This window comes from Anas acuta, chromosome 4 (assembly GCF_963932015.1).
Source record: "Anas acuta chromosome 4, bAnaAcu1.1, whole genome shotgun sequence".
NCBI lineage: Eukaryota > Metazoa > Chordata > Aves > Anseriformes > Anatidae > Anas > Anas acuta.
Window position 1 is genome coordinate 7,977,029 of NC_088982.1, and position 72,089 is coordinate 8,049,117.

General features: G+C 42.5%; 2 long non-coding RNA genes across 2 annotated transcripts in view; one reads left to right on the forward strand and one right to left on the reverse strand.

Moving 5' to 3' along the window:
* Positions 1-8,372: 8,372 nt before the first annotated feature.
* On the forward strand, positions 8,373-19,492 carry LOC137855507 (uncharacterized). The gene is made up of 3 exons (XR_011095772.1): positions 8,373-8,643; positions 14,977-16,339; positions 17,653-19,492. It is a non-coding gene; the product is annotated as an uncharacterized lncRNA (long non-coding RNA).
* Positions 19,493-68,764: 49,272 nt separating this feature from the next.
* Positions 68,765-72,089, reverse strand: part of LOC137855508 (uncharacterized) — an 8,672-nt gene continuing 5,347 nt past the window's right edge. The window contains exon 2 of the long non-coding RNA XR_011095774.1: positions 68,765-72,089. This exon is cut by the window's right edge and continues 891 nt beyond it. This is a non-coding gene — a long non-coding RNA (uncharacterized lncRNA).

The following is a 72,089-nucleotide window of genomic DNA, read 5'->3' on the forward strand; positions in this document are numbered from 1 at the left end:
AGTGTGAACAGTCCCTTGATGAGGCAATCTGGATTGTGTGCAGTGTCAGAAGGCAGTTCATTGCTGGGCCCTATGGCATCATTGATCCTCTTTCACAATGTGCATATGTTACAGACAGCAGACCATGCAAAGTCCTTATGGGGCAAAGGGACTCTTAGCAGGTAGAAACCGGAGAGATGAATAGCAGTCCCCTCCTTCAGTGGAGTTTAAATACATGTAGGTGTAGAAACAAGGTTTAAAAAAGAGTTGGAAGGTATTAGTAAATTCATGTGATGTAGCATAACTCTTTCCCAGAACACTGGAGCTTACTAAACCAGCAGAAAATGAGTAATTCCATGTCATTCAGCACAAACATGAAGCAAAAGTTAAGATTCAGGGCTGAAACCAAACTGCTACAATTATCTAAGGCTCTGGCAAGAAGGCACCTGCTTTGAAATTTAAGACAAAAGATAAAATTCTCAAGTTTGTGAGTTTCATGTCTAATGATTAATATTTACACAAAAGAGGGTGCCTGCTTTGCTTTGTATTGTTTTTATGTTAAATCACAGTGATATTACCAAAGTCTTGATTTGTCTTTTCAACTTTGGTGAATCCCAGAGATCCTGTCTGATTTGGAGGTCTTAGCACCTAACACACCAGCATGTAAATAATGACCCAGTCCTGAAACTTTAGAAAAACGGTACTGCTCAAAGCCTGGGAGTTGGGATAGGAAATGTACTACATTCCACATCCATGCACTCTTTGAGATCCACAAATCTGAGCAGCTTTGCAGGTCTTTCCCAGTCTCAACCTACCTGGAACTTTTTCAGAATAACGACTAAGGACAAAAAACAGATTCTAGCTAATGCAGATGCTACTATAAACATACAAACAGAAAGCAGGGCAAAAGACAAACTGAAGGTGAGGTCCAAACATGATGGACCATCACCAGCAGGAACAAGTCCATTTATAGTGTGAAATGGCTCTTTGTGTTGGGTTCTCCATTGTTCCAGTTGCCTAGATATTTTTATCAGGTGGCTTCACACAGTACCTATTTGGTGGAAACATAAGAAAGCTGGAAAATATGTCATGTGATGAGATGGCAACAAATTCTCTATGCAGTCACTTCATAATCATCAAGATGTCAGGAAATCGTGACCTCATGGCAAACTTTGTCAAGAATGCAGTCATCCAGGAGCCAGTAATAGTAGTGGTATCTAAACCACCAAAAAAGAACAATTCAAGACAGAGAGAACTTATATTGCTTGAGAAGAAGTCAAATTAAGCCAATTCATAAACCTAGACATTCTTATTGAACTGCCTAAACTAACACATCTTGCTATTTCTAGCGTTCCAGTACAGTATATATATCCTAAACCACAAGGCATAAAGGATGGGGTTTCTAACCTCATTGGCAGCATGTTTTTTATAACACCATGCAGTTCGTAAAAAGCTTGGCATGCATTGCTGAATTCATTTATATCCATTAGAGAAGACCAGATGAGCTTGACAGTTTTATTTTCACTTGAAGATCTTGGTACTGCAGGCTGTCCTGATGGCATCAGGCCCCCAGTGACAACTGAAATATTGCTCACAAAGAGGAATCAGAAAGACCATTGACCATACTGGCTGGAAACAATGGTGTAAAATTGCACGGAATTTGCATGGAAAGAATGTGCTAACTAAAGCTACAACTTCTCTGTCCTTGGACACAAGCCACAGTCCCAGGGAAAAAAAGGAAGATGTTCCCACCCAATTTCAACAACTTTACTTTGAAAATAAGTGTCCAGCTTGTCCTCCCAGAATCTCAACTTCTTCAAACCCCAGTGGTAGTCCTGGTTCACACCCACGAAGCTGAGCAGCAAATACTCTTTCCCTCTGTCTGCAGCCTCCCTCTGATATAGCTCTGAATCGTAACTGTGTTAAGCACTTATCTCTAATTTAATTCTGAGGACTAAGTGCCTCCTAATACACTAGAATAGAGGGAAGAACGTAAAATCAATTTTGTTATTTACTGTAGTTTTCATGGGAGGGGTGTACTCTGTTTCTGTGAGGAATGTAGCCAGTTTCTAAAGGGTTGCATTAGAAAAGTGACTTTAAAGACATTTTTAAAGATACAAGCTCTCGATGCTATAATTCCACTGTGTCATGCCTTGCAGTTCCTCTACTGATTCCAGTGGGAGTCTATAGGTCTATTAAGTGGAAATATCAGAAGCTGATAATTTAAGCTTAGTCGTTAGGTTTATTATTAAAATTAAGACAACTCTTTGCTGGGCTTGAACCTTTATTGGACATGGAGTTAAGCTTTGTTCTGTAAATGTAGGATCTTCTCTTCTCCTTTCTCATTCCAAGAGAGAAACATTAAATGAATAGATTTTGCGTGATAGAGCTGTTGAAGGACAGGTTTTACTAGTCAGGTTAGAAACAGAAGATAAACCAGATTCTGAACTGATGTAAGTGAACTTCATCGAGACAGACTTGATGGAGATAGATGTACTGAAGACCCACTACGGATCTGGACAAATGATTGTCAGTTCCTTAGGACAAGTGACTTCCAATGATAAAATGAGCTGTTTGCCTATTTACTGCAGCGACTTCTGGATTTTGTCTTCTTTATTTAAAAAAATAATACACATTTCAGGTAGACTTTAATAGTTTGGAAAAATAGGACTGCCATGATTATGTTTGGAAGGGAATTCAAAAACTTACATAGGTCGTTCCCAAGAGAGGATCAGTCCTACATAATATCAGCCTAATATTTGTTTATCCAAGCTGTTTTTAAAGACTTCCATTACTGCAGATTCCATGTTAAGGCCAGAGGTAATAAATCAAGCTACCTTGTAGAAGTGGAGTGAGGGGATTATGTCTTAAAAAAATCATGAATCTTCCTGAATTTTTGGCCACTCTAAAGTTCTCTTTGATTTGTGGGTTTCAATCTGGCTCTCCTGAAAACATCATGCATCCTCAACCCATACTCATTATCGTGATAATTTTGCTATTGCTCTCCTAGAGGTTTTCCCCAATAGCTCTCCCACAAACCACAGACAGATTCAAAGCCCTCTTATGCCTTTGATCATGGCATGTTGTTCAGCAGGCAGTTCAGGGCCAAGACCTTTTGTAGCAATGATTTAAAAAAAAATAAGAAAAAAAGTAGGCCAGATTCTTATTCTAGGATGATTGCACATGCTACATTGAATATCATAATGTGTATGAAATTCACGACAATGGGACTTGCAGGTCTCAGAGCCCTAGAGAGCACAAAAAGCAAACAGGCACACAGCCTACCTGAATGCTCTTATAAATCCTATCCACAGCCAGGTACACCTGGATACTTTAAAGGAACTGTCTATCAGTATGGTATATTTGACTCCAGTGGGCAGTGAATTGTGAGAAAGTTGTAAAAATTTTCCACTCCTGCTCTGTCTTTCTATTCTTTTCAAAAGTTTTTGCACCTGAAAATGCTCAGTTACCATAGGGGACTGCTGAGTTAAAGTGGTTGAAAATTTCAGGTATTCTAAAAAAAAAAATCTTCAGGCATTCACAGACAAAACTAAACTAGGAATTAAAGGACTGATACTATACCAGCAAAAACAAGGTTGAGCCAGACTCTGCTGGTGCAAATTTTGGGCAGCCCCACTAACCATCAGTTTGCTCCATGAATGTCAACAGCTAAGGTTTAGCCAGGGCATACTGAAATGCTGGCAGGGAAGATGCAGTCTGCATCTCCCTGGCAGTGTCAGGCACTTCAGAAGATTAGCATCAAAGGCACATCTTCCCATGGTTTTCCTTTGAATTAAGAACTGTGATTGTTCTCTTTGTAATCTCTGTTTTCACAAAGCTGCCTCTCCCCAAAGAGCTCTAAAATATTTTGCAAGCCAAAGGCCTCATTCAGATCTCTCTTATATTGATATAAACGAAAATTAGCCTGATGGTAGATCAGAATCAAGCCCTTTGTGTAAACAGCATTCTTGAAACTCAGCCTTCTCTTGGGCAGAAATCAATCAGCGTGCTTGTTTGGCTTTAACCTTGCTGTCATAAGCAATAAACTTCTTGCACTGGGAATTGAGAGTGTGCATCCAGTAACGACTCTACACATTTAATGCTCCAGGGTTGACTGGGCGGGTGGGTAAAATTCCTCAGGACAGGAACGGCCTCTTGCAGGAGGTCAGAGATGGCAAACATCACAAATGCAATCTAGTAGGGGGCTGTCAGTCCTAGGGTCTCTCCCCAGTTTCAGTGCAGATGACCTTGCAGAGTTGCACCTTGCTATAGTAAATGCTTGGTAACCAAGCATTTTGATTTCCAGATCCCTGTGCTTTTGCTCAGGGAGGTGCAGACCCTGAGAGAAACATGCCTCTTGACTTTCATTCTCACAAGTCCTTAATGAGCAACTCACAAGTCCAGAGGGTTGTATTGACTTGTAGGTTGAAAACCATGGCTTAAACCACCAGTCAATAGATGAGTCTTCAAAGTACTGCTGTGACGAATTAAAAATAAATAACTTGCATGGGGAAAGGCGATGAACCACTGCTAACCAAGTGATGTTACTATTGAGCTTTCAGGCATTGGCTTTCTCCAGTGCATGCATTCTTCTCTGTGGTTTCAGTTTCAGAAGCCATTTGGGGACAAGGGCAGTCTTTCACTGAGTTTTGTCTTTAGATAACTGCAAATGTAAAAAAAAAGAAAAAGAAAAAAAAAGAAAAAAAAAAAAAAGAGAGGGGGAGTAAAACAAAAACCAGGTATCCTCCCCACTTTTCTCACTTCACTTAAGCCTTAAATTGCTCATCACAAAACACTTCCCATTGGATATCCCAGGGTATCAAAAGGTCTTTTTTTAATTCACTGGCATGTCTCAGCTAAGGTAGGGAAAAAAAAAAAAGCAAGGGAGCATGTGCATGTGTAGGGGGATTTGTAAACAAAATAAGTAACCTGAGGAAACTCTGGAGAACAAAATAAACAAACATATAAATAGATAGCAAACCAGTTTTGCTTTCAAGGTGGGAGAACTGCCAAGCAGAGAGTTTGCTCACAGTTCCCTGTGGGGTCTTCCTAGATATTGCTCTACACAGCACATGGAATATATCGACGGAAGCAGGCTCCCACCCTGGGTTCACATTCTTCTTCCCCTGTAAACCCTTAAATTAAAATGCCCCTACCTTGGAAGCACAGGGCTCATTCTGAAGTCCTCAATGGAGAGCTCAGATCTCTTTTTTGCTTTCTCCCTAAAAAGGGTTTCTTTAAATAAATAATGATGTGCTGTAAATAAATCCAGGACTGTTTTCCCTGGAAAGATTTCTGAGGAGCATGGGCAGGAGCAGAATGAATGTGGAGGAGTGTTTCAAACCAGAACGAAGATATGCAGAGCTTTAGCTAGCTTGCACCACTAAATCAAAAGGGTTAACCAAAAGGTCCTTTTCGATCTGCAGCAGTGCACACAACAGCAGAAACTCTCCTTGTAGGTGCTGCTCCCACCATTTGCTCCATTCTAGCTTCCTCTCTCAATGCCTGAGTATGCCCAATGATATGAGAATACACCCGGAGCTGTCAGGGCTTACGTTTACTTAATAGCATCGATCGTTTTTAATTATCTGGCTGCAGTTAGGCTGCTCTGCCTTAGTGTCAGACAGTCCCCGGAGAGGCAGCGCTGACGCCTCGCAGCCCAGTCAGCCGAAGCCGCATTCCCCAGTGCTGGTGGCAATGACACAGCTACCAGAGGAACTCAGACCCGGCAGCATCTGAAAGCAATAAAGCAAATGAAAACTGCGGGGAAGCGTAAGCGGCAGGCATCTGGGTGGGAGCAGCCAACGCGTTTGGTTGTATGGAGAGAAGTCATTAGCAGCCATTTTTGTTCCAAAAGACATCCTGGTCTTGGAGATAAGATTCCTGTTGAGATATTTCCTTGTCATTCCCAGCTTTTGATCTCTAATTTTAATCTTTGTTTCAATTTGATTGAGCTCAGATGCCAGACTCTTCTCTTCCTCCTCTCACCAAATGACTTTGCAGTAGCAAGCCTGGAGACCCAGACTTTCTACCACTACACTGAACATTCACAGGCACTCCGAATGTCTCTATTCCTGCAGCAAAAGGACATATATTTTCCTCCTGCCAATGCAAAAGCTTCCCCAGCACAAGCTAGTGGGAAAGAGACTCATAGCACATCCTGGAAAACACCACCCTATGAGGGCAGCAGGACTAATACCCATTCCCATAACAAAACTACCTGAAAAACAGACCCTGGCAATGTGTGTAAGCTTTGTTTGCATGAACTTAACTCAGAAAAGTCTCAGTGGTTCATTTTAGCTACAGACATGTCGTGCTTTTGATTTCATTGACAGAGCACACCACAAGCTTTCTTTTGATTCAGATTCACAGGATAATTGCAACCTGCCAATGTTTAGCACAAGCAAACACACAGGCTTCCAAAATGCACTGGTATCACAGCCTGCAGCCCATTATTTCCACAAAGACCATTAAATAATAGCAGGCAGATGGAGCAACAGCAACAAAAAATCTGGAGCATCCTTGAAAATTCACATCTTGAGAGTGCAAACAAAGTTGCAGCAAGCTATTGTTTGGATTTAGACTCACATTAACTTCGCATACTTTTGTATCTCAAGTAAAGAGAGTGAATACAACTTGTCTTACTCATCTGAACATAAGTCCTTCAGGCGGTTTGTCCAATTTAAAGGTCAGGGAGGCATATATGATGCTGTGCAGAATGTATATACGTTCCCTTTTAGCCTTTTGCAAGTTCTCCACACCATCATGAACCAGAGGAACATTTAATTTCTGTTGCTGTGGAAAAGGACTGCTGTCTGATTTCAGAAAAGTAGCTTCTCCAACTCACTTACCTCAAGCACACCCCTTGGAAGAGGAGCATTCAGATGTCCTATTGCTTCTTTCCAATTGCTGCTGGGGTAGCCAGCTGTCCTGAGCACATTGGTCTCTCTAATGTTTGGCCAAGCGTGTTAGAGTAGGTGTCTCTGAAGCAATGCCACTTTTGAGCATAAGATGGGCCAGGAATGGACTGGATGTGCTTGACCCAGGAGATGCTCAAAGGGAATTCATATAGGAGGGAGTCTGAAGCCTTGGGAAGGATATCAAACCCCTCTCTTCAGAGCAGAATTTAACACAGATTGAAAATCCTTTGTATACTTCAAGGCTTTTTACTTCATTTCCAGGGATGCTCTACATGCACGTCCACCCTAATTAAATCATTCCCAATAATTACATTGTTTTTGAAGACTATTTGTCAAACATATACATATATATATAATTTGTAACGTACATGATCATAGTAATACATCAAGTTCCTGAGAGTCATTGAGCCCTGCATCAATTGCCTTCAGTCTAAATTGTTTTATGTTATTCAATTGGGTTATAAAACCTTGGCCACCTAGTGAATCTGGTCGCGGCTATAAATCTCTGCAGCTGGGAAACTGGAAGGCAGCCCTGCCTACCTTACAATGAGGAGAAACCCTGCTTCCCATTCCAATTCAGCAGTTCCTGCAGAGTATAAAGACCTTTCTGAGAAAAATCCTTCAAAAATAGTAATAAAGAGCTGAGGGGAGCCCAGGAAAGAACACAGAATTATAGATGGTATTAGGAGGGCTCTGGTGTATTTTGAAGGACATTTTGAAAGCCATGGCAGTGATAGGATGAGATTTTGCTCTGCAAAAGTGTGCAGGCGTCCTGCTGCAAGGCGTATTGACAGCACACATGCAGCACCGCCATACCACTGCCCAGCGATATCGATTTGTTGTGCCCACTGCTTGTAAGGCCCTTAGAAACCAAGCAAGCTACAGTGAATGTTGCTGAACATCCATTTCCCAAGGCTATTGAAATGGGATTTTTTTTTTTTTTTTGGTGACTGGCCAATGAATAGAACAATCCTGACGGAAGAAAACCAGCCAATTCCTGGCTTCTGTGTCAGGGCTGAATAAAGAGGATCAGCTCACACAGTAGGCAAAAAGGATACAACATACTTGTGATAAAATGGTTGCCTTTTATTCCTTTTTCTATTAACTTCCATGTTTTCAGTTTTTCTTCCTTCAAAAAATTATTTTAAAGCCTTGTATAACATTGAGGTCAAACTAATGGCTCTGTAGTTGCCCAGAACATCTTGTTCTCTCCCTGCTTTTCTTACTTAACTGTGGAGACCAAATCCTATTTTCCAGTTACATGAACTACCCATGACTGAATGAATGCATCATTGCTGCTGGACTAGCCAATTCACATGCTTCTTCTTCCAGATTTTGGGGACAGAGACTATCTGTCCCCAAGCCTCCCTTCCTCCTCCTATGTGGTCGTTCCCTTTTCTATAGCTTCATCCTCATTTGCTTTCACTTGCAAATTCACCCATGCCCTTAATCAAAATAAGGGTGGTGCTTTCATGAGCAGCTGAGCCACTCCACCACCACACAAGCTGCAAGGGGAAGATCCTGCCTCTCTCCTCTCTTGCATGTTCCCACTCATCCCTTGCACCAACTTGGGTACTTGCAGAGCAGTTTCCTGAGCTGAATCAATGTGCTAAAATGGCAGCCCCATGGTTTGCTGGGGTGGTTTGCTGGTGAGTGAAGGAGCTGGCACAAGACTTGGCACAAGATTAATTGACTAACGTGGGGTGATGTGAAAGCATGGCAGGGCCTCTGCTTGCTGGCAGAGGTAAGTTATCTCTTAAGCCATCTTGCCCCATATCACAGAACCATACCCTGAGGCAAAGCATTTGTTCAGTTTTGGTGCCGCATTTTCAATCTCTTTACTTTCACTGAGTTGTTCTCCCTTATTCCTATAGCTCAAAAACCTTCTGCTTTTGATTTTAATTTCCTTAACAAGGTTTAACTCAGCTTGACGGTTGGTGGTTCTCATAAGCCCTCTGCGCTTTCTGACCTCTAAGACATGATTTCTTTTGCTGGTGAGGTCTGTTTTCACTTTCCATAACCCTTCCTTCTGCTTACTCCAAGTATCCTGATTGAAGTGAGACTTACTCTTGGTTCAGTCCAGAGCTTTCTCCACGATACTGGTCCCTATTCTGAGCAGGGCACAAGAGCAGAGGTGCTGTTCCATTCTAGCCTGAAAGGTATTCTGTACATCTTACACACAGCAAACCTAGAGCTCTTCAAACTCATTAATTTTATAGCTAATTCCTCCAATTTCTTTAAATATGACCCTTTGAACCTGAATTGCAGATTCCTTCTATAATACTTTCATTTAAATTGATTCAACTCATGATCACACATATAATCTCTTCTCAAAATCTTGCAGTCTACAAAAACAAAAATCTCATAATCTCATATTTGTTCTGTAACTAATCAGTAGATGTGTCAGCTCATACCCATGACTGCCTGGGCTTGACCTTTCTTGGTAGTATTTGTTTTCCAGTACGATGTCCAACATTTAAGTTTCTCATGACACAGTTCTCACTTGTATATATTGCTCTCTATATAAGAAATCATTAGCTACCTACAGTCCAGCCTGGGAACCTATAGGGGATTCTTTGTATAACTTAGCTTGAATGTCTTTAGCCAGCTTACCCTATGTCAGTTTAACCCAAATGTGTTTTGCTCTTCCCACAGAAATCAAAATCAGCTTATATTTGTTCTAAGCCTCTTCCAATGTAACTGTAGAGCACACATCTCCCACCAGTCTTTGTTTCTGTCTCTTTTGAACATCTATCCCTCATTTCCCATGTTCCAGATACAATGGCTATTCTACCATATTTCTGTTATCCTTATAATATCCTGTCCTACATCCTGCCTTGGTAGCTCAAGTTCTTCTATTACATTGCTAATGCCTCTTTAATTAGCAGAAAAATGTTTCAATGTTTTTTATTGGCCAATGTTGGCTTTCTATCTGCATTAGGCAATGTCTATTTATTATCAAATTACCTATTTGATTATTGTTTGCAGCAATAAATTTCCTTTCCACAGAAACTGTTCTACCATCTCACATCCCAGTATGCACCACTTTTTCCCTAATGCACTGAATCTCTTCTTCCTCTGTGCTCATTCCAGGTATGAAGTTTACACAGATGTCTCCCAAACTTCCTTCCTCATTTCTCATTTTGAATTTCTCATGAGAGCTTCATACATTCTGGATTTAATCCTACAATATCATTCTCTTTACTGGGGTGAAATCAGTCCACTGAGTTTCTATTTCATTAGTAATTCCCCATAACCAAATGTCTCATAACCTAATGAGTTGAGGCACTTGTTGACCTCCATGTAATGACTTCACTTACATTTTTTAAGTGCTGAAAGAATCATCCAAGAATCATTTCTTTAAATGTCTCTTCTAAATGGGCATAAGTATCCTTGATTCCTCCTCATGTCCTTTAGGAATTCACTTTAGCTTCCCCATCCTCATTATATTCCCTACTCTCTCTGGTCCCTTTCTAATGACAAGTCAGTAAAACCTTCTTGGGACTTTCCCATCTCCTGCATTTCTGGGACTGGTATGAGTCAGTGTTGCTATTTCTCCTGCCTGCAGACAACCAGATGAATGAATAATCATCTGCTCTTTCTCCACTGCTTTTTATCTTCTTCCATCTTTGCAGCTTCTTGGGTAGCCTCCAGGGTAGCTCCTGGATAGCTCCATTTCTTTTTTTGTTTGTTTGTTTTTTTTTTTTCATGTTCTTCTTTTTCCTGTTGGTTTCTTCTCCCCTTCCTGCAATGCAATGGACCCCTTCCCCAGTCCTGTTGCTCCTCTGCTAGCCTCTGGACCCACTCTGTCTGTGGGGGCTCCATGCATCTCCAGCAAGCTTTTAGCTCCCCTCCAGAACATCAATGTTCTTTCTCTTTATTGATACCCTAGATTTTATATGTCCCCCTTTTTGAGGAAGACAAATAGCATGCACAAAAGCCCCACTATTTCTGAACTAAGATACATCCAGCATCTTCTGTGTTCAGTATATCACCACTTCTTTGGGTCACTTCTATTTCTGCTTCAGTGGTCCTCATCATTCCTGTTATTAATTAAAAATAGGTATCCATGCTCAGCCGTCTGTTAAAAACTCCCTTGATTATGGTTTCTACTATGACAAAATTTCTGCAGGGCAAGTTAACCTCACCAAGCATTTTGTGTTTATCATGGTGTCACTCCTCCTCGGCTGATGCAATTGTTGTGAAATATCCTTATTCTAGATCCAGCAAAAATATACTTCAGGACCTACTAGAAGTTGGCCTTCAGTGCCTGTATGAATAAGCAACCTTGCCCCCTGTTACATACATGGAGAATAAGTGTGGAGAGCTTTGCTTTTCCCTGTAATGTGTCTGCCATATGGGGATAACTGGCCAAGCTCACTTCCTCCTTCTGGTAATTGAGGGAACCAGGGATTGCATTGTAGCTTTTGGAATTAAAAGCTGGTTTCATCCACATAGCTTGAGCAGCAAAGTAGCATGCTACTCATACCTAAGGGTTTGGGTTGGAGCCACAGGTATAGTGTTATGAGAAATGTTCCTTGAACAGCAGATATCTGGTCTCTAGGTAACTTAATTCTGGGTTTTGTGTTTGGTATTTGCAGGATGCGTTACAGTGCAGAGTTTCCAGTGTTTATAAGGGCTCTGCTCACAGTGCATCTTTCTTGTCATTGCTATCTCCTCTACTCAACAGTTTTCAAACAACTTGGAGGGGTTTCATATCCTGAGATTCTCAAAAAAAGAAAAAAATAAATAAAAAGGGTAAAAAAAAAGTTAGAACTGACTATGTGGCTGAGTAGTTATTTAGGAAAAATAGCAAACACACACATGCATACACACCCACAGAGGCACATGGAAATCCCAAACACATTAGAAAACCAGGCAAGAAAAAAGTATTAATATTTATTCATCTTTAGCTAAGCACTGACAGCAGGGTAATGTATTATCTTTGCCAATCTTCTTTTCACTTGAATGGTTTTCCTTTTATACCCTGTGGTGTTTAAGGTCTTCCAAAAGAAATACAAATGATCATTGGAAATGAATAGCTGGTTGTGCATGGGTGTTGGGAGAGTGCTGAAAATGGGCTTTCACTCTGCATTCAGTGAGAAAGTGAATCACTCTCACACAAAGCTCGAGCCTCGAATGCAAGGGGAGAGAATGAAAGCAGGATGTGATTCGGAGGTGACATTTGGTGCTGTTTATCTAGTGGAACAGTGCATAGATGTGGTGTAGAGGAAACACAGCATCTCACTGCTGGGGAGCAATTGCATTCATTTTGAAGTGATCTATTAGCTCTCAGGTCCTTTAAGAAAACCATGAATAACATGAGGAGATGCGGAAAAGAGGGGAGGGGGGAAGTAGAAGGACCGATAGAACCAGTCTGAAGGCCTTGGGAGTCTGTGGAGGGTCAGAAATCAAGTTTTAATAGCTAGTGTCTGCCTCAGCTATGCCTGTGCAGACAGTTTATTCCATTCTTGAACTTGACATAGAAATCTCAACCTTACATAAAAGTAGAGTCCCAGAACAGGAGATAAGGGATACAGGAGCTAGCCAGAGGCTTTGAGGCCATATGGGGTTAAAACCGACCTCATAATTCCACTTAAAGCAAGGATGGGCTTAAAACACAGTCAGCTGTGTGGGGTGTGTGTGTATAAATTTGGCATGCTTGAAAACTGAAAGTGAGTTCAAGTGCTGCTCAGCAGATGTGCTGGATGGGATCGCTTCCTCTCCTCTTGTCTGTCCTCTGCTTGGCTTCTCCATCTCGTGCCGATGCCCACCCCCAGACATTGCTGGTGCCTCCAACATCCACCAGCTGGCCAAAAAGGCCTTGTGCCTCTGCTCATCACCAGTTTGGAGGCTAATACTTTGAGTATGTAATGTCTGGCTGCTCGTCGGTTCAAACCCCAGCTGATGTAGATCAATTCATTGATTTCAGGGCCACCAGCTCAGCGAAGCCAGTCCCAAGGGACATGAGCACCATTAGCCTCATTTAGCTCACCAATTTCACCACTGTCCGTATACAGTTTCACCTGTATGTTCCTGCATTGGGTGAGTAATGAAAAAAAAATGAAAAAAATGAAAAAATGAAAAAAAACAATGAATCAAAACCCTGAGAAATGTGTCTTTGAGGCAAGATATTCTAGCAGCCACAAAGAGGAGCAGATTCTCAGTTTGTAAGAGCAGAGACAGCTAGATCAGGAGTCACATCTACCCACATTGTACCCATTACGGACCTTTAGCAGGGTGTGATAGTCACTGACATCTCCTTCCAGGCAGTGTGGCCCTGACCAGAAATGAGTGCCTCTAACTGGCAATACCTTTTCTCTGGGGTAGTGGTGAGCCCTTGTAGAACGAGTTCCTGTATTTTTTGTAGGTGTGGACACTTTGGTGAAAGGATGCTGATGAATTTCATAGAGTAGGAGAAGGCACTGCCCCAAAGCTTGCCATCTGCCTGCTTAGGTGGGGAAGACCAGAGGGAGATGTGCAGCCTGTGGCTTTCCCACTGCCAGCTGCAGGTGGGTCCTTGTCCCCACCACACCGAGTGGGCAGGGGGTCCAACACAGCCCTGTGGGTGATGGAGAATGCTGTGCCCCTGCCACAACATCACAGGGCTTGGAGAAGGTGCTGAGTTACAGACCCCTGCTCACACCACACCCTCATGGCAGCATGAGCTGTGCCCAGCAGGTGCCTGCCTGGGAAATGCGTGCTGTAAAGCTGGTCTTTATGGCCAACCTCCTCTAGCTGCGGCAGAAAAAGTCAAGCTTTATAGGAAACATTATCTGCAGAGAGTGGGGAAATGTTTTTTTGGGGGGAAAGGAAACTTGAAAATCTGATTTTCTGATTTCAGTGCTATGGCATATCTGAGTTTAAACGTCTGGCTCCAAACCTGCAGATGGGAGGGCTGTATCCTGGCAGGGTATCCCCAGGGCTGTTCCCCCTCACCAGGTCTGAGCACATGCCAGCACACCCTCTCTGGCTCTGAATTTACTCGAGCTGTCCATGCTGACTGCACCATCGCAAAAACCAAGCCCATCCTCACAGAGAGCAGCATACCACTGAGTTTCTGGCTCCAGCACTCCAGCAAGCACTATTTGAATTAAGCACTTATTTTAATTTGTAGGATATTCACAGACTTTAATCAGCACTGGTGTTTCATAGAACACAATTACTATTTTCTCAGTCTCCTTTTCACTGGTACAATGAATAGTTATCGGTAGTTTGTCAAAGTTACGTGCAGCATCTGTCCTGCACTGTCCAGTGAAATAAAAATCCAGCTGCCTGTTTTGTAAAGCAGCAATTTAAAATGACTGGCAAAGGTGCTTTTGCCAGGTCAGGGTGGGAATGAGCACAAAGAAGTCTCACTTTTCCTTTTTTTTTTTTTTTTGGTGGCAGTGTCTGGGTGGTGGCTCATTATCAATTGTAAATTAGAGGGGGCGGAGAAAGGGACATGAATGACAAAGTTCAGAAACAGCATCTGCTGAAGAAAAACAAATGAGGTGGGGGGCAAAGCAGGAAAAAACAGATGAAACACTGTAATTGCTTGGCAACAAGTTGCTATTGTAATTTAGAAAATTGGAAGCATCCGTTCTCAAACAGTTCAAGCTTTATTTTGTTTCTTCTTTATTTTTGACTGCAGCCCTTGTTTTGCGATCAGCTGTGTCCTCCTATAGGATTACTGGCTCCCCCTCACACGGAGTAGTAATGGACCCCTCGTGTTTGGTTATGGGCCATCGAAGAAAGCATTTTGCAATTGTTTCGCAGTGCAGTCATTTAACAAGATTAGAGATAATTTGCCCCTTGGAATGCAAAACTGTTTCTACAGGTGCTTAAGCTTCCTGGCTTTTGGATTAGAGGCCTCATTTTGTTTTGTGCCATTGCATTCAGTGAGGTCTCCGAGGACTGTAAATAAATGAACAGCTACCCGCTGCAGCTGTGAAACTAATTTTCTAGACTGAGCTACAAGAGTTGCAGCTTACAAAGCTCAGTGGATGTAGATAAATATGTGCATGCTAATGTATTAAACGTGCTGATTAACTAATACTGACTGCACCTGAATGCAAGCCATTTATTTGCCAAACAGGAGACTGGAGAAGCAAGCCTGACCAAGGAGAGAGCAGGCTGCTGGAGCCGAGCAGGAGGTGCAGAGTCATTGTAGCTCTTCAGGGTGGTAAAAGGGGTGAAGACCATGCACTCTCATCCAGGCAGACCTCCTTCACACTTTCCCACCTCCCTCAGACCTCCTTCACATTTCCCCACCTCCTTCTCCCACGGAGAAGAGAGCGAGCCCCAAGCTTTGGCTGCATCCAGGAGAATGGGAAGTCTGGTAGACATCCACTAAGATGGGAGACCTCAAGGACGTAGGGATGCCATGGACTCCTTCCAAAGGAAAGGAAAGCCAATGCATGTTCCCCCAGGGAATCTCGTGCTTTGCATCCAGATGTGGTCTCTGGAGCAGTTCTCCAAGAAGTATCATGGATGCTTGGAGGGAACTGGGTCATAGGTTTCTTACTGAGGATTGAAGGAAGCCTCATTCATTGGTTTTCTCCTTTTTTTTTCTTTTGTCCATTGCTTTTCTTTTAATGTTCATCTTCCTTCTTTGGGTATAATTTGTTCATTTCAGCAATACAGAAATTGGACTCATGATTTCAAAAAACATTTTAATTTTTTTTTCCAAAAGTTGCTTTTAGTTCAGAGGTAGAATGAAAATTAAACCTTCTGAAACTCCCCACAAGAAAAGATTATTTTCCTCTGCTCAGTCCTGTGACAATTCTTGGTTTGGGAACAGTTTGAGGGAAGACTTGATAGGATCCAAAACCCTTTCTGCTTCAGACACATGCAGTGGCTCCTGAAGGCTGACCTGGCTCTGACTCCATGTGAAATTCAGGAACACCATGCTTCTGTAATTTCTGGCCCTGGGAGGCCCAGAACCCTGCCAAGCTAACAGATGAGGACACTGGGCAAGAGCTGAACCCTGCATGGCAAGTGCAGCTCCATCAGGAGCATGGCCTGATGCTGGTGAAGTCCTCCTGAAACTCAGCTGCCTCCATGGAACACTTTTATATAGGTGACTCAGCAACGTCAGGGGCAATAGATGTTTTGTCATGATCAGATATTAAATAATTTCTCATTTGCACAAGACTGGAGGCAGTTAAAACCCTGCACACAGTAAAGGACTTGCTTTCTGTACTACTTGGTAGCAATTCTATGCACTGAGCATAGATCCCCAGGCTCTAGGAGGGTGGCAGGTCCCCAGGGGGATTACTGCAGGTGGGTTATGTAAAAAAGGCCTCATGCATTATTTCAGACCATGGTTGTCCTCAGAGAGTTGATGACAAGGAAGTAAGATCTGTTGCCGTTGTAGTTTGAAGCCAGTATTTACTCAAACCTGATGCAAAGCCTGTTAGTTACGCTGAGGATGTATGACCTCGGTGGCTTTCACTCAGGTGTCGCGTTAAAGGGGTGTAGCTGATTAACCGTCACGGGCCCGTTTGGATTCAGAGTACTGAACCAGTCGGACATTCACCAAAACTGGGGGTCCGTTCGGACATTCACCAAAAACGTAATAACCGCCTGGGGGTCCACTCAGACATTCACCAAAAACGTATTAACCACCTGGGGGTCCGTTCAGACATTCACCAACAATGCATTAACCGTCTGGGGGTCTGGTTAGATTCAGAACACTGAACTATCACGGATAATCACCCTCACCCAAGTCGCATTAATGAAAGCTATCACAATGCAATCAAGTATGGTTTATTACAGCAACAGATAATCAGGTTCTTTTGGATTGCCGGCGATAGTGACTGTCTGCAAAAGCAAGTTAGTATGTATGAAATACACAGGCGTTATAGGTGTTATAGATGTGACAGGTGTTATAGGTGTTACAGATGTTACAGATGTTACAGGTGTTACAGGTGTTACAGATGTTATAGATGTTACAGGTGTTACAGGTGTTATAGGTGTTATAGGTGTTATGGGTGCACAGCCTAGAAATAAACGCGTTGAAAGGATCAAAGACTCTATATAGAGATTTATAAGCAAATATTCAGATCTCACCCAAAGGCGTCCCAATGGGGGGGGAAGAGAGGCTCAGCCCGTCGACTGATCCCAGGAGTCAGGAGGTCCTAAGGATGCTGTATGTCCTCGGGATGGTATCTCCCCTGACGATGGTATCTTCCCTAACATCCCCTCTCTCTTGGGCCAATTTATATTATTTTCTATCTTTTAGGTGGAGCTTGAGTGGCTCTAGTCAAGCATATCTTAGTTATGATTGGTGTAAAGTTTTCCCGTCTCCGTTTAAAGTAATAGGCTCCGAGAAATTCAGAGCGCATGCTCAGTGAGGGGTGGTCGCACCTTGGAGGCGGGTAGCTTTTGGGATGGAGGTGTGTTTTGGTATTATAATGATATTATAATGAGCAAAAAGAACACTAGGGTACAGCATTTGTCAAAACGTGACAGGTCTTTGGCTTAGGGTGGCAAAAAGTGCTGCTTTGTGCACAAGAACAATCGAGGTCCCACCTGATCACAGAGCCTAGCCGTGGTGTCTCCACTCCACTCCACGCTCCGTGGTGTTCCTTAGAGCTAGCACACCAAGTTTCCCCAGCGCGATAGCATCTAAGGTTGGGAGCCTAGGGAACGCTCAGATAATGCAGTTATGCCCTACCCTAAAAGCCTCTTCAAAGCTGTACCTTTTCCTTAAAAACGTGAATGTTAGTTTTATTTTCCTAGTTACTTCAGGCATTTACACCACACTCAGGTAAAGGTTTTCTTTTGCTTAGGTAATTCCTGTATCTCTTTTAAAAGATCATTGACAGAAATGAATACCCACCTGTTAAAAGAAACATAATGTTTAACCAGCAGAAAAATAAAGGTGGAACCCTCCATTCCTTTTTGTAAAGCATCTCTGAAAAAAAAAAAAAAAAAAAAAAAGATTAGGAAGTGGGTGGAATGCATGCAGATGTAGTGGAGATGTAGTGAGTGTATGTTCATTCCTGTGTTCTTGCACTATTTGTTTTTTTTTTTAGATCTTCTAAGCTTATGGATGGTGAGAGTTTGGAAGGGAAGAAGTATGGCCAGTGACCTGGGGACTAATCCAAAATTTAGAAGATCATTGCTTAAGATCTTGCACTTGCTGTGCCAAAGGTCTTCTGGCTACTTTAAAAAAAAACTCTGAAACTTACTTAGGTGCCTAAGGGACAGAGGACTTGGACTGCCTGAGTCTAGATAACAAAGGATTTCAGAAGTGATTTAGGAGAGATTTTTAATAAAGATTTTAACTATCTTCAGGAAGGCATATATGAAAAAGAAATATTTCATTAGAGCAACCGAAGATATGTTTAACTGTAAGATGCCACTGGAAGGTTTGGTTCTATTGCAGCCTAACCCTTGCTGCTTCTTTCCACCTTCACCAAACTGTGCAGCAGTGGTGAAGCTTTGGTAGAGTTAGCATTTGGGAACTTACAGAGAGGTCAAATGAGCACCAACACCAGACAGAAGAAGCAACAAGACTTAGCAGCCATAGGTGAACATGACCATCCTTTACAGCACCAGGTAGTGCTGTGGCTCAGCTGGATGGTGAAAAAACTCCTAAAAGTTCTGTTTGGCTGTGTATTTTTGGTTTCTGATTTATTTTTTTATTATTTTTTTCTCTTTTTAGAAATAAGGTTAGCTAACTTTTTCAAAATCTTGAAAAACTTTTTCACCCTCTAACCCAATGGATTCAAGAGAACAGACAGCTTCAGTTGATCAGAAATGTATTTTTGGCAAACAAAGTATCTGCACAGAAAAATTTGCCCAGCTGTATTCAGAAGAGTTATTGAAAGCTTTTCTCACAGTTCTTCATCTAGTAAAGTAGCAAAATAGGATGTCCTTAATTGACACAGAGATTGCAAGAATAAATGCGTTAAGAAATGTGATTCTCACACTGCAAGAGCCAAAAAGACAGATGCCATAAATGGTGTCCCTGAAGAAATAATAACAATAAACAGTTTCAGAGCCTGACATGGCATCACATGAAAATAGCAAATTCCACTTAGCTCATAGCTTCAGACAGCTGAAGCCCTGGACTTGCTGATGCACAGTTTGGTACCTGTCTTTAGTGATGCTCCCAGCTCACAACTGTGAAAGCAGATTTTGCAGAGGAGGCATTTCTGCAAGAGGAATGACATTGAAATTTCCTACAAATCTCCTACAAGCCACCAGGCAGTCACTTGACAAGCAGCAAAGTTCATACAGTAGCAAGTAAAGAAGGGAGAGCAAAAAGCAAAGGTAGTACTAAGAAATCTGTCCAGAAACCACAACTCAAATAACCAGCCCCACTAACTAGACAGCCACATGGAGAGCACGTACACCTTCAGAGCAAGGTGATGCCAGCAGGGAATGTTCAGGAATAAAGTTTCCAGATGGCTGCATATATTGCTCAAACTTCATGCAAATACCGCTTGTGTGATTTTAACTGCTTGTGTACAGAAATCTCAACCATCGTCCTTACGAATGCTTATGCAAAACAAAAGGAACAATATGATTGGCAGCATACCAGTAAATATGCAGGTTTTTTGTGACCCAGTGCTTGTGGATATCTGATAGCAGGCATCAGCAATCTCTAGTAGGAGCAGGGCAGAGAGGACTGCCGGATGATCTGTACTGTCAGGCCACTCAATCTTTCAGGACCCAGTTCAGCCCAGTCCAATGATTATAGGTGAGAATGTGCCTAGGTAGCATCCTGAATTAGGGTTTAGCTCCAGAACTGTATTCCAGTTTAATCTGTAGTCTAACCCATTAGACTTAATCTTAATGCAGCTTTAACCACCACATATAACCCTGAGCATCTATAAAATAATCCTATTAAACACAGGATGTTATCATGATGCTAGGTGGGTGTAAAAACGCTTAAAAAGCAGCATCTGAATGTTATGCATTGATTTGGCCCGCACCAACTCATCTCCTCAGAGGAAATTTGTCCTGACATTCTGTCCCATGTGTCACCAATTGTATCCAAACCCTGATATTTCAGTCCATCCTGGGACTTCAGGACTAACTCTGGTCTTCCCCAGGAATTATCTTATTGTGTACCCTTGTGACTGGACATCCCCCAGCACCATGAGGCATCTCCATCCATTCTAGTTCCTGGGCACCCAGAGTACATCAGCAGTGCCCAGTCACTTTTTATATTGCAATAACACTTTAATATCCCAATCAAAGTTTATTTTTATTTGGTTACACAGACTGCCACCTATCCCCATAGTTCCTTAAAACCGGAGTACAGGCAGATGAAAGCTAAGAGAAGGGAGAAACAAGGACATGGGAAATCAGGGAGATTTGCTCCCTGTATAAATTGCTGTCTGCTGTTGGGAGAAGTTTGTGAGTGCTATGACAGAGGGAAAAGGCAAAAAGCGTGGATCCTAAAGGCTGCTCTCTTGGGAAGGAAGTGTCATAGAATCATAGAATCACACAGGTTGGAAAAGTCATCTAGTCATCTAAGATCATCTAGTCCAACCTTTGACCTATTACTAATGTCCCCCACTAAACCATGCTACTAAGTTCTAAGTCTACACATTCCTTGAAGACCTCCAGGGATGATGACTCAACCATCCCAATAGACTTCCCTGAGCAGCTTATTCCAATGCTGCACAACTCTTTCAGTAAAGAATTTTCTTCTAATACCCAACCTAAACCATCCTGGCACAACTTGAGGCCATTTCCCCTCGTCTTATCACTAGGTGCCTGGGAGAAGAGACCAATCCCCACCTCGTTGTAGCCTCCTTTAAGGCAACTGTAGAGCACACTAAGATCTCTCCTGAGCCTCCTTTTCTCTAGGCTAAACAGCCCCAGTCCCCTCAGCTGCTCCTCATAAAACTTATTTTCTAGGCCCTTCACAAGCTTCGTTGCCCTCCTTTGGACACATATATAAGATGGCTCATCTCTCCAGCAGGAATTCCACCTTTAATACACAGGTGCATCTGACAGTGTTAGGAAAGCCTAAAAGCAAACCTGTGATGTAGCACTGTATTTGCTCTTCACTGTCTTTATTAGAGAGCCAGGGGTTGCCTGTGGCACGTGAGCAAGAACTGTCCCCAGCAGAGACACTGAGGGGCTCTTCTCATTCAGCTTCTCCAAGGGGAGAGGCTGCAGGTGGAGGCAGCTTGGCCAAGCCTGGCTTCCCCACACCTAACTTCAGGCAAACACCAAGGTGTCTGTGATAGGATCCTCTTGTGGCATCTCTTTATCACCTCTGGAAAGGGAACACGTCCCCTCCAGAGGCCTTTCTGTACTGATTATATAGGGGCAAGACGTTTCAGGCCTACTGGTGGGGTAGCAGACTCGGCTGGGCAGCACTCACTGCCTGCCCCAGAGCAAGAGTCTTGCTTCCTCCCAACACCATAACCAAGTATTTTAGGGCAGGTTATTTTTTCCTGGGAGTTGTGTGCAGCCCCCAATTGCCCAGAAGGTCTGAAGAGCATAAGTGAGCATTGTTTCCCCCGCATTGTTTCCCAGCTCTCCACTTTTCCCAACTCCTTCTTACCTCATCCTCCCCTTGCTGGCTAGAGAGCTGTAAGCCGCTGATTAGCACTTCATTTGACAAACAGGAAGTCGGGAAGAAAAGCATCATTTTCAGAATTAGAGCCTCGGAATGAATTGAAGAAAGAAAGGGGGAAGAAGGAAAAAAAAGAAAGCGAGCCCTGCACACTTTCCTAATTGCTCGTTAGAACCAATGGCCTTTGTGGTTCCTTCCCCCTGTGTCTTCTTTATAAAAGCGTTTGCACAAGACATTGCTATTGTCTGCCAGACAGCCTCAGGGTAGGACAAAATGAACTAATTGATTTGCAGTTATGTCGCGGTGAATGGTGCTAAACATCCATCTGCGGATTCCTTGTGAGGAGTGATTAATAATTTGCACTCCTGGGCCTAGAAGCCTGAATACCCCTTTTTCATGTAAAACTGAAGCGTTTCATTCTCTCAGCATCACAGATATCTCGTCTACATTGTGGGTTACAAGGACGAGGTCAGGAATGGCTCGCTAGCAGAGCCGCATAGGCGGTTGTCTTCGGAGGGGTGAAACCCAGCACGGTGATGGGATTAATGGGAATTTGTAAAGCTGACACGCGGTACTGTACAGCAAGCCCGCTACAGCCATTCCTGCGCAGATGTTCCCAGTCCCCTGTCATTGTTCCAGGGATGGAGGATTTCATATGTGTTTTCAAAGGGAGCACTGGGAGAGTTAAAATTTCACAGAATCCAAATCTAGATAGAGACAGTTTGAGGAATTAGGACTTGGATTCAGATTTCTTTCTTTTTTTTTTTTTTTTTTGGTGAACACCATTTCTTTAACCACAGGAGGGAAAATCCCAGTGCCAAACGTGTAATCACAGAGATATTTAAAAGGTCAGTATAAAATACTTCACTCAAATACCACCTACATGTTGAGAGTTACATACAAAATACCTCAACCTGGCTGGTAACAGGGAAGTCTGCATCCATAACAGTTTCTGCTCATGGGCCTGTTTTGTTTTTTTTCTGAGACATTGCTTTCACACTCCAAACTTGCATCCCTGTCAGTACTGCACATTTAAATGGTTTAAATGGTGGGACTGAGGCTGTAGGTACACTGCTCTTATCTGAGTTCTGTTGGCTGTGACCGCCTGTGGTCCCAACTACCAGCCACGTCTCATGGTCTTTGCGGTTGTGTCCCCAGCTCCACCACTCATTCTTGGTCCTTTCTGCCTCTACCTGGAATGAAAAGCTTGTAGCTGCTCTCTGAGCCATTTCCTGCTTCCTAATGAAATCTATTGGCCTCCTGGGGGAAAAAAAAACATCGAGTCAGCCAACTCTTAATGAAGTCATCTGTTTTCATGGTGTTACTGGTGCCGTCTACTTTCCCAGCTCATTAAAAAAAATTAACAACCTTTGGATGTACCCAAAGATTCAGAGATGAGATCTACCTGGTCAGAGTAAATTACATGCAGTGAACAAGCATTTTTCTTTCCTTTGTGACCCATTTTTATGTATTCTTATATTACCTACATCTTATCCCACACCTCAAGCATTTTGTCTGGGTACACCTACATTGAAACCTTGACTCGTTGTTAACTCATCCCCTGGCTGGTTTGGAGTACTCCAACCAGCTCCCTCCAATATCATACCAAAGTGTAGTACTGGGAATGACACTCCAGGAACTGATCCAGTGTCTCAGATTTGGCAACCTTTATTTATTTATTTATTTATTTATTTATTTATTTATTTATTTATTTATTTTCCCCAAAGTCCTACACACCTATCTCAGCAGGTTTTGCACCTTTAAAGGCTCCCTGCTACTCCACTATGTATTAACCACTGGATCCCATGCCACAAAATACACCCAGTGGGCTGTCCATGTCACTTAGATTCAGGGCCAAGGACTGACAGATGTCCTTTGTGAAAAGTGTGAACACAACGTATATGTCTGAGGCAGGTAGGCATGAAGTGCAAGACACACGTCAGGTTGTGCCACATCTGAGATTGATTTCCTTCTTAGAAGGCTTGGATGAAATCTTTGCAAGCACTTCTCCCCCTGCAATAACCAGAAGGGCATACGCAGACAAAGGTTCTTAAAAGAGCACACCCATCCAAAACACTCTGATGCTGAACAAGCAAGGAACATTTATTCAATTTTATCAGACTCCAATAGTCAGCATGGTGACGCCTGGTTGTTTTCTTCTGCTGATAGGTAAGAGCTGCTGGAGAAATTAGCTCTTCTGAGTGCTACACTGTAGTGTATTAGGTAAAAGTAATTACTGTAAGTGCTTTGTGAGAATATCTTTAGGTAATGTATTTGATATAGCTCTGGAAATTATTTTGTGAGGAAATAATGAGCTAAGAGAATAGGAAGAGACTATTTTAGAGAACTTTCTTTATAACCTTCTGGGGGTCACAGGCTGTGGCCACTCATTAAATATAGTGGGAAAGCTTTATAAATGTATGGTGCTGTAAGTGGAGTGAGATTAGATTGAATGAGGGTTTAAATGAAAAAAGTATCCATTTAGGAGAGTGTTACAGATTCAAGATTGATGGTCCCAGGGATTTCTGCAGACCAAGGGAAAGAGCAAAGCTATGAGTATGCTGCCATATTTTGCCTTTTCTTTCTCATTCTGGAGGGCTGGGTCTAATTTAGCACACAGCAATACAACCACCTGAGCATAAACAGATGGAGTAGACAGGCCTGGATGCTTCCTGGCAATATAATTCTTATAAGCCCATGGCCTCAAACAACAGTATTAAATCTTCTTAATCCATCTCTGAGTTTCTGAGTCTAATAGATGATCAGCATGTCCATGCTGCTGAGTTGACTGATAAAACTCATTGCTATAGTAGATTACTGAGACCAGAAGTATAGTCCTGTAAATAAAATCAGTAGCAACAAAACAGAAAATGTTGTGACATTCATTTGTAGAAATCCATACAGTGCCCATGTCTTGAATACTGTAAGCACTTTGGCTCTGTCCTCTTCAGAGAGAATACAGTAGAAGTAGAGATTGTATGCACAATAGAGACAAATATGTTCAAAGGTAGAGAACGGCTTTTGTACAAGGGTTAAAGGCACAAAAATTCTCTCAGGTTTGCTCAGATCAAAGTAAGCTAAAGGAGACAGCTCTTCACCTTATGTGTGGTTCACGTCTGGAACCCCCTATTGCAGGAGCACTGGGCATACAAAACAAGTTTAAAAAACATTTACATAGAAGAAAAAAATCATTGACAACTATTCAAGTATATAGCGCCATTAAATAAGAAGATCTCAAAGTCTCAACTATCAGATTGATAGAGGGTGACAGGATGTTGTGGGTTAGCATCACTGCATATTACCCCATGCTTGTGCTCTTCCCTATGCACCCTCTCCAGCTACAAAGAAGAATCAAAATCCACATCTTTAGTCCTTCCCCAGTGACTGGGAAGCAGACAAAACTGAGCTGAATGGAATTTACTCTTAAGTCTAGTTGGGACGTAAAGTCTGGGCATTGTTTAGTACAATAAGACACCAAAAATATATATTTTTCTACATTATTACAACCTGATAAGCAGTTAAAATAAGAAAGCTAAAGCAAGAAGGGCAGTATGTTGTCAAAGCAGAATGATTGTCTGGGAAATCTGACTGCCTTTCACCATCAGGGGATCCCAAAGTGGATGGAGAGTGGCCAGGCATCCCTCTGTGCAGGAGGAGGGGAAGGGCTGGGGGACCCGACCTGGTTAACCCACTGGCATGCGTGGGTCCCGCACCAAAACAGCTGTAGATGGCCATAGGACAGCACTGGAAGCCCACCAGCAGCAATCAGCTGGAAAACCCTCCTGTTTCTCTCAGCTTTCCTGTGCACCATGCAAGGCTCAATGACACTGGGGAGGGAGGAGGAAGGTGGCCCTCTCTCCCCAAAAGCCCTGGCGTCTCCGGCCACTTCAGACAGAGCCACTGAGCTGTGCATTGTGCCCCTTTCCAGAGGGCTGCCTCCTCTCCGTTTGTTTACCACACATCCTGTCTTCCTTTCTGTTTGCTTCACACATCATCGCCTTCATTAATCGTCCTCCCCGCTCCCCATTTGGGCCTTTGGATTTTTGGCTCGCCATGGGTAATTCTAATTACCTCAGGCATAAAAAAAATAAAATAAAATAGGAGCTTAAGTAGGTGCACTTCATTCTTCAACTGCCTTTTACAAGCAGTTCAGTGCTGGCTACTGAGGGAATCTGATTAAACTAATTACCCTGATTGGCTTGTTTAATCAACTGCTTGGTTTAATTGGGCCTCGCTAATGCGGAGTGGTGGAGTCCGTGGTGCGTAATGTGAGAACCAGGAGACCCGTAGCACCGGTGGTGACACCACTACAGAAACCAGCCTGCATTCCCAGCCTAACGGGTGGATTTTAATAAATGCAGACCTCAGCTGAGAGCCTAACTGTATTCTCAGGAGCCTGAATGGGCTGGAGGTTTTAGTGATAATTAAAATTGTTAGAAAAAAAAAAAAAAGAAGAAGAAGAAGAAGAAAAAAAAACTTTTCTCATTAAAGGACTTGTCCTTTCCCCCTCCCCCTGCTGGCTCTGCCCTCCAAACTTGAAGCAATATCGGGAATCCTGTCTGCCTCTTTCAAACAACACTTCAATTCATCAGGGCAAAGAATCCCTCCTCCTTCATCTCCCCCTACCCTTGAGGTTTTTCAGCCCCATTTAGAGCATGTACGGCCCAAAGCAAATACACAGACAAGGGGGTTACAAATTACCTTGCACTAGGTAAATCCGTTCTGAGTAGCTGGGGAGGTTTGTGGAATACAAACAGCTTCTGTGTAAGCATCCTGGGAATAATGGGAATTACTATAGCTCTAATTACTGGAACAATAATAACCTGGAGAGCTTCGCCTTGCCTCGTCCTGTCTCAGCTCTGACCCCCCTCTCCCTTCCCTGCCCTCCACTTGCTCTCGCAGCGTGTGGGATGGGGACGAAGAGCTGAACACACGCCTTGTTTTGTAAAGTTCCACTCATCTACGGGCAATGTATTTTACGGTGACACACAGACTGAATTTGTTACTCCCTGAGGATTTTCTTAGAGACAACAACAGACTGGCAGTCCAATAGATGTGGCCACGAGTGTTGAACCCCTGAATTCAACATTTTGTTCTGGCACAGGGTTTCCCCAAGCCATAGTGCAGGACACTTGGGCATGAACAAATTCATACACCACTGTCATAACTCTCTTTTTTCTATCTGTAAAATGGAGACAATTAACACTATTGTACTTGTGTGGATGAAAAAGTGTGGGACCCCTGCAAAGATCCAGTAGACACAGGTGCAACCACTCACAGCCATGTTAGCAATCCTTGAGATCTCCTAGAATGATTTATGGAGGTGATATTACCAGCTTAAAATCTGAGGGTCAAATGAGCTGGCAACATTCAAACCCCCAGCATTTTTTTTTGAATTGTCCACGAAGCAGCGTCTCTCCTTCACTGCAAGAATAGACACCACGCTAAGGCAAAACAGATTTTCCAGGGAAACCTATTCTCACAGAACCACCCCAAAGTCAGACCGCGTGTCTGAGAGTGTTGTCCATATGCTTCTTGAACTCTGGCGGGCTCGGTGCCATGACCACTGCCCTGTGGAGCCTGTCCCAGTGCCTGACCACCTCTGGGTGCAGAACCTTTCCCTAACCCCCAGCCTGACCCTCCCCTGTCCCAGCTCCATGCCGTCCCCTCGGGTCCTGTCGCTGTCCCCAGAGAGCAGAGCTCAGTGCCCGCCCCTCCACTCCCTGTGAGGGAGCTGCAGGCTGCCATGAGGGCTACCCTCAGTTAACTGAATGAGTTTGACTGTAGTTGAGGGATGTATACAGCTGCTTTGTTGAGGTGGGAATTCATTGGATCAATGGGCATCTAGGAGAAGAAGAAAATAAACTCTTAAAGCAGGCCTTATGCAAAATATCTATTTAAATTTCAGCTGCCTCAGTCCTTCATCAGACTGAGCCACTAGAGAAGGATTTGTCACAGCTAACTGTAGCCACAGAAAATATAAGTTTATATACTTGAAGTAACAGCTCTAGTCTGCCTTTGTACTTGGTGCAAAGAAATGTGCCTTTCTGCCCGTTTCAGGTGTCCAGTTTGCCCCACACGTACCATTTTTTTCTGCTTTGGCTATAGAGGGAGTTGCAGGCAAGTTTGGAGCTACAGCACGGACAAATGACCCCCACCTTGGCTGCTGCATGGGGCACCCTAGGGAAGATACCAGAGCTCTCCACAGAGCCCAACATATGCTCATGAGTGCATTGGAGACCTGAGGTCTCACCAGGCTGGCTTTCACCCCTTACAGGCAAGCAGAACCTCTCCTGCCTGCCACTATGCCCACTGCTGTCTTTGTGAGCTCCATGCACGTGTTGGCCCAGCCTCCCTGGCATTGGGCAAGGGATTATCTGTACGCACAGAAGGGTTAGGTATTATATAAAATGGCAAATCCTGAGGAGAAAAACAAAGACAGTTCCTCCAGAACAAGTTGAGTGAATTCCTTATTTAGGCAGCATACCTTCTGCTTACTGTCACTCTGCATCTTGGTACCACACACAGTGGGTTGCTTTACCCCCACACCTCCCATTGTCAGGTTTTCATTCTGATCAAAACTGTAACGATGCTCAGATTAGTGAAAGATGTGTCTGAATTCTGTAAAAATTCAAATGCTTGGTTGGTTTTGGATCATACATTTTGGAAGTTTCCTTTGCATTGTCTCACCCATAATCCACAGCACATGAACCCTGTGGTTCATAAACCCAACTCTAATTGCTTTGGAGAAGTCTCTCCTTTTAATTTTGTGGCTTGCTCTGGGCTGAAAAATGTCCATATAAGTGAGTAGGTGAAAGCGTTTTAAAACCACAGGGAGCCCCAGTGTTGAGCTGGAAAGGAAATCAAAACTTTTCTTCATGGACAGGGTATGTTTTATATTCCAGCTGGCCATTCTGGAAAGGTCATGAGGCACTACCCAGCTGGGGTTATCGCAGCAACTGTCCCAAAAGCACCAGCTGCTAGATGCCTAAATTACAGTGACAGCAAAAATCATTACAGTTTTTACAAGAATGAGCATGGCATTTTACACCAGAGTATAGCTGGCCAGACATGAAACAAAGGAATAAACAGCAATAACCACTTGCTAATATTTCTCTCGTTTAGGGTCAGTTAGGATAGTGGTGGGGTAATCTCCCTCCCCATCCTTCTGCCTGGCGGCATCTGTCTGGGACACCTAATGAATGATTGGTAAACATAACTTTTCCCAGCAAGACAAAATCTGTTTCTAACTCATGACCTACTGACACTCGTTCATTATGTAGCCTTCTTCTGAGAGACAGGCTGTTTAGGAAAACCATTGACTGGCTACATGCTCCATACAGCCATCCCCTAATTACCAGATAGTCTGTGCTAGTAACTGTGTGATGCTAAAGGGCTGCTGAGCAGATGTTATGTATAGGGTATCACGGACACTTAGGGCACAGCTCAGGAAAATGATTCTCTAAGGTGATGCAGCGCCGTGGGACCTGTTGCAGAAGCCATGGAGCTGGGGGAGACATCCGTGCTGGCTCTCATCACAGCTGAAATGGGGCCATATTTCACCAACAGCACTGCCTCCTGCAGCTGTCCCTCCTCTTGTGTAAGGATTTCATCTAATGCCTATGAAGACCAATGGAAATTTTTTGTTGATTTTGGGTTAGGCATTATTTGAAAGTATCTTGAGATATATCCCAGTTCTTGTTAAATCCTCCATATTCACAGCACCTGACATTGTCCTTCATGAAGGTGCACTGGGAAGTTGGGAACAGAGTTCATCAGAGATATTCATTCCTCGTAGGTGATACCATGGGCTCAGTTAAACACACCAGCATGTGCAGCACCATGTGGTTTTGTTTGCCTGTTGTTCAAGGATGAGGCCATAAAGGCTAAACAAAAAGATTCATCTAAAGCTGATCATTTCAGCTAGATATTCATTCCTGATGGAATGAGTGGCATTGCAGAGAGAAGAGCTGCTTAACAAACACTCTCATTTCCCGCTTTTCCCACTGAGCTCTTGGGAATTGATGCACACTAGAGATAATGTTTGTTTTTCTCTCCTCAGAGAACTGTGGTTCACCTGATGAGGTAAATCACCTCATCATTCTTACCAGCTTTAGCTAAAGACCCTAGTAATTTGGAGATGTTGCAAACTTTAGTTTTCTTTCCAAAAGCTATTTATATACCTGTTTTTTATCTTTTGTATCTTTTTTTTTTTTTTTTTTCCCAGTTCCAAGAGGTAGCATTATAATACCTTATTATCGATAAGCAGCTAGCAGTGGAATGTCTTCATCCGATTGGAATGATTCCAAGCTATCATTACATTTTTATTGCATTTTAATAACCTTCATGCTTTCTGGGCTTTTCACCTTGGCATTAGTAAACACTGAAAATCCTAGAACTGTTGAACATCATACCATTCCCAGTGACCTCTGTGTCTCAATGCAGATTTCCTAGCAGCTTGAAAGCAAAGGGGATTTGACCAAGGTTGAATGGAATCAAAACAATGGAAACACAGACAGTTGGCTCTAGAGCCTTGGCAGTGCCATGAGTAAATAAAACCACTCTGTGTTTATCACTTCATTCAGTCCAGATGGGTTGTTTTCCTCATGCTGCAGTTGTCATCCTGTACCAACACAAAGCCCCGAATGATATTTCTGTAGCATGTTGCTTCAATGAAGCTGTCCTAGAGTGGCTGTACTAGTGGTTTTGAAGTTGCCTCTGGGTGTCTCATGTGGTTAGGCTTACAGATGTCTTCTGTGGTCTCTCTTTCTCTATCAGTCATCATTTCATTCTCATGTCTTCCAGATTTCCAGATACCTCCTGCCTGTGTCTGCCTAAATGAAGGCTCCCTGTAAAGCCCTCCCATGTACTACAGAAAGATCTGCTTCTGGTTTGGCTTCACATAGTGCAATGTATGTTTTGTGAAAACCTAGGAACTGACAATCAGATTATTGATCACAGCAAACAATTCTGGCTCCACTGTGTCTAATTCTACACCCCCCCGGAAAGCAGTTTTAGATTTGTTGAATGAATCCGCGGCTGATTAAAGGCTAAGGTTGGACGTGTAGGCCTGAACCAGCATACAGGGAGGAGCTTCTCATTTTGTTTGCCCATCTAATTAGACTCAGCCACAGCCTGTATCCTTTCTGCAGCTGAAGCCCCCAGTTTTTCTGCAGAGAAGCTTATATCCTCTCCATGTTCTGCACATGGGAAGTTCAGGGCTCTGAGCACATCACTGCACCTGCCTGCTGGAAGTGAGGTTCATCAGACCAATTGCTGACAGTCGTGTTGGCTCCCTTTGAAAACAAACACCTACTCCATGAACAGATCAAGAGGGAACGATTCATGCCAGGAACTGGGGTTTGAAAGCCTCAAAGTTCAAGCTCCTGCCTCAAGCATAGCTCTCATGTGCAATTTGGGACAAAATGTTTATGGCGCAGATTAGAAAAAAAATCTGTGTATATCTTGGAACAACAAGAGGTCCAGGAGGACCGAAACTGCATATATGTGGGGAGATTTCAAGCTCACCTGGCTCTGCTCCCAGGTAATGTTCCTCTGCATTAGCAATAAGCATGTTAACAAATGGCTTTGCTATTATTGACATAGAAAAAACAGTCTCCCTGTGTGTCTAGACATTAACTGAAACCAAGTGAGGGCTTGTGTCTCTGTATTCTTCTCCTGAGCAGACCTGATTATCTGGACATACTAAAAAGCTAGCAGGAAACAAAACTGATGGATAAAAACATTAAAAAAAAAATCACTCTCACACACAAAAAATAAAATAAAACAACAACAAAGAAAACACCACAATTTGTAACCCAGTAGCATCTTCCTCCTGGAGTCTCTGATCCCACAAGGGAGCCTGCCCCACAAGCTGGTTTCAAGGTGTTTCCTCTCTAAAACCCTTTTTAAAGAGCTGAGTAACCTCATGGGCTTTGCGCTGGGCTCTGCACTGGTGTGAGCAGGGCTGCCGGGGGATAATTTGGTACAAAATATGACCCTGGCTTAGTGCACTCTGGCTCTGGCAAGGCTGTACACAAAGCCACAGAGCCTGTGTGAGAATGCCCTCAGTCAGCCTCATAAAATGTTGTAGTTTGCAGCTGAGAAGGGATAAATTAAACTAACAAGCATGACAGCTATTTAAAAATAAGAAATCATGTTTCATAGAGTAAAACAACATCTGAGGCCCCAGAGAGTCTGTACTTTGTATTTTTAATAGTCCTTTCACTGCAACAACACTCTCCCCTCCACTTAGCTGGGCTGAAGACCCCGAGTTCAAACATTTCCCCACTGCTCTCTCCACAGTTTCCTGAAGCTCTCATCTTTACTATCAGTCTGGATAACTTTTTTTTTTGAGGACAAGGGCTCATTAGCTAGGAATTGATAAACAAAGAGGCGGGTGGAAGCAGAGGTCCGGGGCTCCCTCGGGGCAGTGGTGGTGGCTGTCCTGCGGTGGAGCCTCCCACCCAGGACGTCTCGGCGCGGCCCCCAGCTGCAGCTTGTCTGCAAACGTGTTGGAGGACAGGCTGTCAGGGCTGAGCCGCCACGCGTCGGCCCTTCGGGGAAATCGTGTGCCGAGGGTATGAAAAACCTCTGTTTCAACAGACTCGCAGAGGGTGAGGGCAGCTGGTCTTGCTTTGCCAGCGTCTGGTGGGTTTTGGCACCCAAGCTGCTGGGTTCGGTGTAGCACGGTGGTACCTTTGGGTATAAGTGGTGGTAAAGGCTCAAATTCTTAATGAGAATGAACCCCAGTGCTGAGGACTTGGGGAGTTGTCTTCCACAGAAACCTGTCTCTGTGAAAAGACCATGGCACCCATATCCATCCGTGCTGCCTGGGTGCTTTTAGCACTCTGATGCTTAAAGGAGGGCTAAAAGTAACCAAGTGAGAATGCAAATGCAGCTAAAAGTAGCTTTGAAGCAATTTGGCAATGATCATTAATGACTAGCTTCTTCAAAAAGGGATAAATTCAGGATAAATTCCCTGTGCAAACATAATCTGTGGCAGGATTACATCAAGGAAATAGAAACCATCATGCAACCAAACAACTCATTATACACATTCATTTAGTTGCCATTTCTCCAGAAGACCAAATATTGCTATTCCCTGTGGTCCTTAAAACCAATAAAGACAAAAGACAGGGTGTTAATATTATTTAAGGCAAAGCAGAGACTTTCAGCCTGATTTCTCACACAGTGACAGCTATGGAAATAGGGAAGCTGAGGCAGAGAATTGCAAGGAGAAATTAAGGGGTTAGTTACAAGGGAGGTCATGGTTTATTTGTATGCCTAAAAAATCTCATTTAGGTTTATGATTTGAAGCTATGCAGATCAAAAGCTGATTATCTTTTTCTGAAGCTCTAGTGGAAGAACTCAGAGCAGAGTATTTCTATGTGTCATATCCTCTGCCAACTCACAGAGTCCCAAAGATGTGATTAAAATCAAAGTTTGGAGGAGCACGCTGCTTTCATCTTGCCTTCTTTCCTGAAAAATAGAAAGAGTTTGGGGCTGTTGATCTAAAGAGGGCTTGAAGACAAGCAGCTCATTAGCCTGTTTGGTATTGCAATCTTGTCTTCCCAAAGGTCGACAGGAACAGCAGGTCCTGAGTGTCCAGAACCAGCAGACACGGCCTCAAAGCAGGGCAGGTGAGTTTCCAGAAGCAATTGCTTGGTGAAGCTGAGCAGAAACAGAACCATCTCCAGCCATCTGCTTTCTGCAAACACCCTCACTCTGCCCATGGATTAGGAAGTAATTTTTCAGGGGCAAAAACTGATTTTTGGTCTGATGACAATCTGCATGTGGTCTGAAATGGAGCTAAGCTGTGTGCTGCGAGTGCAAGCCAACTACAGCAAGCTTTCTGTGGAGTGCTGGAACATTTTTCATGAATGTTGTCTGCTTTTCATGAAAAATAGCTTCATAATTGTGGTAGAATTTTTCATGGGAAATTTATTTATTTATTTTCTATTTCTCAGATTAAAAAAATGAAAATTAAATGAAAGCAAAGGCTCTCTAATGTTCTGAAATTAAAATGTTGACTTACTTTTTCCTTTCTTTAATTTTTCTCCCTTTTCTTCTGTTACTATAAGGAAAAACACATTTCCCTTATTTTTTCTTTCATTTCTCCTCCTCTTAGCTGAAAAAGGAAAATCAGGTTAGACAGAGAGAAAATTATTTTTCTAAAAAAACTAATCAAGCTAAATGGTCTATTCTATTTTCAAAGAACGCCCTCCTCCCTCCCTTCCCATTTTCCCATTTTATTAGAAAGCTTAAAAGTTTAATTTCCTCATGAATTTTGAAGCCATTTGCTCTCTCTCTCTTTTTTTTTTTTTTTTTTTTTTTTTTCTCTTTAGGACAGCTTTGACTCCTAACCCATACATTTTTCTTCACTGCTCTCAGTGCACTTGGAGGAACATTTTCTATAGCTACCAGGGGACTTATCAGAGTAAATCTTATTTCATAAAATAACACAGGCATTGGGGAGCTCAGATTCAGCTGTTCTCTGTCTCTTGTGCTGACTTGCAAAGGTTGAGCAACCCACTGCCATACCACTGGGCATTTCCACTGGCATTAACCTAATGCACTGAGTTAACAGCAGCACTAAGGAGCAAGAAACCAGGGATGAGTGGTTGCAGCCTGCCCTATGCATGGTGCTGCATCCCCTGGGTGTTCCAGCTCAGGCTCAACATCCCTACCACAACCCCTCTTTTCCAGGCACAGTGCAGGCAGTCAGAGGATGGTTTTGTCCCTGTCAGGCAGCACCTGGAGCAGCACAAATGATAAAGGCTCTACTAGTCTAGGATTTTGACCCATGGGATCAAAAATGGTCTTTGTTGAAAGCAGAGAATTCCATGAAAAGATGTCAAGAGAAATAATTAGATCTAATGGGAAATGAATTCACCAGCATGAGCTTTATGTTGCCTGTATACAACTTAAGGAACATGCAGCTAGCAAAGTACCCCTTGAAACAGCTTTAACCTTGAAGCAACTGGCAATAGCTGGACGCCCATCTAGGCACCTCAATTTTCAGAAACATCTGACATCTGGCAGCTCTCTCAGTGAGCGTGAACCTGAGCGTTTGTATCCTGGTTGATCCACAGACTGCTCAATGGCCTCGTGATTTGACGAGAGGCAAATGGACCTGAGCTGTGCAGACCCTCTTGCATGAGGTTAAACCACATTTGCTTTCCACCTGCAAGCATGCTGCAGAGCAGGGATGTCTGACAGGAGTCTGGCTGTGTAGGTCTGGCTTATACTTGTCCCCCTTTCATTACTGAGCCTCCAAGTCAGGACTTTCAGGGTGTGTTGAAGATTAAGCACATGCATGCCCTAAGATGCAAACTATTTCTGTATGGGCAATGGACAAATCCCAAAGAATAAGAGTATCTTTATTTTTTCACTTCATCCTTGTAGACAGAGTTTACAAAACTTCTCTCCTTGTAAATTTTGAGCTATTTTTATGTCATGGCAGGGAGGGATGATGTTCTCCTTGCTAAATATTAGATTTTCTTTTGAATTCATAATAGAAAGACTCTTCCAAAACTAAGCAAGTTGTTAAAGATGTCATACACACTCACATTCACATGTGCTGCGTTTTATCACTGGAACATATTTTTTTTCTGCTCTTTTTTGTTTCTGCCCTATTTTTCACCCTGTTTGTATTTTTTTCTTTTCTCCTCATTTTCAATCCCTTCACAGTAAAATGCTCCCTGGCATTTTATTTTGTTTCTTTCAGGTGGATTTGAAATTAATCAAATAAACTCATCTATCCTAGCTATAGAGAAAATGTTCAAGTGGTATTTACCCATGTCACTAAAATCCTAGAATAGATCAGCACTCTCCTCCAGCAAAAGAAGATGTTTCTTTGGTAAAAAGAGTAGCAGATCATAAGGGTTTGCACTAAACAGCATGCAAGGCTGTCAGCCAAAAAGCAGTAAACACCCAAATGATGCAGCACGTTAGAAACGCTTCAAAACTGTTTCATAAAACATCATCAGGTAGTCGGTCGATAGCAATATGCATTGCTTCCCCTTAGCTAACTTAACACCACTTGGTGAACTTATGAATTTCTCACAGTTTCAGTTAGCAATAAATTAATAAGAATGGTAGAGGAAAACAGGATTTAGGGTGTTTATAACTAAAACTAAAACTCCTGTTTCTGTTTTAATATGTAACTGTACCTCCCCTTCTCAGAAGTATGTCGGTAACCCCCAGAGTTAAAGTGCATTGTTTATCTGAATTGTGCAGACAACTCCAAAAGCTGTTAAAAAGCAGCAGTCAGGAATATGATCCCTCAGGGCTTTCTCAATGGGAATTGCTATTCTGTTTGTGAGATAGAGGCTGTGGGAATTCCCCTTATCAAACTCAGCTAACAAGCTTTCATTGAAAGCTGGCCAGACTGAATGATAAAAAGGTTGGAAAAAATGACTGCAATCCCTCCATCATTAAGCATTAAAATACTGAATTCTAAAGCAAAGGAAAACCTGATACTCACGTAGGTGAGAGCAACCACTTATTATCACAGTTTCTCAGTTGCCCTGAATTTCCCATAGAATCCACGCTGTGCTGGAGACATCTCAATGCTCAGGAGCCATATATCAGTATGTAGTGGTCTTTGTGTCTTTTCCCTTGCTGCGGGGCAAGGCCAGGTGGTCCCTCTGTCTTAGAAACATCTCCTGCTTGATAACTTTCTGCATTTTGGTCACATTAGAGCAGTTCTTGGGTTACTCCATTCCATACCTGCAGCTAAACCATTACGGTCAAGAGATCAAGACTGACAAAAGCATGAAATTAGCTTTCAGCCACTGAACTAAATGATGAATAACACTCTAGGTGTGGCCCTGAATCTTCAAGCTGCTCATTATTTAGGCCTTCATTTGCCCCTCCATTGCTGGAACTAGATGTGTCGGAAATGTTGTAGATCAGCTTTTGATTTCTAGGAGTTCTCAGTGTTGTTTTAGGTTGCACAGACATCTCACCATGCAGTACATATTCAACTCCCCCCACCCCAGCTCAAATCTTTGTAGATTCACCGTCACTTGTGCCGTAGAGATTTCAAGCACCATAACTCAGCTAAAAGTGATTTTAAGCCCAGTGTTCCTATGGGTAATGCAACTCCAGCCAAGGGAACTGCGAATGCTGCTGAGTGATGCTGAGATCCAGTTGACCAAGAGCCAGTGCTGATGTGGCCCCGCCAGTGCAGCCCATCAGGGATCAGCCTCTCCTTGATGTGATTGTGGAGGCACACAGTGAGGCACGTTTCCCACGGATTATGGCCAAGCCTCCTCCCCTAAGCATCCCCCAAACAGCCTGATGGAGCAAGGTGCACATGGAGAACAGCGGCACATGCACACCCTGTGAGTTATGAGGCGTTAAACCCCTCACAGAACTCTGGTGACTTCAGAAACCACAAAATTGATTAAATTATTTCCACATAATGAGAAATGTCTCCATCTTATAATTGAATACCTTATAAGGACCAGAACCCCTGATTTTTTTCTCATTTCCTCTTTGTAGGCTCCCAGAAATTTCTCTCCTCTGCTCCCTGATGTGCAGATTGTTTCACGTGGTTTCAGCTTCTCCTGGTGCTTTCACCTGCAACAAGATTCTTCTGTCTTATCATTGATACCTCAGATATGCCCTCAACTGTTCCTGAACAAGTCTCTCCAGGAGAAAGGTTGCAGCAAATAAAGAATTTGGTTCCTTGATATTGTCAGTGGTAGTTCCTCATCATCTGGTAATTCTCATGCAGAGGAATTGCACATGAAATGAAATTCAGAGGAAAAGCAGCATTTACCATTCAGAAATTTGTCTTCATGTGGTTCCTCACTTAGAGCCAACAGCTGAAAGCTGAGTCACAGTGTTTCTTTCAGAAAGAGATCCATTCCTGAGAACACAGAATTTACCACAATCTGCAAGAAACTATCCCAATATCTAATTATGCTCAGTGTAAAAAATTTACATTTTATTTCCTATTCAACTTTTTTTTTCCTGACTTCAGCTTGCAACCACTGGACCCTGTCGTGCTTATATTTGTGTAATTAAAGAAGACTGAACCTTTGCATATCCATTGCTCTTGCACACAGCTGTGGTTCATGACCAAGACACCACTTAATCAACAGGCTAGAATAATTTACAATATCCTAAATATGCATACATTAAATACCAAAATCAAAACACTGGGAATTTGGAACTATATTGCTGAGATAGCTTAATACTGGATCTCAAATATGCAATGTATACATAAATATGTATATTTTAAAGTTTAAGCAATTAAAATACCATGCAGACAGACTGCAAATTAAATTTAACAACACAGACTTTTGTTTAGCTATGCTATGATTCAATTTATCATGAATTTTTGGTGCTGTCATTTTGTTTTATTTGGACATTTCCTTAAGCCTTAAAAAATTAATTTCCATCTGTGTTGTCAAATGAACCACAGCCACATGGAGGCTGGATTCTTCATCAATACTATGTGCCCACATGGCCCAGGACAGGAAAAAAAATGTAGAAAAAGCACAATTTTACATTTCAACTGATCACTTCTTCAGGGCATTGGTCAGTAGCTTAAGCACAGTCACATGAATACTCTTGGTCTGCTGCTTGATCCTTGCTGCAGATCCTTCAGGACCCATGACACCTTCATAGAAAGTAGAAAGAGCTGTCCATTATAAGTAATTCACCTTTCATGCAAATTACTCAAAGACTGGATTTCGCTGCCAAGATCAACAAACTGCAACAAAATGGAGTTTGCAGAACATATTGTTTCAAAGGGATAAAGAGCAAGAAGTAACACAGTGTTTCAGAACTGAAGTCCACTTAGATTTCAGACTTACCTACTAACCTTCTCTCCCCTCTCCTCTAGTCTCACTAACATCCCTCCATGCTTTTGGTGGTTTACTGACAACTTTTCTTTTATTCTCGTTCCACCTATAACTTCCCATTTCAAGTGTCCAAATTGAGTTGTACAAAGCCAGGAGTGGGTGTGAAACTGGGTTTGAAAGTGCAAGTATGTCATTCACTGGGCACAAAAGTGACTAGGATGAATGTTGGCATAAAGTGATACCCATCCATTAGCTTTTACAGCAGTTCAAAAACACAAGTTTACAACCAAAAAGAAAAAGAAGAAGAAAAAAAACACAAAAAACTAAGACTAGATGTGCAAGTGTAATGGACCAGTTCTAGATCTACTACTTTTAGAACTAAAGATTCCCAGAAGTGAACAGATTGCTCATACATTACTCCTTAGTATTATCTGGGGGCTTGAGGTTTCTTACATGATTTGCCATGTGTTCAACACTGTAATTGGTTAATTGCATTTCTTTATTGGTTATTCCACAAACCACATTTAAAAGTCCTAATGCCAGAAGTGGTAAGGTCATTTCTAAGTAAATTCTGGGAAGCAAAAGCCAAAAATTGGAACAAACTGATAAAAAAACACACCAGGCTAGTACAGTATATTTTCAAGTACTACAACTACTCCCCTAGAGTTATTGCTGTGTTCTGAAAATATTGTTAGGACATTGTAGCACTTCTCTACGTGGCATAATTCCTGTTTGCAATAACACAGTAATGTATATTAAAATCAATGAAAGACCTTCATATCCAAGTCATGCAATTGTCAACGTGTCCATATTTTAGTCACAATCCCTTGAGTGACAGGAATGTGATACCCCTTTTGAACTCATTTCCAGTTCTTTTTGTTTGTAAATAGTCTGAGGTCATTAATCAACACAGCTTCCTCGAACCATTAACAGAACCACTGCTCTGCTTGGCAGTTTCTCTTTGAAGAGGATTACAAAACCATTTGCTCTAGTTTCAATTCCACATGGGTTCCCCCTCTGAATTGCACGCTAAGTTTTGGGACCGAGCAAATTCTTCATCTGGTTTCATGTCAAAACCATCTGAAGTCACAGAGTTCTGCACAGAACTGATGTAGAACCATAAACTGTCCAACTTCACTAGAGATTGGTCCAACCATATTTGCTAGAGAAGGCTGGGAGCTGAAGCAAAACCTTGAGGGAAAATGAATTACATTTCAAACAAAGCTAAAAAAACAGGCAGATCTTACACCATTTAAGGTTTCGCAGCCAGCATAGTTAGAACACTTTTCCCTATCTTTTCATCCAGAAAATGGGACCTGGTCCATAGAGTTCTTCAGAAAGGCTAGCAGATCAGCTGAGATAGGGAAATGTGCCAAGTTTCTCTTGTAACTGGACAAAGTCCTACATTTTGTTAATCCAGAGTAGTCACGCTTCTTTTGTGTTTGCTTTCCTAAACAGCCACGCATACAGATTGGTGGACCTGACGTGCCCTTTCCCATATTCAGATATTCAGGCTGGTTATAATTGCAAGTAGAAGCAGAAAACAAAGGAAGATGCCATCTTTTTTTCGGCAAATTCACAAAGCTAGTCAATGTGCACTGGGTGTTAAGGATCAAAGACTGAGAGAAACAACTGCTAATTTATCAAAAAATAACTTTGAAAAAAGAATTCTGGGAAAAAAAAAAATCACCCGATATTTGACAAGTGGGACAAAGGCACCAGGTTACATGTTGTAACATGGATCTCACCCATGTATTGCATGCATCCAGGCCATTGAATCTGGGCCAAGAGTTTATAAAAGACAAGGCATATCAAGATATGTTATACATATATAAACATATATTTATCCAGATTAGTTTCATCTGGAAATAAACTTTCAAATGTCACCAGAAAGTGATATAAAACAAATAACTCTCCCTTCCTCCCAAACCTTTAATAAAAGAATATGTTATTGAGGTGTTGGAAATAGGATATTAAAGGTTGAGCTTCCTAGGCAGAGATATGTGCAGGGCAGCATATAACCCCAGTTATTGCTGTGCCAAACCAATCGGAACTTAACTTGAAAGAAAGCAGATCTCTTGTAAGTGCTGAGATCCAAACCCAATAGAGTTCTTGGGCTCCTGATGCTTATTTGGGCACCTAACTTCATACTGAGACAAACAGGAATGAACTGCTGGTTCCGTGCCCATATGATCTCTGCCACCACAAGTATGTCTGGATGTCTTCACTCAGAAGGGATAGCCACCCAAAAAGTGACACTTCCAAATTTTTTCAAAGCCTCATCTAAGCCATGAAACTTCCAGGAATAGGAAATGCAATCAGCATATTCTCCTACAGTTTGTAACTGTCTGTGTTGGATGGTCATAACATTGGTACCAATCTTCCTAATGCTTCTCCGGGGCTAATCCTTGGCTCTGGGGGACCCCTCCATGCCATGAAATCTCGTGAGTTTTTGTGGATTTTCAGTTCTTGAGTTTGGGCTGGAGAGTATGATCTAAAGCAAGCTTCTGCCCAGCTACAGCTGCTGCTGGTGTCAACTTTGTGCAAACCCCACAAGTTTTTGTATGATATTCACAGAAATCAATAAGGTACCTGCTGTCTGCTTGAATCCTAAAAAGTCTGGGGGAAGTTTTGGACTTAGGACGAAATCTTTTCTGCTGGGTCTGATTTTTTTAAAGTTCTTCTACAACTAAATCAAAGTTCCACTATCCATGCACACCTGCGTGTCTCCTGAACAACTGTCAGTATTAAGCAGCATTAAATTAGTCTTGGCATTTCAAAGTTCATTAATTATAATCACATCTGTTGAAGAGCTGTTACAGTCATTTTGTAGAGGGATGAATATCCAAACGTCAATGTGTTTGATGCATGTGTTTGTTTCCCCTTAGAGTGACGGTGGGATAAACACTGCTTTAAAAATCTGTAATCTTCATTTCTCTTCCAAACAAAGGCAAATTCTCCCTCAGCTCCCCTGGAGAATATAGCTGGGATATAGAAGACTCTCAGGGAAGAACAGAAAGCCTGAAGGCAAGCCTTTTTTGTGAATCTCTATGTGCTTGTTAAAACTGATTTAAAATGAAAATGAAATTCAGAGAACGCAAGAAAACCAAGGTCCATGCAGAGGTCTTGTGCCTGGGATCAATGGGAAATAGCAGTCACTGCAGCATCAGCAGTGTGGATATGTGCATCCCTTCACACTTTGCATGGTCAAGGGCCATGTGCAGCTGTAGTGTTGTCTTATTTTACCTCTTGAACTCCGACTCAAGCCCAGCCTCATGTTTCTGGCATTGTGAGAGAACTGCCTTGCTCAGAAACAAGTTCATAAGAAAGATTTTGTTGTTTATCTATTTTAGCAAAAAAAAAAAAAAAAGCACCGAGAGTAGAAAGGTTTCAATTTCACTTACACAGGTTTATTCTTTCACAGTAGACAATCTTAGCAATAAGACCTTCTATTCACAGAAGAGTTTTAATATTCAAACAAATATCACTTTACCACACACAATGAGATATAACTACTTGGTGGTCTGAAATCTTGTGAATCCTGTGAACCTTTGTATTAATGTGGATAAGAACTGATGATCCTGGAGGCAGTCAGGCTGTGCTGGTTTCACAGCAAGCTGATATGGGGGTCTCTCTGTGTGTTTAAACTTCAGAATGACACAGAACCTTTGCTGTGCTTCACATGAGTCCCTCCTTGACCGAAATACTTTGTCTCCCTTAAAAATAAGGTCCTCATAGTTAGTTAAAAGCTATTGGCAAAAGAGCTGGTTCTCCAGAGATATGCCATCTGTTAGCTTTTGGTCCTGTGAGCAGCCCCAGCCTAAATTTCATTCCACAGATCCATCATTTATATCTTGCATTTAAATGTGTTTAGCCATTGACAGAAACTGCTTCAGCCTCTGGTGTCCAGCAGCCATATTTTGGGACAGGGAACAGCTGGTGCAGAGCACGCAGCAATTTTTCACCAGGGACGAGTGAGCTGCAAAGGGATGGCAGGTCATGCAGAGCAGGCATCAGCCTGCTGGTGGTTTTGGAGTGATATTCACCATTAAATCAGATGTACCAGAATCCTCCTGTCTGCCTTGCAGTGGTGAGAGCCCCAGCAAGTCAGCAGAGGGACAAACTTGGTATATTAATGACTGAGGTAATGACTAGGTACGCTCTTCTTCAGACCCTGAAGTTGTGAGCAAAATGGCTGTCTGATTAAAAAAGGACGGACTAGAGGAGGAAGAAGTATTCATTCCTGCTATTGTCTAGACCTCCAGATCATATCCTTAGAGGCCATGATGCAGCTTATTCAGAGAAGGAAATAAAAACTGCCTGGATAAAAGCTTCTTACATGTTCCCATGCTCCACTCCCTTGTGAAAGTGATTTAAGCATAGGACTGCACCACTGTAATAATATGCACTTCTTCAATAAAAAGCATGAGTCATGCCTCTGCACAGGAGATTAAAGATGTGTGGAAACCATAAAAACACTAATCCAGCATGCAAAGCCAGATTGCTTATCTTTGTGGAATATTTTAATGTCTGCCTTGTTCTTCCAGGAAAGCTGTGGGACCATTTACACCTTTAAAGAGCCTCAGCCTGTAAATAGGTATCTAAAATATCTTTCCTAAAGCTGGTTCTGTAAAACAGCTTTAAAAGAAGACCTGACACAGGATTTAATAGAGCATTCTTGGCTTTAGCACCCTTGGTGTAATATTAGCCATACATTTCTCATCCATAAATATAATGGTAAGGAGACAGAAGTGGATTAAAAAAAAAAAAAAAAAAGCTGGGAGAGCCATTGGAGTCTTGGGGATCCATCAGGCTGACTACATTACAGGTGGGAACATTTTGGGCTCTGACCGTCCATGAGATTGAGCCTTCTGAGTCTGCAGGCACCCAGCTTATCACACATATATGCTTACACACACACACATCCTTACTCACACACTGGCACAGCAGTTGCTGCCTCTTCATTGTGTTGAGGGTGACCTCAATTAAAATGTGTCCTTGCAATGTGCAGGTATCTAGAGAGTGCCAAGTGTCCTTGGACTTTAATGACGTTCATTACAGGCATCTGTGCAGCTGATGCAGAGTTTTTATTAATCTTAAACTTGTCAAAGGTCAACACAGTTCTATTTTCTTCCTGCCCATAAGCATGGCTTCACTCAGCTCCCAACCACCTACGCTTTTATGGTGTATGGAAAAGAGAATGCAGTGAGGTTATTAAATCATTTTTTCTGCTTGTAAGTTGTTTCCACCATTTACTGCACTTTTATGTGTCTATTTGCTAGGCGTTTGACCACTGCTTTACATAGCCCAAAGGATTAAAACGTGTTTCTAACTCCTTTTAAGTGAGGAGCAAGTAGTGAACAACAGTAAAGATTCACTTCACCAGATGTTTTCCCATTCTTCAAGGTTTGGACTTAACATTCATTGGTCCCATAGAAACAGTTCACACAGTTGTAGAGAGGGGCTCATGTTAGCCTTCAAAACAGGGCTGTCCTGTGGTCCTACAGAGGTCTCTTGGAAAACTGAAATAGCAGCCCTTATTTAAAGCCAAGTAGATGCAGATGGGTGAAGGAGGCACAGTCACCTAATGGTCTTTGGGGTGGTTTCCTCCCATATCCTATTACAATGTTCTTTCTTTTTAAGGGAAAGACATACAATAATTCTAGTACCCTTTAGAACATGACCCAGTGCTTGCCAATGGAAAGAGAGGCCCAGGTGCGGACCTCTACTGCATATGTGGAGCTGGTGTCAATACAAGTGTGAGACTGAGAAAAGAGATTTTGGGTGCTGTATCTGAAATAAAACATCTTTGGCTGATACCACCACCAGAAACAGCATCTTCCAGCTCTAGATCATGCCACGTACCTTGTTGAATGCGTTCGTGTACATCTAATGGTACATGGAGTATAGCCTGGGAATCGTCTATGGAAGATTTATAAAAGCAACACAGAGTGGATTACTATGTGGTTAATGTTATTCATTGCACTGTAATTTATTGATGCTGAATAACAATTTCATCAATCATTTCTGTCATGCAATACATATAAAATCTGCAGCTTTACATAGAGAGGGAAAGCAGAGATAGCTCTATGGGCCATAATGTTTAGCAAGGGTAAAACTATATAAAATCATATGGGAGTCCTTGTATGCATGAAAGCACTAGCGTGATTAAAGCCATCTCTGCATAGTATGATGCTTCAACATATTAAGACACTTAAGCACATGTTTGTGATGAGTTAGATACTGTCCTGAATTGCATGGTAGATGAAACATGGGGAAAGTCAGGCCCTGCAGGGAGGGAAAATTTTTGAAGTCTGTTTCCTAGTTCTTGGCTTTCCAGCAGAAAATCTGCTGTGAAAGCCTACTCACAAGAAGAATATTCATGGCTCTTCTGTTGGGACAATTCTTTAAATTGTGTATTTATTCCCCCACCTCCAATAACCTTATAGGCATAAGAAACCCCACCATCTTTTCAAAGGCCTTTTGAACTGCTGGAGCTGCAGACATTACAGAAGAGTGGAGGGTTGGTACCCCTCCCTCAGAGGCTGCTGTGTGCTAGGATATTTTACACTGGATGCCATAACTCTGAAGAAACTCCATTTAATGCATTCTGGAAATGAGAGTAATCACTGTCAGGCAATGACACACACATGCACATTGAGTTATTCTCCTGCAAATGGTGTTGTTGTGCTCAGCACGTGGAATCAGGAGGAGGAGGTGAGACCCACAAATATTGGCCTTTATTCTGGCCCTGGGGGACAGTCTGGCACCTCCCAGAGTCTGGCAAGACTTCTGATGCCTTGGCAGCATTTTCCCCTGTAACGGATAGATTTCCACCCATCCATCTCTCTCTGTCTTTCCTTTCTCTTTCTGTCTTCCCTTCTTTCTTTCCTTCTTTGCTTTTCCTGCCTTGGTGCCTTGCCTTGCCTAGCCACCTTCCTAATTCAAAGACACTCAAGTTCCAAAGTTTATATCTGTGAACAACATCTTCACATGCACAAAGAAAACCAGTTCCAAGCTTTGGTGCTCGCAGGAGTTGAGCCTGAAGTGTTAAAGTACAAACACTTTCTGATCAGCCATTCCCTTGATAACAGATGGCCCAATCTATGCTCCAAGATTGTCTTTAACTCTGTCTGACCCAACATAAAACCAAATGTTCATAAACTGCAGTTCCCCATATCCCAAGATGTCCATTTTTGGCTGTAAATCTGGAGCACATGCTGTTATCTGAGATTTCTAACAGTCACGTGCGATGCAGGGAGGCACGTTAGCTAACTTGAGGGGAATCTAATCAGCACAGGCAAGTCAGTGCTCCCTCCAGCAACTTCAGCTTCTTCCCAGAAACTTTCTCTGTCAATATTTTCAATGTGATATAGTTATTTTTGTTCTATTTTCCTAATAATACCTCATCTTATACCTGGAGTAAATGTACCAAGGCAAGTGTCCTGGTTTCAGATGGAATAGAGTTCATTTTCTTCTGAGCAGCTGCTATGGTGCTGTGTTTTGGACTTAAGATGAGAATAATACTGATAGCAGGGTGAAGGTTCAGTCACTGCAGAGCTCACCCAGAGCCAAGGACTTCCCTACCCCTGGAGAACAGGCTGGGGGTGCAGCAGGGGCTGGGGGGAACACAGCCAGGGCAGATGGCCCAGGCTCTCCCAAGGGGTGTCCCACACCACAGGACACCCTACTCAGCAATAAAATCAGGGGACTTGCTGCTTGGAAAATGCTGTTGTGGTTTAACCCTGCAGGCAGCTAAGCACCAGATAGTCTTTTGCTTATTCCCCACACTACACACAGTGGGATGGGGGAGAGAATCAGAAAAAAAAAAAAAAAAAAAAAAAAGGAAAAACAGAAAAAACAAATGGATTGAGATAAAGATAGTTTAATAGGACAGAAAAGGAAGGGAAAATGATAATAATATTAATTATGATAAAGGAGTGTACAAAGCAGGTGATGCACAATGCAACTGCTCACTACTCATCAACTGGTGCTGCCAGACCCCTAGCAGCACCCCCCTCTTGACCATAGGAATTAAATACATTAAAGACCACAGGAGTCGCACTGCACTTGGATGGAAAGGCACAGCATGTATCACACCAGAATTTGGGGACAAGATCTGCAGGGATGAATGCTGCCTCTTTCCATCAGCATTAGTGTCTCATCGAGGACAGGTGAGCACAGAAAAAAATGCCAGATCCAGAGACCAGAGAGGCTGCTGAAATAACACCTTGGTGTTAATGAATAACGAGGAATCAAGCCATAGCTCAGATGTCTGTGGCTGAAACCACAGTTCCTCAGCACTCATTGAAGGTACTCCTAATGGGCTGTGATTTTACACTGATGCTGCCAAAGGAATAGTGAGATAGCTCTGACTGGGTACTTGGCACCTGCTCATTTCAGGAGGAAAAGGGCTGGATTTCCTAGTTTTTTCCTAATGTCACAAATTTTGTTAATCGAGAGAAGAACTTACTCTTCCTATACCCTGTGAAGAAATTTCTGCTGCTTCGAAATAGGAGATAATTTGTTTTTTAAAGAGTCCATAAAATAGACAAGTGCTCAGGTTTCACTGATGTGAAAAAGGGCCTTTTCACAGGCATTACTTTTTGCAGGGCAGGGTGAAGGGGAGCTTCTAATCTGTTTACACTAGGATTAATATTAGAAGTGAGTTAGTTTTTCCAAGGTGCAGTAGAGCATGAGGGGGAAAACAAAACAAAACTTATTTTCAGGAATGTTTACCAATGGGTTCTGGTCATGACTTGTGTTTTGAAACTTGGGAGGCCAGTTTTTGAGCCTCACCGTTAGTGTTTAACTTTGGGATTAGGAATTATTGAGTTAGGTTCATTAAAATAGCCGGGTTTTGTCCTTCGAAAATTTAAGAAAACATGGTGTAAGCCGTGGAAGCAAGGTCCCTCTCTGAGTAACAACAGAGTCATTCAGCTCCAAGCATATGGCAGTCTTTGTTTTAGAAACCTGTGTGAAAATGAGGGTAGCGCTCCCCATTCCTGCAGAATCATCAGCTCTATTCTCAGGGATTTATATCGCTCTCAATAACTCTGGTTTAAAGCCTTGAGAAATCAGCCGAAGCCCCAGCATATTAAAAGTACTGTTAGGGTCATGGGAGTCAGTTCTTCCCAAAATTTCATGCTCAGCTCCCAGTTGGAAGGAGGAAAAAAAAGAACAAGCTGACATTATGGACAGAATAAGGCTGGCTCTGAGCTGTGTGATGGATAAGGACATTGAAAAGTCTGGAAAAAAGAAAGAAAAAGCCTTGAAGAGAGACTGCTCCCAGATGTCAGCATGAGGACGTCCTCTGGGATCTCACGAAGAGGCCAAACTGGGTTGTCCTGCTGCGATGGGTTGTGCTGCAAAGGGCAGATTGCAATCCTCTGCCCGGGCACAGGCTGAGGACAAAGGCCCCTCGCAGGCAGACCTTTAGCTGCGTGGCCGACTTGCAGCAGTCCCAGTGGCCATGTGCCCACTGCATGGTAGGATCTTTGCGTTTCCCTCCTCTGCCTTCAGCCACTTTAATGTAACCGAATTCAAAGCAGCTGCCCCGTTACAGCGCAGACTGGGGCTAGCCCCAGCCTGTCAATGTGTGGTTGTGCTCACAAATGTCCCATTAATTGAGAACAGTCCCCAGTGGGTTTTCATTTCAAGAAGAGTTTTAGAAGTTTGGGTCACTGCAAACAAAATCGTGCTTTCCTCTGTTTTGGGTGTTTTACAGCAACTCAACTCTTGTTTTAATCTGCAGCCCAACCAGCTGACTGGAGCTGGCAGGAAGACAATGAATCCATTTTACGACAACTTTCAAGGTTTCAAAATGTGTTTTGGATCTGCCTTGGAGTAAAAGCAAAACCTTCTGAACTTTTTCATGCAGTGAAGTCATGTCAAGACCATTTTTGCTGGGGAAGGTTCTGAGATTGTCTCCACAGTGTGTAGACTGTGAAGACAGCCCTGTTATTGTCACTGGGTGTCAGGTGGCTGCTTATTGCTCTGAAAACAGCAGCTCATCACTGAATAGATAAACCCCAATGCCCTCAGCCAGACAAGCCAGTTCATACTCTGGATGTTTTCTCCTGGAGGGATACTTGCTATTTTTTTTTTCCCTTGGGAATGCTGAAGTTTCTCCTAATGGTGTAAGGTCTTTTTGACCATGAATTTCTGTGACAGCAAACCAGCCATGGGCAAAGTGGGTAGGGAGCCTAATTCCCAGCTTCCCCTGCCACTTGTACAGATACCACCAGCTTGGTGATGCACTTGTCACTCTGCTCTGGTTTCTACACTTAACAGTTACTTGTTGCACTGTAAAATAAAATAAAATAAAATAAAATAAAATAAAATAAAATAAAATAAATAAAATAAAAAAATAAAATAAAATAAAATAAAATAAAATAAAATAAAATAAAATAAAATAAAATAAAATAAAATAAAATAAAATAAAAATTTCTTTCAAGAAAGAAATTGTTGCATCAAACCACCTCTTTTTACTTCCTTGTTTTCTTCCTTCTTACAACTGCACTGCTTCTTTCGCTGTTTAAGACAGATAAGCTCACTAACAAGTGCAAGCCCCGGTCCAGAAAGTACCAATTCTATGGTAATTATTCCAGGTAAACCCTGACTATGTTAGAGCAAATGCCTTATTAGTGCTCAGTGGTATATCTCAGCTCTTATGTAGGTTCAGACCTGCCAGGCATTGTACCAGTGTTGGACTATAGCATACTCCATTTTGAAGAAGAGAAAAGGCTCTGATACTGTAATCATTATTTAAACCATACTTTCCTGCTTTGTGGAACAGCAAGCTCCCTTCTACACATAGCATACCATAGGGCTTGCCTTTGGGAAAACTCCTTTTTTATTTCTTTCTTTATTTTTTTCAGCCAAATTTTTCATTTAATAATAATAATAATAATAATAATAATAATAATAATAATAATAATAATAATAATAATAATAATAATAATAATGAAACAAAATGATTTCAGCTGGGGGGGGGGGGCGGAGGGGGCAGAAGAAAATTGATGAAGATCTTTAGAGCACGGAGGTTTCCTGGCAAACATGACTCCACCTGTCAGGTGTTGTGAAAACACAGAGTTTCTTCCTGAAGACTTTCCAGTCTGAACAGAAAACTATAAGAAAAAATGCATTTGTGGTATATCTTTATTTTACTGATGAAGAAATAACATGGTGAGGAATTGGGTGTTTAACCAGAAGTATGCCTGGTTGAAAATAAATTCTCTCTGCGAGGGCAGTCAGTTTAACTAAATGTAAGAATATCTATCTTAGTTATTATGTTTCCAAAAGATTTCACATAATAATTTTTGCCATTTTGGGTGATATCACATCAAATGGAAGAAACAACCTACTTGTCAGATAATTTACTAGAGTGGACCTGTCATGAGTTACCCTAAGGATGCATTGCCTGTTTGACATCCATGAGAACATTGTGAAGTTCATGAAGTTCATGGTTCACCCATCTTTAACTTCCACGCATCCATTACTAGCTCCTTTTACTTCACATCCTGATTATTCCCATACGCTGCCATAGAGCTCATCTTATACACTAGGACAAACTAGATCTGCAGGGTTGGACATGAACCTGGTAGCTGAACATCTGGACATTAAGGCATTGTCCAAAGAGCTGACTTTGCAGCAAGTAAACACCAAATACCCCTCAGTTCTTTCACACCTAAATTAGTTGTTTTTCCTCTGCCTGTCCATCTTCTTTTCCCCAATCAGACACAACTGGACACCTATGATTTCTTGGCCGTGGAGTACACAGTTTATATTCAACGAGAACCATTTGTAATAAAGATGACGGACTCACGTAAGCATCCAGTGAACTCATACAGTCTTCTTCAATGTTTATATTCACATATTGTGCTCTACTGTTCTCAAATAATTACATAACTAGCCACAGCCATTTTAAACAGCCCTTCAACCCACATCAGCCGAGTGTATAAACACTGGTGCTTATACAGTCATTTTGTATGAAATTTGTCTGCAGGGCAACAGTTTGCTGTACCGTATTCATTTTGTGAGATGATTCGTGCAGCAGTTAAGACTCAAAGTGCTTTTGATTTCCTTGCAAACAGTCTGTCTGCCTTCCCTGCTATCTGTAGCCCAAGATCTAAGAAAGGGTTGCCCAGTATGGTCTGTATCCAGAGTCCTGCTAATAAATCAGTGTGCTGCAAATAACAGGCACAAACAGATCCCAGGCATCTGGACCCCTCACTCTGTAACTGCAGACACAAAGTCTTCAATCATTTCTTTTAAACAGGTCCAATTTCAGCTCAAGCACCCGCTACTAGTGGGTCAGACACCGTAAGTGTGCATTTATATGGTTCTGTGCCCAAGCAGCATTAATTTTTGTCTGATTTTGGGTCACTAGCTTGGGTGCAGCCCTGCTTGCTCATAAATGAAGGAAGGCTGAGTCTGCCTGCGAAGGCTTGGTGGCTTTCTGTCCTGTGAGGAACAGTCCCATGCAGTAAAATTAAAAAGGTATGAAAACCAGCCTGCTCCAGAAAACGGTGCAGGGCATCCTAGCTCTCATGGAGGCAAAGTTGCTGCTGCTGGAAATCTTCAGGCATGTTCAAAAGCAAGAGCTTGACTGGAGCAAAGTGTGTAGGGCGTCATGATCTGACTCCCACATGGCTTTTGGACTGGGATGATGTTGGAATGGTCAAGTAGAAACAGGAAAAAAGGTCTCATCCTGGCAAGTCTGCTCAACTCACACAGTAGAAGCTGCCTGGGAGGCAATGAATCCCATCGCTGTGAGCATTTAGGCACCGTGGGTAAGGACTAGCAGAAGGCATAAGTGTCATGTAATTCCAATTTAAACCCTTTTTAAACATCATTAAAGAGAGACCTGAGCAAACGTCTTTGGCAGGGGGACAGATTCACGTCTCTTCACCTTCATCCTGAAGGGGTGCAGTTGCCTCTCAGAGGGAAGAGGACATTGCACAGCGCCAGCCCTTATTCTTGCTTGAAAGGAAAGCGAGGGGAAAAAGATCCCAGGAAATTGTGCTGATTGTTCACAGAATATGAAAAAATGGATGCTTCTGCCTTTCCTTTCACTAGCAGGAGGGGCTGTGCTCTGCTTTTTGGAAGGGAGAAAGAAGAAAAGTGAGTGAAGAGCATTTTTTTTAGAAGACGTCTCTTCCTCAGTGACACGTCCCCTTATTGTACATACATATGTATGCACACACACATGCACACACACACATTTTCTCGTTCATTAAAAGACATTCTGGTAACAATCAAAGGCAGCTCATAAATGTCATATTTTGAAAATCATAATGCGTGATTCCCTCTTTAGAGTGGTTTTTATGACAAACAGTATACCAATGTTTGTGTATCATTTCTGGGACTATAAAATAACTTTTTATGGCTCTTAGGCTAATATCTGAAAAGCATGGTGCATTTTTGTATGAAATTCTTTCACAGTATTCAAAACATAATGCTCCTTGTCAGTCTGCCCTCCCTCCTCTCCTCGTTTCTCTTTCTATGCAAAATCATGTGACAAAAAGCTAAGTGCTTTTAAGAAACATACCTCTGGCGCAGAGCCAGCCCCTCTTTTCTTTTTCTTTTACCTTTTTTTTTTTTTTTGGGGGGGGGGGTGCCAGTTGAAGCTGACAGATATCTATAGCAAACAGTTAACATATATAAACATGTCAGATATAAAACAAATACACTTTGAAAGAAAACAGATAGCTGGAACAGCTCATGCTGCAAGACAACGCTGGTGCAATTAGCAGGAGCAGGGTGTGGGGTCTTCGGGGTGGGTTTGGCAGGGCTACCCCAAGGTAGAAGTACCTTTCTTCTTCACTCTGTCAAGGTCCGTGTGGATGGCATGGAAAAAAGACAGGCCCCGGAGTCACAGCCACCATCTGGTGTAGATGAAAAGAAAGCATAAGCAGTTTTTTATGATGACCGGTAAGGCAATGTGTGTGCGAGACATCTGCAGGCGTGCGTTTCTGGAATACGTTTCGTGGGCTGAATAAACTGCGTCGTGGCTGAAAGGCAGCCACTTAGGGGCTTCATCCTGCCAAGCTTCTGTCGGATGCTGAGCCCTCTGCTCCAACAAGGCTTTCCGCCGCCATTCGTTAGTGCGTGGCACTTAATGGGATCATAAACGGCCGAGACTGAATTAATTACTTAGGGAAGAAAAAACAAGTAGCGGTGTGGTCTGGTGCTGTACTCAGCTTCTCGTGCTGATGTACCTCGCTTGCCCACAGCACCAGGGAAGTCACCACACTCTGGAGTCACCTACAAGACCATGAGATGTTGATCCTGGAGGGATGCACCAGGCTGGGGCAAAAATAACCAGAGAAAAAGGAAAAGGAACCCTACATGGGTCTGCTCCCTGCAGCCCTGAGGCCACATGGCTTCACAAGATCATTTTCCACCCTCCACTCAGATAGGGCAGAAGGGTCCCATAGGCACGGACTCATTATTTTTGTTATTCCTGTCATGAGAGTCAATAAAAACAGCCTTTTGAGCCTCCCTGTCAAGTCGACGAGTGGGACCTGCACCCTTATACAGCAGTTCGGGGTGGGCTTTGGTGTCTGCACAAGACAAGAGCATCTCCTTCTTGGTGGGTCCTATAAAGCACTGCAGCACAGACCAGACGCCAGGGTGGTTCCTGGCCACCGAACCCTAACAATAGGTTAAGAATAGACTAAACAGATAATTAAACAGATTAATTCGGCTCTCAAACAGACTAGGAGCACAATTAAATGGACTCAGATTCTTCAGGCTGGGAAAGACACCGCTGAAGGGGATATGATAGAGATCACGAGTAGGCTGGAAAATATGAATAGAAATGAGTGCTCGTTGTCTCCTCTGACACAAGAGCTAGGGGACGTCAGATGAAACTAGTTAGTGGCGAGTTCAGAGAAATAGAGAAACAAAAGAAAAGCCGTTTTCCCCAGTGTGCAGTGAAGAAGGGGAACTCTTTGCCACAGGGCTACCATGCACATTCATGGAAGAAACATGATTTCAGGGAGACTGAAGACAAAGATGCCTCCCTGGGCTCCGGGCAGCCGTGAGATCGCTGCTCACAGCCCAGCAGCCGCAGGGAGCATGGGGCAGGGTGGACTTGGGATGGAGGAGCCCATGGGCTTAGGACCAGCGCCTGCTTCCCACCCAAATAGCTTAAATTTCACATTTCAGTGACAGCTGAAAAGGCTAATAGCAGCATGGGTGCTGCCGGGAGCTGGATGGGGAGGCACCGCCACGTGCTCCTAGTCCTTAGAAAGCCCAGCCAGCAATACCTGAGCATCGAGGGGGCTGGATCACCCCACAAAAATAAAAACTGGGATAAGGGGGGCGGTTGTCATCCTGATGCCTCCCAGGGCCACAGACGGAACCTTTATTCTTTTGTCAGCAGAAGAAAAAAGGGATTAACAGCTGTGATGGGTGAAAGGCAAACACTTTGCAGGTTTCACTCAGTTTGGGTAAGTCTAAAACAGATCTGGGTTGGAATTAAGGCAGTACATGGATTTCAGTAAACGCCTTCTATCAAAGTGATCCCCCAAGTCTCACCTCACTTTTATTTGATGCGCAACTAAATAAGAATTGAAAAAATGTTTCAGGCTACACAAATACTTTAGACACAATTCACCAAAACAGAAATATTATGTAGAAAAATATTTGTCAATTATGTGTTTTAATTTTTACCCTCCCCCCCCCCCAAAAAAAGTGACATTTTTTAAAAAAGCTGTTTTTTAAGTGAGTTAGATTTTTTCCTCCCTTTCTTCTTTTCTTCCTTCTTTTCTAATTGCTACATTTTTTTTCTGCTCATTACTCCCTCACCCTACTCCTTCTGCTGTTGGAAAAAAGGATGAAAAACATTTTTAAACCCTTAGAGAAAACTGCTGTTCATTTAAACCTACTGAAAAAAAAAAATAGAAGAAAGAAATTTAAAGTGTGAAACTGCGTGGAGGGGAAAACAAAGCTGTCTTTTAAAATGCCTTTCTACCAGAAATAAGGGAAAAAAACGCACACAGAATACTTTGGAAACTGGGATGCCTCTGCTTTTTCCTTCCTCACTGCCAACATGGGGGACTGGGTAGCTGTCATCCAGTTCACAGAGGGGAAGCTGAGACATCATCCACTAAAGGATGGTATTAAAGATGCCTTGTTCCTTGGCTAGATTTGCTTTTGCAGACACACAGGAAGTCTGGAGCAGGACAGGAATTAAGAACGAGACTTAAATGAATGGCCTCTCCCACCCCAGACCAGCCTCTCCCATTTCTTTCTCTATCCCTGAAGAAAACACACTGTTGACAGGGATGGTCAGCAGCCCCAGAAACCACCAAACTGTTTTGGGGTGATGAAGCAGCTTCTGCCATCCAAAGCAAAAGAATAATTGCAATTTTCATTTTTTTCCCTTTATTTTTTTTCAGGAATAAAAACACACCTGATCTCCCTCCTGCTCCAGGCTTGGCATGGGACGTGCTACCCCTCCTGATGGCCCAGCGGGTCTTGGTGGCAGTGGAGTCTTCTTTTCTGGACCTCTGACTCATGGTCTCCACCCTTCATGGGCCAGATCCTGAGCCAGTACATGTTAATGAGATGCTGGTTGACACCAGCTGAAGATTGGTCCTCAGAGATTAGATGTTAACTTTCCAGCTCCGGTTTCAGGGTGGGATTTTCCAAAGCACCTGTTTAGTACAAATATGTAACCAAGCAGGAGAAACTGCATAGATGATTTTATCCCCTTCCATCACAAAACATAAACAAGTTCAGTCATATATTTTAATGCATGAGAAAGTCACCCTCCAAATAATAAAAATAGCTTTCTGTCAGCTCAGCGTAGCAGCCTGCGCTTGCAACTTGCTGTGAGAGAGCTGCTTGCAATGAGCTCCTTGAGAAGAGGCTGTGACCCCAAGGCAAACATCTGTGGAAGCTTTATGAGAGCCTGGACCAAGGGAAAAGCCAGCATCAGACATCCATAGTCTTCTTTTGGACCAAGGACAAGAGATCCCAGTGTCTATTGCATGAGGAAAGATGGAGGGTCTTTGTGGGCTTCATGGCTAGCTGGGAGGAACCCCCCACAGCTCCCTTAGCTCAAGCACATCATAACATCATATTCTTGTATGAAATTTCCTTAAAGATTAAGGGAATGGTTGATCTATAGATAGATAACTCTATACTATTTCCAATAACCTGGGTCTTAACACCTCGAGTCTTAGCAATATTGTACTGGTGATAGCCATACTGGATGGGTCACTTAGCACCCGCACAAAACCTGGGCACTGTTCCGAATCACAGCTGAAGTGCTCAGAAATTTCCCTGTCTTAATAGCAGCAAGGAATGACTGTAGGACTTGGCACACATCTTCCAAGTTTTGGACAGTCACAATCCTAGACCTAAACATGTGTTCACATGGACTTTTTTTTTCAGTAGAATATTGGCTTCATTTTGCCTCAGTTGCACTAGGAAAATCCTCAGCCTTTGGGACTGAGCTCTGAGATGCTGAAATCAGAATCATGTTTACAAGCATAGATGTGACCAAAGCATCTCACCACAGCCCTGAATTCCGTTTCAGCTGAGCAGAAGCCTGCGACATCTGGGGGAGAGGAAATGAGCTTGCGCGGGTATTTGGCTGCCGGTATCTTTTTTCACCCCAAATTAATGTCAATGGTTGTTGATGCTACAGGTCATTTCCTGCCCCCTTCATTAAACCTGGAGCTTCAGTGGTTTTCCCAATGGTAAAGGGAGGTCTGGCCAACTTTTCATCCAGCTTTTCAGGCTTAGTACCCTTCTACTGAACTTTGGAGAGTAGTCATGGAGCAGGCTGTAACCCATGTCACACAAAAAGTTCAGAAAATAGATTTACAGGGCTAGGAGAACATGCTGCTATTTGTGTGGGGTGCTTCCTATGTAGCAAGTAGTGATTGTCATCTATGGGTAATCAATGTTTGACAGTGTTACTCTCAGATAAATGAACAAAACGCTCCTATAGATTTAAAATTTAAAGTCAGGGACCGTAATACCAAATTACCAAGAAAGACAAAGAACCATTCCAAAGTTGTCACCTTAGAAGCTGAGGTTAGCCTCTGAATGATCTTGCAGATCATCAAAGCTGTTCAGGCACCCCAGACATCATCCCCACTGCTTGCACAGTGAGCTACGTCCCCTTGTTGTGTGTGTTGACTCTGGCTTTGAGCAAACGCATGCTGTGTCCGTGCAAGGGACACAAAGATGAGTGACCACAGGAGGCTTCATGGACAGCTTGGCTTCAGTTTGTAATAAAGAACCCATTACCTGAGAATGTCTCCTCATTCAAAGCATATAGGCTAATGAACCAGCACAATGGTAACGATGTCTAGCTTGGGATCAGGAAGACCAAGTTCCATATCCCAATACCACTGTAAATGTGGAATGCCCAGTTCTGGAGCCACCAAGCAGCTCTGGGCCCTTCACTGCCTGCAAACTTATTTAGTCCAGCTGGATTTGCTCAGTCCAGCTTTTGTGCCCCTCCCTGACTTTTCTCCCTGAAACATTCCAGGCCTGTTCACTTCCCACCCCTGCTGTACCTGTGGCCTTTCCACTGTTTTCACTGTGCTTCATGAAATTTCCTCTCTGTTAGGAGAAAGTGTCTGTGGGCATACTCAGAAACCCAGCCTGAGACACCTAACTGAGCTGGTTGATCCTGTGGCTCCATAAATAACTGGGGGAAGCTCTACCACAGGCCATGTTATGTTTTCTGCTCTAAACTTTTTCTCTGGAGGAGCCCATTACTCCAAGGTTACTGTGGAGGATACCTTTGGCTAAGTCCAGTTCCTAAATTTGGGTGGGGTGAAAACTGTTGTCCTGCACGGGACTGGGAGGCACATGTGAAAGCACAACTCTTTCTGCAGATTCCTTTGTTCCCTGTACTCTGACCATACAATAAAGGCTGGGCTCTTTCTGTGCCAGGCACCACATAAAAAATAGAGGGGAAAGTTTTCTCACCCTGGAGTTGGCAGTCTAAACAGACAAAGGAGTACTGCAGAAGAGTGAGCAGAGTTTGGCTTGCAAATAGTGTGTTAGCTCCTCAATTTCTTCATGGCTGGTTGGGTGGCAGATGTACTGCTTTCTTTGAATGGTTTGGGAGGGGTACCCATGCACGTCTGGGAGGGGAACAGGATCTTGTCTTTATGGTGAATTTGGCATGAGGAGATGTTCCCAATTAAATCTGGGCATAATCAGATGAGCACTCACAATCCTAGTAGAATTATTTCAAACTGAATTGGTTTAATTTGCTACATACAAAGGATCGTGTTCATTGGAAACCCCTTTTATTCCAGAATTAGGGCATCTCCACGTGGAGTTTTTCAGTGAGAGCTATTCTTTCTCAAATCCACCCCTTCCCTTAATCTAAATTAACTTTCCTGGATAGAAAAGTGTGTGTATATGTAGCACAGAAGGGGCCAGGGGAAAAGCAGGAAGGGATTAGCTGAAAGGAAAAACAAAGGAAGGGGCAGAGATACGGAGGGGAGGGAGATAAATTGGCTGGCAAGAGGGAAGGAAAATGAAGAGCAGCTGGAGGGAAGAGCCTGAGCAGGCCAGGATCTGGGCAGAGGGACGCCTGGCCAGTGTGCAGGGAGGTCACCATCCCCATCAACCTTTATTCCACAGAGCAATCAGTTTCTGGGGACACACCATTTGTTGGGGGGCTTGGCTCTGATGGTTGTTTATTTTCTTTAAGAAAACAAAATGTCTCAATTGAAGGAAAACATTTTTTTTGGTAAAAATTGTAAACAACCTCAACCTATTTGATGCACCACAGCAAACTCTTGCTTATTGTATTTTTGGAGTCAAAGGTATTGACGTCAAAAACCTCTTAAATCTTAAGAAGTGTTTGTTGTTGTAGTTATTGTTTAAAAAAAGAGGGGAACCAATATCTTCTTTGCTCAGCCAAATCCATTGTTGCTATTAAATGGGGCAGAGGGAGAGAAAAATCTTGCTCCAAATCCTGGCTCACATCAAGCTGGCAATGCTGCACATTGCCTACAAGAGCCCCCCTCCCCACATAACACTGTGCCATGGGGACACTCAGCTCTCTTCTCATTTTGCAGTGATGCTGTTGACTCTGACACCTTTCCAGGTCTTGTTGCAAACCTGATACCCTGGTGCAATGGACAGACTGCTGTCTTCACTTCAGCTAGCCCTGATCTTACATAGTACATAGCTCCTGCAACTCGAGGGGTGAAGACAGCAGCCTACACTTGTGGGTCCACTCTCTACTCTGCTATAGGTTTTCTAGATGATGATGGCAAATCTTGGGAAACCCAGGCCCATCTTTCCCTGCTGGACCTAACATTTCCTTATCTTTTAGGAGCTGCATATATTCCTCAAGGGGGGTCCAGACTGTGCTAACAATGTTGGTATTTTCATTATTATCCCTGTATTTCTCCAACTGTGTTCTTTAAAGAAGAAACAGGAAGATGCAGTACTTGCCCATGCCTATATCACCTGCACAGCCAGGGCTTTGTCTAAATGAACAATACCTTTTGACAGATTGTATTTCCCATGAGCAGGAACTGTGTTTGGTATGGTGAAATGCACAGCCAAAGCTCAGTTTAAAAAAAAAAAAGAAAAGAAAGAAAGAGATGGAAAGAAATAATAACATTTTATGCATACCTCCACTGAGATATAAAATGAGGCATGGAGTTGCTGAGTGGTTTACACAGCAACAGTGTTGAACACTGAAATATTGAACCCAGGAGTCCATCCCTGACAATCTCATTCTGCTTCAAATACTAGCAGAAAGTGTTCTTTCATTTTTATTTTTTTTTTCTGCCATTCCTATACGCAAGGACTTTTATCCAAAAAGCATAATTTTCTCAGTAATCTGATTTTGGAAATGTGAGATATTTGCATGGAAAGGAACTGCAAAGTTCAAGATTGAAAGCAAGCACCAAGAGATTTCAAAGAGGAGGGTAAAACTGCAATGTCTCTCAAAAATATCTCTTTGATCATGCATCCAGATCTTATTTAGTCGGTAGCCCAAAGAAGGCTATGTTTGCTATGGCTGATATGCACAGCTCTGGGGATGATAAAAACAGATCAGAAAACATGTGTCTTCATGGGTCTGCTCTCCACTCCTTCCTTCCTTCCTTCCTTCCTTCCTTCCTTCCTTCCTTCCTTCCTTCCTTCCTTCCTTCCCTCCTTCCCTCCTTCCTTCCCTCCTTCCCTCCTTCCCTCCTTCCCTCCTTCCCTCCTTCCTTCTTTCCTCTAAAAATTACAAGTTCCCTCTTCAAATACAAGTTTTAGTATGAATTTAGATATGAAGAATTGTTTGTTCCCAGAGTTTCAGCCCATGTTGAAGTTACATCACTGCCTTTCAAAAAAGGGTTTTGGTGAACAAGAAAGCAGTGCATGTGGCTATCCAGACCAGGGTGTCAGCACCTTCTGACAAGACTGGAGAGTGCCATCTATTTTCCCATCATTGTTTCACACAAGAACCCTGAAAGAGCCCTTGAAAGCCCTTGAAAAGTGAGTAACGTCACTATTCACTAGAAAAATCTGTTCTGTCTAGAGCTGTATGTTATTATTTTATTTATTTATTTATTTTGCATGGGGGGACAGTCTCCCCCCAAGGCAGGGATGTCTCCTGGGATGCACTGTGAGCACCCAGATCTCTCCAGCAGTGCAAGGAACCCCAGGAGTGGAGCTTAGACAGTGGATTCTGCTGAGAAGCCAAATGTGAAATACTGGTTTCTGAGTAATAAGTGCTGTGGCTCCTGAATTTTTTGAATCTGGTCATCCTTCAGACATTAAGGGCATGTCCAAGTGAGAATTACTTGGTTACTCCACCTGCACAGAAAAGTCTGTGAGAAAGACTGTGTCTGTGTCTAAACTGAAGGAGAGGCAGACAGACAAACAGACAGGCAGTCATTCTCCTTGAACAGCAGAGATACTTTTAATAGTAGAATCAACTCCAAGAATTCAAATACAACCTCTCAGCCCTCCAAATAATGAAAATCAGATTTGCAATTATTTATATACATGTATAAATCTACTACACACACTTATATAAATAATGTACATACACATTTTTATATAAACATCAATACATTTTTGTGCATATATAAAATACACTTTTATATACACACACACAGCCTCATCATATTATAAAGATTTCAGAATCCTTCACAAATGAAATAACATTATCTCCAAATCACTTGAATGCAGAAACCAGGGATTCAAGAACAAAATCTACAACGTACTTTGATCCACCACTACGTTAGATATTCTGAATATGCAATATTATGGACCCTGTGCTTTGCTGTTGCTTGTACAATGAGATGATAAAAAGGCAGAGACCCAGATGTGGTACATGTTTACTATAAAAGCTGTGTCTCTTTCTGTGCAAATTGGGTCAGGGAAGTCTCAGAGGTGGTTGTACCTCCTTGTACCGTTCAGCTGGAGGCAGGGGTGACCCTCTATATCTGCTCCAGGAATGCAGGGGACCTGGGTTCTCCTTGCCAGTGCTGTGTATCTCGAGATGTTAGAGGAGATGTTACATCTAATGGGTTTCACTTAACATATCAAAGGAGGTTTGTGTTCTCCTATGGAGCGGTTCGCACTCCTGAGCTCTCAGGTAGCACCTGGTTCACTGGAGGTCCTAAGATGTACTACATTATGTGCAGCCATTCAAACGAGGCTCTTTGAACTTGATCTCACACTCAGCAAACCTGGCTTGCTCCAGCTCTCCTGTGGGCTTCCTGGGTGGCATTTGGAAATGCGTTTACCCATCCGATGCCTCAGTTCTTCCCGCTTGAAAAAATGGGAATTGTATTTTTATCTCCCAGGGGACTGGGAGGTTAGGTTTTTTACGGACTGGGAAATGCTAAATCAGAGGGCCAGTGAGGTATTGAGACATTACTTCAATCTCGCTTTCTTTTATTACAGCGTGTTGTACGTAAGTCAGCTGCTCCTATCAGCATAATACAAAAACAGATGTGTGAGATGTGCAGCTAAATTTTCTAATGTTACTTTTTACTGTGCCTGCATTTTTCTTTTCTTTGTGTAAAATTATGACCTTTTAAATATCAAATAGACTATATATTATTACAGAACAGTTGCTCGGTTTCTTATACGAAACAAATATGTTTTCCATTATATTCACCAGGTGCATTCTATAAAAGGGGCGTTTATGGTAGAATCATATATATTTCAATAAAGGCTTAGTAGTTTTATGTCAGAGAGAGGTAGTCCTGAAACCAAAACCATACATTTCAGCTTCATTGAAATTGCTTTTTTGTCTGAAATAAGGTAAACCCTCAAATAGGAACAAAACATATTGGGCATTACAAAGCTTTTAGAGAGAGTCACTTAAGATTTAGTGCTGAAAAAAAAATATATGGATCATTTAGATGGGATTAAGGAAAGTTGGAAAACAGAATAAAACCCCGTAAAAATAGGCAGAGAGTTGCATAATACTACCAAACCTGGAAATTGATATCCCTGGTCTCCATTTTTATTATTCAGAATCTTCCTTGGGAAAATGGTTAATTAAAACTAAACCATTGAAATGGTAATGTACAACCCTGTCTGGAGCAGAAGCTTGAAACAGTAAATTCTGGAGCAAGGCTGTGCATCAGCACAAAAGCAGTGAACAGACACGACTGGAAAAGCTCAGCTTCTGCTGTGTTGCATCTATTAATCTAGTATCTCTGTGTATACAATTCAAACCATTTTACAAATATTTATCATTTGTAGGAGGAGATGTTGCCAAGACCTATCTTAATACTGCGACCATAAATAAAGCGTCCCAACGCAGAGCCCTGAATTTAAAACAAACGGCGTGGAGAAGGTGGGGACAAACAATCTTTGTGAAATATGAGCCAGCCTTCAGTCTTAAGTCACACACAGAAGAAATTGGTGATATTGAAAAATCTAAAGTACTTGTGAAGATTTCAGTTTGCACCCATTATCCATGACTTCTGCAAGTTTTTTGCATCATCAGAGCTTTATTCAATATATATATATTTTCATCAAGTTCTTAAACCAGCCTCATCCTCTCTATCTCTGTGCTTTCAAGGAGAACATCAAAAAAAGGTGTCCAACATGTCAGAGTGGGGGGGGTTCTTCTCACATTCTTCTCTCCAGCATGAGAAACAGGTGAAACCATCTTACTTTAGACGAATTCCAAAAAGAATTATCCATTACTTACAGAGAATATCCACAGCAGCTATGAGCCAAAATATTCCTTTTTCAGAGGGAGTGTGAACTCCTACAAACCTGAGCAAAAACCACCTACTATCAGGGCAAATTGAAGCTTTTCCTATGCATAATTTATTTCATGAGCATTTGCTTTCTTAAATATTCTCCTGCGGCTCTTGTGAAGTGCTGCTGTCAGACAGGATAATCAGACACGTATTGTCAGGCATTGAGCTATCATAGCAGAAGTCTTTGGGTTCATTAATAGAGTGGACTGGCCCTTTCTGGCTGCTGAAACCTTTAAGTGTACTGCATTAGTCTTGAAATAAGACACTGTTTTTGATTCACACCAAATATGAGAGGCATCCAACCCTGGAAGACAATGCCTTTGAGAAGTAGCTCCCTTTGGAGAAGAAAAACCTGTGTGCTGGCCATTTTTAAACCAGAGCCAACCCTGGCACATCCGCATTGTCTGCTGGGAGCAGATCCTGGGATAAATTATTCCCTCAGTCACACCCAGATTTTATTTACTTATTATTATTTCTTTTTGTGCTTCAAAGTGCTGAAATCCAAGTAGGAGCCCAGAAGCAAGCCACCATGTGTTTGGTGTGAGCAGCCAGAAAGCAGAGCCCTGGAGCAAACGAAACTAAGGGAATACATGCCTTTTTTTTTTTTTTTTTTTTGGTCATGGGTGGATTACTTGGTGCCTTCTGATGCTGTTCTGTGCTCATTTTTTCTGCTGATTTCGATCTCTGCTGAACTGAGCCTTGGTTTTGGGAATAGCTTGTTATTGCACATCTGCAGAACTATTGCACAATATTAACTTTCAGCAGCCTTGGGCCAGCGTGCCCTTTGTGCGGCTGATGCATTCTGCTGGCCTTGAACCGTGACTGCAAATAATCAAGCTGTGTTGACTCAGGGTTTATTTCTGATAATTCTGATAAATCTCAGAATAAATCTCACCCCCCATGCCTTTTTTTCATGCCTAATACCTAAATGTTTTCTCAAAATCTTTAGCCAGATCATATCCAAACAAAATGTCTCTTTGCTGTTAAAGGTGTCCCAATCCCATATGAGAGCAGTTAGCAGCCAGGGAGAGCAGTCACAGATTTATATCGTAGTGATAGGTAGGAAAATTGTAGCATCAGGTATGTTTCAGTGCTGGGCTCACAGATACGTGTCTCACTCCTTGCTCTTGTCTTGATTTATTCAAATACTGTTAAAACTGGCACAGCTATCACTTACCCCATCCAGTTCCTACTGAATTCACCTATCTGTATAGCTCTTAGATTAAAAAAAAGGCATTTCAGCATAAAATCTATGTGGTTATACAATCACGAATGTCTTTTGAAAGGCTGGGAGTCCTTTCTCTCCCTGGGGGGGTCACAGAGTCAGGGCTGTGGTGGGAGGCAGGGACAAACACCCTGAGCTCACACCACCACAGCCACTGCCTGAACTGGGACCAGTCTGACCATTGGCAACCAGTGAGCCACAGGGGTTGGGGCGCTCACCTTTTGCCCCTTGGTGTGCTGGGTGGTGGGGACTCAGTCTGCTGAGGCTGCTTTGAAACTGTGCTTTGAATAAGAAACTTTCTATGCAGGTCCCAGCAGAACAGATTCAAATTCCTGCCTTCCTTCACCCAGAGCAGCACTTTTATCCCAGATCACTCCAAATTAGGCAGAGAAAGGATTAAATCTGATTCTCTGCATTCCCAGCCAGTAGAGTAGCCTTTAGCAGCTGAGTCTGTCTCTATCAGACTATCCCCAGCCCTTCCTGCTATGAACCAATGTATCTCGGCAAAACATTTCAGCTTTGCCCAAGCTGCCTTTCTGGGAGTGGAGGAGAGAGATGGCTGCAGGCAGCTTGGCTACAGCTGCTGACTCACGGCAGGACAGATGCTGATACCCTTCTCCCACGTTCTCTATCACCATTACAAAAACCAGGGTGTTAATCAAGCCTGTGCTATTTTGGACCCACTCCATTGCCTGAAATAGGCAGACCTACCCAAGCTTCTTGGGTTTCTTTCCTTTTTTTTTCAGCCCCATGCAAAGGGCTGTTCCTCCCTCAAGATACATGAAAATATCCTGAGCCCAGCACAGCTCTGCAGGGCCGTGATTTATACCCAGTGCTGCAGATGCACTTTTTAAAGCAACCTTAAAAATGACTCCCCTTAATAGAGATTAAATATTGATTACCTAAGTAATAGCTCTGTCTGCAATAGGAAATAGATGTGGAGCAACCCCCACACATCAGTTGCACATTATCCAAGGAAATATCGTACCAGAGGAAATGCTGAAAATTTGCAAATTCTGTTCTAAAACCATCCTCATCTTCTATCTTGGTGCATACAAATATGTATATATACATATATATGACTGTAAATATAAGTATATGGCTATAAATATATATATACACACACACAAACTCATCCTTTAACTTTCCCTGGAAATCTAGCTCATTTAACTTCCCCGGTGATTACTTAACATTTTCAATCACGCCGTTCCTGCATCTTCCCTTGCTGCTTGGCACACTGCATGTCCTCACCGATTTGAAAAGCGCGCCAGCCCCCGATTTGGAAAGCAAATGGTACAGAAAAGTGGGGCTTGTTGCAGCGTGCCAGCCGTGTGACAGGAGCGTGCCCCCTGCCAACGGGCTGCATCGTGTGGTGTGGCAATGTCATCGGCGTTGCGTCACGCGAAGATGGGGAGGACGTGGTGTGAGATGACCACAGTGAGTGCTGGGGTGCAGCACAGCGAGCCCCGTGGACGTGTTTGTTATGTGGCATCAAAGAGCTGGAAAGAAGCCACCAGGTCCCTGGGGGAGAAGATGTAGAGCCTTTCTTTCTCTTTTTCCCTTTGCTCTTCTCCAGTTTATGGATTTTGGGGTCTCCAGGGTTTCAGTTACTCAGCCAGCTGGCCCTGGGCTCCTATCAGCTCTGCAGCTCTCAGAGCTGCTCAGCCCAGTCTTCATGAGTTTGGCTCCTGCGAACCTGCCAAAGCCAGTGGCTGATCCCTGCTGCAGCAAGCTGACTTTAAAGAGGCAATCTTCTTTGCCAACTATTATTGCAGGACTTTGCTTATCTGCTCAATTTGTTGGGAAAAGATAGTAATTTTCCCTGACCTTTCCCTTCAGAGATAACATCAAAGCAAGGTTAGATGTTAGATAAAGCCCAGGGACATGTGTCCTCCATTCCAGTTTGCAGCAGCGTGTCCTGTCAGCAGAGTGCACATCATCTTTGAAGCACATGAACATCAGACAGAAATTGGAAAGATGTCTGCAACAGCAGCATTGGTCTCGTTACTCCACTCATCTTTCATGAATCATGAGAGCATAAAAGGCTTTTACCCTCCTGTAGGACTTTGACTGGTGCTGCAGCCAGCTGAACACCTGTCTGCTGGAAAACTCCAATATTCATGGGAAATTCCCTTGGTCAGTAACACCACCTGGCAGCATAGCAGGACTCCTGCACTGGACAGTGCTGTGCATTCCCACCCTAATCCAGCTTTCCAACAAAGTTAAAGGTGATGTTTTACCCCATACCCTGCACAGGTGTAATTTTCTGTATGGTTGATGAGTGTTAGATAGGTGTAAATTCTCAGACACGATTTTTCTCATAAAGATTTATTTATTTGTTTTACGTCAGAGGCAGATTTCATAATTTAAATTGAGGTAGTCTAGAAGAAAGCTGAGAAACTTGTCTCTGCAGAAAATCCCCCCACCAGTTTTCTGATGCCAGGAGTTGTTTGTAAGGGACACCCACTGCTGACTTCACTGCAGGATTTCTCAAGGCCATCCTCTTTCCAAAGATCTACAGGTCTTGGTTTCCAGAAGCTCACTAATAATGGAACTCTTCTGCATCCTTTTTAAAGAAATTAGCATAATCATGCTGTCCTTCAGGTGAGTAAGCTATAACACAAAAGCAGTTACAAGTAGAACAAAGAAAGCTGGCATTCAAAGATGAAAAATCTGCTTGGTGCCTGGCTCCATTTCATCCTCCACAGGAACGAGGCATCCAGCTGACACACATCCACAAGCAGGCAACAGTGTGAGAGTCCTGCCAGGAGAAGCTGAATTAAGACTCAAATTGTGTGAGCCAGGCCAGCAGGCTGAAAAATCACTCATTGTGTTGCCAGATGCTTTGGCCTGAGCTGGGGATAGTAACACGGTCCTTTTTAGCACTTGTCTGAAGCAGGAGATCTGGCAGCGAGGCGCCCAGAGCAGTTCAGAAACTGGAGTTGTGTGTCAGCAGGTCCCTGTGAATCTGAGTGGGACCCAGGCTGGAGAAGCAGTTTGTCAAGACCCTATAGCAAATACATATGGCTGCACCAGAAATACTCTTTCTTAGCACTGTTGCACCTTTCCTGAAGATATTTATATAGAGAGATGACAAGAAAAAGTGTGGAGTGATAACAGTTAGTTGGGGGTTGGAAATATCCTTCTGCTTGCAGGGGCTGTGACTGCACCTACAAAACTCTCAGAGTGGCCAGAGATCTCGAAATACCCCTCTGGCTTCTCTTTGGTTTGTTTTCAACAACAATTTCTGAGATTATTGGTCTAAGTGTAAATGTGATAGCAATTATTGATCCAAGCACATCTTATATTACCAAAGGTGATATTCAAGATATGGGTGCCCACGTCCAGATGACAGCATTCCTCCATCCTACAGGTGTGCTGCAGACACCATATGGGGAACTGAGAGACAGAAACACAAAGGACTACAGAGCATGCAGAGTGATGCAGTAAAACCTATGTATGACTGAGCTTGTACACAATGAGCGTGTTTCCAAAAGCCAGGCACAAGAGTGTGAGCTCGTGATGAAATAACAGCTTTTCAGCTCAACATGCCTGAGCATATGTTGACTCTCTGAGGCTCCAGCAGCTTCACGTGGCACCTTTTGTACCAATGTGCATTTATACCTTGTATATACACTTTTTTTTGTTTTTCCACACCCTTGAGATCCATTGCAGACCTCCAAGAGGAGCTCTGAACATGTAAAGCAACCACCCTCAGAGCTCCCAGAGCATGTGCTGAGGTGAGTGGTCTCTGAGAGTCTGCAGGAAAACATCCCTGCTCCCAAAGAGTGCATGGCAGCAGTGCACCAAGAGATCCTCCTCTTGGTATGCAATTCTCTACAGTGTGTGAAAAACACTTGCAATTCAACCTCAATCCAAATTCTAGCAGGAAAAAAGGAAATTCTCTATGGCCAGGTGTCTAAAACTGGTGTTTCATTAACATATTAGCTCTGTCCCAGCTCATTAAAAACATGTATTTGTCTTCATTTTGTTAATCCTGTCTGTGGCATCACAGCTGGGTTATGAATCTGTCGTCTGATCTGCCCATTTCCTTGCTTTTAATATTTCAAAACCATCATTAAAAATGAATATAGGCAGAAATTTCAATCTCAGATAATTATCACTAACCATTAATTGGTTTTCAGCTGGCATATTGTCTGCCAGGTGAAACAGATGTAAAAGAGATATTCCTTCAGCTGTCCTGAAAAGTATACTCACCGGGAAAAGTCCTGATATTTTCAGCAGAATCAGGTTTGTCCTGTGTTCCAAGTAATAGCTGCAATATTTTGTTTTCAACTCTATTTAAATGCACGTGAGTTTTTAAGTAAAATAGATATTTCTACGGAAAGAAGGACCCATTGTGAAAAGGTGCTTTACTGAAAAACTAATTTTCTGTTGAGGGAAATATATTTAATACTTTCTTTTTTAAATCAACCTTTTTATCCTTACAGAGATGTGTTAACTGCTGTTAAAACTGATGAAAAATCTAAAATAAAAAATATAGCTCTATTGTGCATGCTTTTTTAACAAGGATTGAGGGTGAGAACATAGCCTGAAAAGGAAGCTCAGCACCACCAAGAAATGGAGCTTGCTTGATTTTTTAAAGCACATTTAAATAGTATCAAACACAAGCAAACATAAACCATAAGGAGTGAACAGAAGTTTGTCTTTTCAGAAGTATGGAAATTAATCAGGAGGAGGAAAATTGAAGTTGTGACCAATCCACAGTCCCTGGGGATGCTTTTTATTCTCATGTGTGTGTATCAGATGCCCTGATTCTCCTTTCATTGACACAGTTGTGAATTGGAAGCAAGTTTTGGGGGAGTTCGCCTGTTACAGCCTCAAGAGACCCGAACAGATTGCACCGACGGATTACAGAACAGATCCTTTTGCATGAACACTTGTAGAAATTGTCTGAGTGTACTTAGTTATGAAGAAATTATCAGAAATATAGACTAGGTGCTATGCAACTAGATCCTGTGAAGCATGGAGCACCTGCCTATCCTGGTGCATCTCTCCAAGGGCCACCCAGTGAGTTCCCCATAGCAAGCAAGACTCAGCACAGCAAACATCTGCCAGGAGACAGTGAGCATTCAGCAAAAAACAGCAAAGCGAAAAATGCACAAGGGAAATTTAACTTTTGCTGAGGATTTATCAGATTCACAGACAAAGGGCTTGGAAGCAAGGGAGTATGGAGACTGTGAGATCCTGTCTGAACACGGCGGTCCCGTCTTCGTTTATATCTACAGAGTGTTTGGCTTTTCTCCATATTGATTTTGGGCCCAGCCCTCTGAAGGCAGTGCTCTGCTCTTTAAATCATTGCGGTGACGAGTAGGAGCAGATTAAAGGCGTCAGGATTTGGCCCTTTGTAGATTAATAAAGGCGTGCTGAATGGGAATTTTGTCTTTGTGATTTTCTTGGAAGTGGACGAATAAAGTGCTTTGATCTAGAAGGCAAGTGTGAAAGGTCACTGGCTAAGCATGTGTGCTGAAGTGCCCTGAGCCATCCAAACGATCAGCATAAATTAGAATCTGACTGCCCAGCTTTATTCATCTTTATTGATGTCTATATAGCTGCAACGGCAGGCTACAGCAATCCCAGCCAGTGTAGAGAACCAACTGGGGCATGAAAAATCCATAAAATGTTTAGTATTTCCTCATAGAAGTAAATATGGTAGTATGTGTTAGTGATGCACAAGCCTCATAATTTTAATGCTTGCGTTTTGTTTGGACCTGGATCTAAACCTTTGGAAGCTTATCTAAAGTTTCCAAAACTACTTGTGCTTGCAAAATTGCAGCCAAGTTTTGAGAGTTTATCATGAGATTTTTCCATTGTTTCTAGCCCTGGCTGAACCAGTAGTAATCACTGCCATTAATGCCTAACTGCAGACCTATCAATATAACATGAGCACATTCTCCCAAATAAACCAATACATTAATTGCAGCCCTGGGGGAGGAAAAAAAAAAAAAAAAGCTACACAAAATTGCACAACACTGTTGTGGGGGAAAGGCTTATGATGTCCAAAATTTCTGCTTCAAGGTTACTTTTGGAAGAAGGAAGAGGCAGGTTGCTGTATAAAGCATTCTTCTCAGTCCTGCAGTATAAAACCTTCCATCACATCTATGTCCACATCTGCCTTCCTCTCTACCAGACTACCCAGATTTCTTCTTGGTTTAATTCCCAGAAATATGAACCTTTGGGTTTGGAGGTCCTCAGCATGTTACTTAAGCTGGCAAGCAGCCTTACAGAATGGAGCTTTCCTTTTCCAGAAATATTGCATCAGTGATAAAAGGGAACCTTTCATTTCTGACTAACTGGTTTTCTTTCTGAAATGAGCAGTAGGCAATATTCAAGGCTCAGCGATTTTCAGAATAATGCAAGTTTTTGAAAGCAAAATGTACAGCAGACATCATCAAAACTGCATCTCTCTGCTAAGGAGGTTCCCATAGTCAAGGCCCGACAATACAAAAACCGTGTCCCAAATGGCAGTCCCTAAGCCAAAACTCTTAAGGTTAAAACCACCATTTGGATCATTTAGCCTGACCTCCTAAGAAACAAGTCTTAACAAGCAATTCCTGCCTTAAGCTCTAATGTTTGGCATATATCCTCTGGAAAAAGCTACAGTGCTGAGTTAGAGATCCCAAATGATGGGAGAATCCAACGTTTGTGTTGGCATTTTCTTCTAATGGCTAATAATTGTCATTGCTCAACACAAAAATGTTCTTTTTCTGGTTATACCATCAGGGAGCAAATATTGTCACCATTGTATAGAGCTAGACACCAGAATACAGTTAACTCATACTTGCCAGTTATTCAACCGTACTGATTTTAATTTTCCCACTAGAGAAATATTTCCTAAATGAACACTGAAATAGCATAGTTACTATAGATGCTGAATAGAATCTGAACTAAGCATCCAAATGGATTTTTGTTTTTAAAATTAGAGAAAAAAAGTTTATATTTACAACACATGCCTTTTGTTTCCCTTTAAACTGGAAACACAGTATATAATTTGCAGTAACCACAGTGCCTCTATTTTTTCCGACCACAAATTAACCATAATTCAGTGCAGTGAAATGCAGTAAGACCGATGGAATGCTTCTGCCTAAGGGATGACTTACCCCTAACAAAAATTATGCTTTGCTTCCTATTTGTTGTGTTCAATAATATTGCCTCTCTAAATACTTTTGGTTCAGTACTGACACCAAATGAAGAGGAAAGCCTCCAGAATGTACAGACGTGCAGGATTATGTTTCGTTTGTCTTTGTTCGTTGTCTTAATTCAAACCAGTCACCCAACCGCTGACTTATGACTCTAGGAGGCATATTGTGGGCTTTTTAAAATGTGTTTCACAAAACCACCCAAACTCAAAGGGTAACATTCTGTCCTCAGCTACACCCCTGCAAGAGCTGCAAAGTTTATACATTTGCACATATACACCAGAGATTATTTTAAGAAACCCTATAGATTGCTTTTTTAGTTTGTTATGTTTGATTTACAAGTGATTTACTCCAGACATGCATGACCAGTTTCTGCAAGGGGCCAATAAACAAAATACAGGTACTTTGTACATCTAACGGTAGATGAGCGTGTTCTGTTGGTGATGAGTAGAGATCTATTGCCTGAGGATTCGTTTTCTCATCCACTTGTTTCAACAGACAAAAATGTCTTGTTAAACCTAGAGAAGGGGAATAAAATTCAGCTTTTTCTGCTACACTCTCTGCTCTAGGTTGCATATCTGTCATGAAAAATAGTTTAAAATACTTTCCAGATGTTAATTAAAAATCTCACTATCCATTAGAATTATCCCTTGGTTTGTTTTTATATCCAGTCTCATAGCTGATGAATGTGTGAGAACATGCATTTCTGGAAAAAATAAATAAATAAAAAGAAACATAGTAAACATAGTGAAATCCAGTACTGAAAAAAAAAAAAGAAAAAAAAAAGAAAAAAAACATTCCCCATCAGTAAATGAGTCCTGATTCCCCTCTGCAGAACTGGCAGCTGAATGCATCGAATGCATACCATGGTTCTGAAGGCTGATGTGAACTTGCAATGCTTCTGCATGTAAGCAGCTCTACTGAGATTAATGGGCTCATTCAAGCAAGAAAATATCATGCACACTGGGTGGCAGGATCAGGCCAGCAGTTTGCAAGTCCCTCAGAGTTACAGTGACTTCTTTTTCCAATTTAGCTACTGCGAATGCTATGGAATTTCCATTAAATGTTATCCCTCATATCCCATAAGAACAGAGACTTAATAATACAATAACAAAAAATAAGAACTTGCGAAAAATAAGTTCTATAATGTGCAATACCCCATCACTGGTGAAAAAGTGTCTGTCATCATTTTATTACTGCCTGGTTTTAGCTACTTTACTTGAAATTT